Below are 70,617 nucleotides of genomic sequence, written 5' to 3'. Positions count from 1 at the left end.
CAGTGCCGGTCCAAGACCTTGAGGATGAACCTGTCCACGATGTGCTGGTTGCAGCCGGCGCACAGCGGGATCTCTGCAGGGAGGCAGCTCCCATCAGTCCTCGTTAGCCCCCGTCAGCCTCCGTCCCGACAGCCCCGGTGCCTTCCGAGACCGCTTCCCTCACAGTCGCTTCCGCCCGACAGCGGACCCGAGGAGAGAGGGGGTGGCCCGAAAAACGTCCCGGAAAAGAATAGTATTCGTTTAAATTCGTTAGTGAGGCGCCGTGTGAGCCTCCTTCCGCGCTGCGGAGAGCAGCAGCAAACTCCGGGGCCGCACACACCGGGAGAAGCGCTCGGAGACGTCAGGAAAAACGGCAAGGGAAGTTATGGGCACAGAATTAAACCCCGGGCAGCGTCTCCGGCAAAGTTGCAAAGCAATTATTCATTCTGGGCTCTTTTCCCTTTTCCTACACGTCCAAAATTCACCCGCAAATAACGGCGCGGCAGCTTGGGCAGGGTGGGGAAATAAACTGTCCCAAATTACCAGAATTACACTGAAGATAAAAACGCAGTGGGTTTGTCCCGTCGCTTTGCAGATACAGAAAGAGATGATAGAGAGAGAAATGACATAATGATCCAGCCATAGACAAACATAAAAATAAAGAGATACAGTAAACAGAGAACGAAAATGCACAGACGCATAGAGATAAATGCATAGAGATCGGTAGGTAGGCACAGGACTGGATAGGTAAGTAAAAATGGGGATAGAGCAGGACATAAATGTATCGGAATAAATACAGGACAGCTATAGAGACGGCTCCGTACTTATTAATAGAGGAAGACAGAAGAGAATCTCAATGCAAAGATAACTGTATATAGCTATCTAGATATGTATAGCTGTGCCTGGGGGCAGAGGTGGAGATGATATCGCTATAGGTATTCATCGGCCAAACGAATCACCTCAATAACGGCAGCTCTAAAGGCAGCGGCTCCGGCCCCGGGCTGCCCGGGGAGGACCGAGCTCTGACACCGGCACCGGCCAAGTAACACGGCAACAGCTCCGGTGCAGCCCGGCCCGCGGATCTTACGCTGCATGGCCGATCCTTCAATCAGGCCGCGGGCACTGCCGCACCTTCCGCGGGGCTGCAGGCCTAGTCTCTGCCGCTGTCCCCCGCCAGCCCTGCGCCCACTGTCTCCCCAACCTCCTGCTCTGTCGCCGCCGAGGCCGGGCCCGGGTGCGGAAGCCCCTCGCCCGTTCTCCCCAGCCTTCCAAAACACCCCGGCAGGCTCTCTCCTCCCCCGGCCGCTGCCACCCCCGCCTCGCCGGGGATTTAATTCGCTAAAGAGGGTTATTTTTAGCCCCGGCCCTCCCCGCCGGTGCCAGTCTGAAGAACCAGGCAGGGTACAGCGTTTCGCTGTACTTAATCCTACCCACGCCGTCCCTTCCCGGGAGGGCATGGCGGCAGGGAGACGGCTCCAGGATGCCCGGAAACCGAACCCGGGGGGCTGTTGCGCACCGATGAAACCGGTGACGAGTAGGACACCGAGCCGGGGTGCCGGCAAGAGGCCTCGCCGGCCGCGGCCCCGAGCTCATGAGCCGCAAAATCTGGACCTGCCCCCGGCCTGGGCAAAGCACAGAGCCTCTCGACCCTTCGGGTGGCACGAAATTCCCACCAGCCGCCACCCCGTCAGGGGTTCTGCCGCCACCCTGCCCCGTTCCCCGGCCATGGTAAGAGCCGCTGAGCCCCGGTAGAGCCCTGCTGAGCCTTTCTGCTCCTTTCCCACTGTCTCCCCGGGCCCCGACGGAGCCCGGACGGGGATTACGGCCATTCACGGGCATCGCGTCCTGCAGAAAACCGGAGTTTTCGCGTAGTTCCTTGCTCCGGGGGACTCGTTATCGTTAGCGTTGCTTCCTCCCCTCGGTAGCAAAAGCATCTCCTGATTATTGGGTCAAAAGCGCAGCTACAGCGGCTGCGATGTCCGCGCCGCGGAGGGGCACAGAAAGACGAACCCGAGACACCATCCCAGGAGTAAGGGGCTGCCGGGCTACAGGATCGGTCCCGCTCCCGGTGACGCCTCGGTCCCCGGACACCGGCGGGTCCCCCGCCCCAGTTTCTCGTTGTTTTGGTTTTATACCGCCGCTGGCCATGGTCGATGATGCTGAAAACCAGGACGGGTCCGCATCGGGATCAGACCCACTGCGCCGGGGACCCAGCTCTGTCATCCCCTGTGAGATTCTCGGTGCCCCAGACACCTTAGGGGAGCCCAGCTCGGTTTTCCTCGCCCCGACAGAGCAGGATTCGTTAAACGGGAGGGGGAGGAAATTAGGAAAGGAATTAACGGGAGTTTTTCCAAAGCGGGGCAGAAGCCGGGTGGGAGCCGGACGGAGCTGCGCTGGGGGTATATGCCATCGAGGGTAAACTGGGCAGAAACTCCCCGTTTTGTCCCTGCTCTCGTTGCACGGGGAGCGGCAGGACCCCTGGTCTGGAGCTGCTCTACTGCCTTGCCGGACTGAACTCCAGCCGGGGCTGGGTGACGGTGGAAGACGGAGACAGCTGCCTCCTTTTTCCCCGGGAGCGGGCGAGGAGCCCCAGTCCAGACCCAACGGGATCCAAATGGGCGCCCGGACCCGCCGGTGAGCGGGGGGCAGCAGGGTGGTCTCTGCTGTCGGGGGAACGAGGCAGGAGAGAACGAAAGTAAGTGTGGGGAGGGCAGGATGGACCGGGATGGACGTCCCGGTGCCGTCGGGCAGCCTGCTCTTCCCTGCTGCCAGCCCCAACGGTGCCCCGGGGAGCGCGGAGCAGGCGCGGCCGCACTGGCTCCCGACGGGGCTCCCAGAGTTGGCACCGGTTCCTCCGCGGGGAAACGCCGAGGTTCGCGCGCTCCTTTCCCCGCTCCTCACCTGGGCTCCGCGGGAAGGGGCAGAGCTCCGCTGCCTTTTCGGAGCCGGCTCGGACCCGCTCCAGCAACATCGCTGCTTCCGAGGGCGCGCCGGTGCGAGGTGCGCGGGTGGCTGCGGAGGAGTGGCGGACCGGCGCGGAGGGGAGCGCAGGGAGCGGTGCGAGGACTGGCCGCGCCCGGGGCGGAGCGGGGCCGGCGCGGGGGGGCGGGCCGGGGGCGGCACCGAGCCGTCGGGCCGGGCCGCAGCTGGGCCACGGTTCACCGCGGGGCTCTTTAGCATCACAAAAGCGAAAGAGCCGGGGGGCGTAGGGTATCACACGCACACCGTCTCCCAACGTCCCACCCGTGGCCGTGGACGGTAAGGCTCAGCCTGCAGTGGCCGCCCGCGGGTGCTCAGGAGGTCCCAGGGCCCCCGCGAAGCCCCCGACGGCGGCAGTGGGTGGGAGCTGGGGGAGTCGCCGTCAGAAGGAGGCTTCTCCCGGGACCGGCCGCCCCCTGACCTCCTCTGCACACGGATTTCGTTTGTGCGGGTCTGCCCTGACACCACCCGCAGGGAGCGCTGGGTGCTCGTTCCCCTTCGCTAATTAATTAATGAGCACGGAGAGGTAACAGGTGAGGACTCGTGTCTGACCCCGGCAATCAGGGCCATGGGGTTGGAGGAGGTTAATTGTACTCACTGAGGATGGGCAGACGTGGCTGTGTGCATGCGTGTGTGCATGCATGTATTTGCATGTGTGCGAGCATGTGTGCACACTCAGGGTGCAGGGATGAGCACAGAGAGTCACAGAATCATCAAAGCATTTAGGTTGGAAGAGACCTTTAAGATCGAGTCCAACCATTAACACTTCTCTACCAAGTTCACCACTAAGCTGTATCCCCAAGCACCACATCTAGAGGGCTTTTGAACACACTCAAGCAGCTCCCACATGCACTAACACATGTGTGCACAAAGGATGCAAGGGTGAGCATATGCACAGCCATGGGTGTAGCTGTGTGTGTGTGCCAGGGGGTCTGTGCCAGCCTGTGCACCCATAGGGGTGTGCAGGGTCCTGCATGTGCTCCTCTGCCTGTACTCCTGCTCTTGTGCTCTGCTCCATGGGCATTTGTGCCTGTATGCAGATGTTGGCATGGGGACATATGTGCACGTGTCTGTGTCAGTGTGTCTGTGTGTGTCCATGCATGTCTGTGTGTCTGTGCTTGGCTGTGCCTGTCTCTGCATCTCTGTGTGCTTTGTGTCTCCATGTGTGTGTCTGTGTGCATCAGTGTGTCTGTGTCCGTGTGTGGATGTCATGGAACCACAGAATTGTCAGGGTTGGAAGGGGCCTCAAGGATCATCTAGTTCCATGGGCAGGGACACCTCACACTAGGTCAGGTTGCTCAGAGCTACATCCAGCCTGGCCTTAAAAACCTCTTCTATCACCTCCCTGGGCAACCTGTTGTGTCTGTATGTCAGTGTGTTTGCGTGTCCATGTGTGTCTTTGCATGTCTCTGTGTGTCTCCCTGTGGGCATCTGTTTGTGTATGTGTGTCTGTGCATGTCTGTCTGTGTGTCTGTTTATGCATCTGTTTGTGTATGTGTGTCTGTGCATGTCTGTCAGTGTGTCTGTTTATGCATCTGTTTGTGTATGTGTGTCTGTGCATGTCTGTCAGTGTGTCTGTTTATGCATCTGTTTGTGTATGTGTGTCTGTGCATGTCTGTCAGTGTGTCTGTTTATGCATCTGTTTGTGTGTCTGTGCATGTCTGTCTGTGTGTCTGTTTATGCATCTGTTTGTGTGTCTGTGCATGTCTGTGTGTGCACCTGTTTATGTGCGTGTCTGTGCATGTGTCTGTATATGTCTGTGTGTCTGCACATGTCTGTATGTCAGCGTGTCTGCATGTGCATCTATGTGTGGATGTGTCTATGCATGTCTGCATGTCAGTGTGTCTGTCTGCCTGTCTGTGTGCCCATGTGCCTGTGTGTGCGCGCTCCGGGGCCAGCCCCGTGCGTGCGCTCCGCGCCTGCCCCGGCAGCCGGAGCTGATAATTGTGGTTGTTACTGTGAGCCTGTTAATCCTCCCAATCCCTTTACCTCCTGCTCGCAGGGGATTACAAATTAATAAAAGCAGCTTAGGGGCAGGAGCCTCCAAACACACATATGTTCCTGCAGGACAGCAGCACGGGGACTTTCGCCCGCCCGTGGGGGTGGCTGGGGGGTGGCCCCAGCACTAAGATCCCAAGGGTCCTCACCTCCTGGCACCCACATTGGCCCCACACCACTATGGAGCACCCCCCAGGTACCAGGCTGCTGTCCTGCTTGCTCCAGGTCCTGCACAGTGTGGGGCTCTGGAGGCTGATATCTAGGTCAGGACTGTCCTCTTCAGTGATTCATCTGTCCAGGGGACAGGTCCCAGCCTGGGGGACAGCTCAAACCTGTACAGTTGGGAAACAGTTTAGGGAGCCCATCTGAAGACCATGATCGTGAGGTCTGTTGGGACAGGTTGGACTTGATGATCCTTGGGGTCTCTTCCAACCTTAGTGATACTGTGATCTGAGGTCCCTGACTGCAGTACCTAGAAATGCCAGGCTGGATGGACCACAGCTGGGGTATTGGTAGAGCTCTGGTTGACCATCACCAGTACCAGAAGTCGTCCCCGGATGCTGTGGCAAGTTCTGCTGTGTATCACTAGCAGTGGCTGCAGTGGGACAGCTTGACCCTCCCCAGGGTCATGAACAGCTTTGGGAGGGGGTGGGGGGCAGGTATGGACCTCCATGGTCTCTTTTAAGCTTGATGCACTTCGTAACAAGTTACTTGTCCCACCTCCTCCCTGGCACCGTGGACACCAGCAGAAGTGGTGGAAAGGTTCAGAAGTACCCAGTGGAGGTCAGCACCAGCCTAGGCAAATAAGATGTCCAGGTTTAAGGGAAAGAAAGGTTTGTTTGTGTGTAGAGAGATAATGTGCAGATCACTGGTTGGCAAGGGACAATTTCCCCCCCTGACAGTTTATAAACTTCAGGGCTAACAGAGGAAGAAAAAGCAGTGGAGTAAAAGTTTCCCTGTTGCTGGTGCTCCCTAGAATGAACCCTCTACATTAAATGGCCAATCTGCTTTGAAAGCTGTGCATCAGCAACGCCTGCAGCACAGCTGAACTAAGAAAGAACTTGAAAACACAAGTGAAGAAAGCCCAAAGCCACCACTTTGCCCAAATAGTTGCAATTTATTTTAAGACAAGCACATTAGTTTACAGTTTAGTACAAAACAGTCACTCTTCTTTCCTGGAGAGGTATGAGACCGAGTGCAAACCAAACCAAGCAAACCAGAACAGACTGGGACATGTCAAGTCATTGAATGAAAATAAATACAACATTCAAGTTCCTGAAGTGGTGCAGTCACTATTTTCACACCTCATAAGCGATGCACAGGCCCAAGGACACCTTGGGACCTCTTGTGAGGATGGTTCCATCCAGTTCTGAGCAGGAACAAGAGGATGGATAATGGATACACTACTGGAAAGTAAAACTTAGGAATGCTGAGGAACAACTTCATTAGGTTTCTTCAGCACTTGTAGCTTTTCTTCCTCTCCTGGCACATTCCACCTTTTGTATTCTACACAGATTTAAGAACACCTGAAGAGCAAAGCAGGCTTTGTGAATTACACAGGGCCACAAAAAATCCTTCTTGGAAACCACAGCCCCCAGTCCACAGATGAAGGAGGCACTGCAGGAACTTCTGTGGTGCAACACAACGCACAAATAAAGCTTCCAAGAGTAAGGAGGTGGTGGGTTTGAGGCAGCTGTTAAAAGGAAACTCTTGGTGTAGCTCACCCATCACCAATGCACCAGGGCAAAGCAGCATCACACACTCCCCAGCAGGTGGAATGCATCTTTGCAGGCAGAGCGCACAGAATGATGTCACTTGTCATTATGAAGACAGAAAACAAGAACAGGCAAACCAACTGAACTCCAAGTCATGAAAACTTTCCCAGAGGAGGTCACTACCAGCACTGAAGGGTAAGCCTTGGCCAGTTAGCTGGCAGCAGGGTTAGAGCACCATGGATAATCAACATCCTCACCTCCTGCTTTTACACTCTTAAGAAACAAAATTGAGGGTTGGGATTGGTTCATTTTGTCATTTCCAGCAGGCTCACAGCAACAGAAAAGTTCATGGTGTATACACTGTATTCCAGATCCCCATTTGCTGCTGTTTCAATGGCAAAAATCATCCCCACAAACCTCCAAAGGTCTCTAGGCTTGGTAGAGTTTTGAACCACAACAGCAATGACTGACTGCAGCTTCAAAACGTGCAACAATACTGGCAGCAGGCAACTGAAGTCCCACAGAAAATGGCCATGTTCTCCAGGCCCAGCACTTGTCATGCTGTGCTTTGGGGTTTTGGTGTTTGGGTTTTCTGAGGAGCTCAGGGTCCCTTCTGCTTGCCTGGTATCAGCATCTCCACAGATGAGGTCACTTTAAAGTTCCCTGATTTTCAGACCTAGAACTGTAAGTTCTGGGCTTGCCTCTTCACTCTCCTCCTCCTGGGCCCTCCCACTGGATTCCAGCACAAAGCCAGTGGGAGCTGGCACTGACAGGCCAGCTTGGACCTCTCTCCACCACTGGTTCTCCATTACTTGCAAGTTACTTGAAAGTTGTTTTAATATTCAAGCCCTGGTGCTACAAAGAAATACAGAGACTTACAAATACCTAAACAGACCTTGTGCAAGTACCCTTGAACAGTGAGGGTCCTTCAGAAGCACAAAATTGATGTCATAATGTTCAAATTAAAATAGAGGTTTCCTGTTGGATCAGAGGCAGCAGCAGCTGCCCACAGGTGCTACTGGCAGCTCTTAGCTCCATGGGGCAGCACATGGCAGAAGGCTGGAAGGAGAATGCAGAGTCAAAGTTCTCACAGTGGAGCAAGAGGCCCCTGTGTGTGTAGAGAAGTGAAGGTGGTCCTGAAGAAGCACCAAAACTCTCCCTCTTCATGGACACCTGACTGACAATGTCATGTGAAGGGAGGTTTTCTCCTCTGACACGTTTACAACCACCACACAAGGTTTTGTGTGTGTGTGATTGTGAGAAACTTAAGGAATGAGGGAGAGTAAAATCTTTGAGGCTCAGTTTTGTTACTCCAAGTAGAAGCTCCAGAAGCTTGTGTCATTAGTTCTGTGAACAAACAGGATTGGATTATGACAAAATATGCCCATGGAGTTGTGCTTTTAGACCACTCTTGCTGCTAGGCTTTGAACTTTTTATGCAAGGGCTTGGGGATGGAAATAAGAGGAGGAGACACTAATGGTATCAATATAATGAATGGGCCAGGGACTATTTATTCCTTCTCACCTACCAGGAGAGCTAGTGAACACTCAATTAAATTACAAGTTGCAAATGTAGAATTGAAAGGAAAAGCCTTTTTATATAACATAATTAATCTGTAGAACTCACTGCCACAAGAAAACATTGAGGCCAAAACCTATTAGGATTAACTAAAGATTAGGTAATGGATAACTAGAACATGCTCAATTACATTGGATAGGATTATAAACTTCACTATCCAGGACGTGAATTCTCTCCCCCAGCCAGTATCAGAATGGAACTCTTATTCCAAAGAGTAATTTTGTAACTGTTTTTATGCTTCCAATTGCTGCCAGCCAGGACCCCAGAGAGATCCATAAAGGCAATGGTCATATTCCCAACGGTGCCACATCCCAGGAGAGCAGCTCTTGGACTTAGCCAGCAATTAAACCCTTGACACAAAGAGAGGAGCACTCCAGCTGGAGGGCAGGAAAAATGGGCTGTTCTCCCCAGGGCTGCACAGGCAACTTCACAGCAAGCAGGTGATGCTCTCTGTGAGCTCAGAACTGGAAAGGCCAAGTGAAGTGTTTACTCCACCTTACAAGAGGGCAATTACTGCACTGTAATCATCATAAGAAAAACATCCTCGTTGTAGTATCATATTGGGATCATCACAAGGAATTTGGTACTTCCAGAGCTGTCCATTTCTTCTGGCACACTGCAAATCTCACTGTCCTTCACTAAATACAGTTTCCTTTTACTAGAGCTCATCAGAGTTGGCTTCCATCTGGGTAACAGTAATTACTCAGCTACTTTTCTGGTTGATGACCGAGTGAGGCAAGTTATCTAATGCATCCAATAGTGAAGCAAGTAGAGCACCGGGCCCCAGACTGTCCTTGCTCACATTTAAACCTTACTAAACTGGGTGACAGCACCAGCAGCCAGGATCAGGGTGCTTATGGCATGGAAGAGATGCTTAGAGATACAAACTGCCCCCCAAACTCTCCTCCTAGTAGAGACATACACCTCCTGGTGCTTACATTCTCTTGCTGGAACACACAAGAGAATGGAAGACTTATCTGAACACGTAATGCTTCCTCCTTTACATATGCAGTGTGAATAATAGAAAGTCACAGAGGTTTGGAACTGATCTAATCAGAATAGAATTCTTATTTTCTGAAGGGGTGGAAAGGCAAAAAAAGAAGAAAAAACAACATCAGAAATCTTGCTTCTCCAAATGAAGCAGCCAAGGTAACAGCAGAAACCGTTCAGTGCTCTGGGAGGTAAAAAAAACCTCAGCTCTGGATAAATTAAAAACCAAAACCTGAAGTACACAGACCAATATCCAATTTCCCTCTCAACCAGGCACAGCTGATTGCATAATGCAATGTTTACTCTGAAAATGAGTAAAGGATGGAGGTGGTAAGGGATGGAAACAGTCGTGACTGAAAGATGCAATGCTTCCTTCAGGGGCCACTGTAGGACAGCTCTGTGTGCCTCAGTCAGAGGAGGGTTCTTTATAGGGAGCTCCACGCATCAAGCTAGAACACTTGTGAAACGACTTGGGGAGGAAGGGTTTTGAAACAAGGAATACTGCATATAAAATCCCTGATCATAAATATTAAAGCTGTGTCTGGTACTGAACAGCCACAGGCAATGAAAACTTGGTTCAAAGCTCTACACAGACGAGCGATAATTCTTCACCTTCCACCGCTTCGACCTCACACGGAAAAAGAAGTACATGATCATTAAAAACAAGGAGGATGCAACATAGAGGATGACACACAGACTCATGTCTAGGTTGGAAAAGCCAATCCCTAAGAAGAACACAGCCTGCTTGGTCTCTTTAAGGCTGGCTGATCCAGCTGCGCTTTTACCGCTATCTCTGACAGGTCCACGATTTGCTATTAGCTTCTCTAATGCCTTCGATCCTGAATCGAGTGTGTTCTCTTTATCCTGGATCTTGTTTTCTCTGCTGCCACTTGGTTTCTTCTGTAGGCTTTTGTCCTTGCCCTCCCTTGTGTCTCCCTGGTCTGTTTCACCGGAGTCAGTCTGGCTTTCTGTGTATTTATACAGAATATTGTCACTGCTGTAGTGATGCTTCATGAACTGTAGGACTTGGGCTTCATTCCAGCTGTGCAATCCTTTAATTTCTTCATGACATGCAGGACAAATGTCTGGAGTTGGCCACTGAACTTTGGGAAATTTTGGATCTTCAGTCAAATCACCTAATTGGGAGGAGGGGGAAAAAGAATAACAGAAAACAAAGAAACAAAGCATCAGAAGTGAATGACCTGGGCAAGCTGAACATCAGACACTTCACTGTAAACCAGAGACGGTATTTCTCACCTAGAAACAGTGAGGCTGGCAAAACCAGCCAACAGCACCATAATCTTTGTATTAAACTGAAGACAATCATGAACAAACTTGGGTATTCCTAAGCTTCCTTATGGATCTATCAATGATGCTGTTAAGTATTGCTTCCTCTTTCAACAGGCCAAGCACCAATCACAATTACTTTCCATTTCCCTCTGCATTCCAACTCTAATACATGAAGATAACTACAACTGCTGTGTGTTTAGAAGGCAGGAAAGCACCATCTGGGTCTTTCAGGGGTTAAGCTGAGTGGTGGTTCAGAACAAACTGCTCTTTCTCTCTCAGTACTCTCTAATCCCAAAGCCTGGTTTGCTGCAAGCACTTTCAAGGTGAAAGACTTGCAGATATTTTCATGCTTCTGTTCCATCCTAAGTCTGCTTCTTCCTAGCTTGCACTATTACTACAGCAAATGATTTTCAGTGCTTCAAAAGCCCTTCTGCTATTTAAGGTGTATTTTCCAGCTTGCTTTTTAGCATTTAAATATGTGATGCTGCCTTGAACCACAGCAAATTTTAACCTTTCAGTTGCTCACAGCTCTGGCCACCCTACCTGACAGCAAAAAGCTGAGCACCGTAGCCAGTGCTGCATTTGGCTCTAAAAAAGTCCCCCCAAACATTTTAAGATGTGGATGAAGATCAGCTGAAGAACAAAAATTTATACCTGATTTATTCAGTTGGTTGTTACTGGGACACTGATGCTTAAAATACTTCAGAAATAAATACAGATTCTTCCTGGAGTGTTATTATCCTTTCTAAAGGCAGGAAACTTCCCCAGGATTTTGAGCAAAACATTGCTGAGGGATTCAAAGGGTGCTTCCAAAATATTTGTCTCCTTGATATTCACAGGGGATCAAGCCCTCATTTCAGCTGTCTTCAACAAAGACCACTCAGAATCAATTTCATTCAGTACAGAATGCAGAAACAAAAGCTCTGGTGGCAAGATTACACCCAGAAAACTGTGCTGTACTTCACGTTTTCCTGCCAAAGGGAAGGCCACTCTAAATTCTGTACATTCTAAAGCAACAGGAAAGAATTAAATAGAGCAGACCTCATGACCCACACTTGGAGGCTGTGCCATGGCATTTTCATTGACCAGTCAAACACCATTTCTCACTGGAGGTACATCTATTACCAGCAATACACAGGCAGCTTTTAAGGATTAAAATAAGTCACTGTCCCAAGGAGAAATTTTAGCCAACTTAAAAAGCATAATTTAGCATTATTATTTATTCCAGTGTGTTTATACTTCTTACTAAAAGGGCATTTTAGCTGGCTGTTGCATCATCTAAATCAATATCCCTGTGAGATTTCCAATAACTTAATGTTCTAAATAAGTGTATTGCTCCACTACTTAGCAACTCCAAGCCAACAGCAGTTACCTTTCCCTGGCTTCAACCTGGCAGTAATAACAAACATGAGGGGATGTTTTTGTTTAATATCTCATCATTTACTTTTTTTTTTCCCCCCCTCCTTGGAGGAAGAAGACTAACTGGTTACACTCACAACAGTATTTAATGCTTCACAGATCTTGGGAATTCAGCAGAATCATAATATAAACACAATATAGCATATTTAAATGGTAACTAATGCTACATTACACAGATCCATAACAGCAGACAGGGATTAAGTGCAAAGAGAAACCAATTTTCTTTAGTGCTTTAGTTACTTGATATCCCCATAACAGAAGGGATTAAATACAACCAGTATTTTAAGGGTCCTTTCAGTCTAACTGAGAACACAGCAATCGAGTGGGAACAAGATTTTCTTCATACAGTCATTTGATTTTACTCAGTTGCTGATCTGCTAATAGTTCAGGCTCTTTTATCCTGAGGTAAGTCTCCTGTTCAATTATCATCATTTTCCTCCAGAACAAAATGAAGACAGGTTTTAACTGAATTGGTTTTTATCCACCGATAAGTAGCTGAACTGCACTTGCTCCTTTCTGAAAAGGCTTTGATTTGTACTCCAGAAAGATTGTCCTGCCAAGGAATAGGTGAGCTCTCCAAAGAAACACTATCTTTGAGGATGATTTTTCATTCTGTGTCACGATAGGGAATGAGTGCCTGGGTGGCCAAGAAGGCCAATGGCATCCTGGCCTGTATCAGGAACAGTGTGGCCAGCAGGAGCAGGGAGGTCATTCTGCCCTGTGCTCAGCACTGGTTAGGCCACCCTTTGAGTCCTGTGTCCAGTTCTGGGCCCCTCAGTTTGGGAAAGATGTTGAGTTGCTTGAATGTGGCCAGTGAAGGGCAACAAAGCTGGGGAGGGGTCTGGAGCACAGCCCTGTGAGGAGAGGCTGAGGGAGCTGGGGTTGCTTAGCCTGGAGAAGAGGAGGCTCAGGGGAGACCTTCTTGCTCTCTACAACTACCTGAAGGGACGATGTAGCCAGGTGGGGGTTGGTCTCTTCTCCCAGGCAACCAGCACCAGAACAAGAGGACACAGTCTCAAGCTGCAGCAGGGGAGGTTTAGGCTGGATGTTAGGAAGAAGTTCTTCATAGAAAGAGACAGTGGCCATAGGAATGTGCTGCCCAGGGAGGTGGTGGAATCACCATCACTGGAGGTGTTTAGGAAGAGACTGGGTGGGGTGTTTGGTGCCATGGTTTAGTTGATTTGATAGTGTTGGATGATAGGTTGGACTTGATGATCTCAAAGGCCTTTTACGACCTGGTCTATTCTATTCTACTCTACTCTAATTCTGTATTTCTCACTCATGCAAATGTTAATGTGCTGCTATTTGGAGTTAGAACCGAGTGAGATCCTCTGGGTTTTGCTCTGTACACAAGTCCCTCCCATAGTACACCAGTGTAACTGTGGAGTTAACCTTCTGAAGTCAGTTTAACAAAGGCCTGTCAAGCTGCAACAGCTGTTACTGCTGTTTTAAACTCACATTACAGAGCCTAACTTGCACCCCTCTCTGTTCAGATACAAACCACGCCGTCTGAAATGCCACAGCCTTGTCTTCCACACACCCACACCTCTGGAGGGTTGCCTGGACAAGGCCTTCTGTACCTGCAAGCCTGTTATTCACCACGTTGTGCTTCTCCCAGAGCCAGAGAACAGCCTTGTCCAAGGTCTTCACAGAATCCATGGACTCTTTGGCCATTTCCTCAAAATGCTGAGCGCAAGCCTGGCACCCAAAAAAGTGGTGAATGTATCTCCGCATGGTCTGGAGCACTACCTGGGGGTTGTCTTCTAGACCTAGGAAGAGAGGATGACAGAGGCATGGAGTAATGAAGCTTCCACACAGGCACTTCAATGTACATAAAAGTGAACCATGGGACAAGAGGAAAAGTGGAACAGGAGAAAGGAAGTGTTGCTGCCTTCTTGTTCCATGCAGTTTTACCTCTCCGCTTCCGAGGTAAGGAACTAGTCACTTGGGTGATTTAAAGATATGCATAGCACATGTGCCAGCATATAGGACCTACACCTCTGTAAGTCATAAAGGCATCAGAGGCATTAAAAGCTTCACACAGTTTTTTGGAAGAAAAACCCCTCCCCACCAAAATCCACACACAATTTCATCCCTGGGTAGTTGAGGTGAGACATTTAGAAACCTAATTATTTGGCCATAAATAACGGAGAGCTTAAAGTGATCTGAAACAGTGTGACTCAAAACATACTCCAGACAACCCTTCAAGCAGTGTCAGACACAACTACAAGGGAATTATTTCAGACACACTGAGTTCAAGCGATGCCAGGTGAGTGATGGGGTTACTCACAATGCAAAGTAGCTACTCACACCAACGCACACCAACACAGCTGCGTTCAGAGGCACCCCGAACACCACATTGAAAATACCAACTAAAGGTCAAGTGTTCTTCACAGTGAAACTTCTCCTCTCTCCTTACAACTGGAGGGGGAACAAACCCAGCTACATGAAAAATCAGACATTAACTTTTTTTTTCCTCCAGGAGCCCATTATCAGAGTGCCTTTTGAAATCGTTCCAGCATGCACAGCCCGTGCTGTCTCCACTCCACTCAGTTCTTCTGGAAGTAAGAGACTTGGTCCAACATCTTGGCCAATAACTGAATGACAATTTATCTCACACGTTCACCATTCCATTTATGCTCTGGCACTAAACTTACAGTGACCTTGCTACTGAAAAGCAAAGAGTCAAAACCCCTCTGGTCTTTCCCAAGGTGCCTGGGTTGTTCCTCCAGAACTCTGAGGTATTACAGAATACCAGAATCTCATTACAGTTATTAACTCCATGGCTTTTTTGGCAGGCACTTCATGCACACACTTAACAGCTACTTAGCAACATCTGAACTTTCAAGAATAACTCAGCAATTCCCCCTAAAATAAACCCCAGGCACATCATTCTGTCACATTCACACTCATACAATAAAGATAATGCAGAAGAATCATTATTATTTTATTCAGCAGGAAGCTAAACTGTGATTCTGTGATTCTAAGGGCTTTCCAGATGAAGAAGTCTGTCCTGGGTCTTCCCTGTGACAGCAGGTAGTCCCTACGTCTCTAAGTGGCTTGAAAACCTGATACAACTCGTTTGAAATCTTAATGGCTTCATCTCTGTCTCACAGGTTTTTTGATTCATGCTTAATTGACCTTGTAAATTATACCAAAATGTATTTACAAATGTACTATACGTTACCCTTGTCAAATGAAACACATTTTATGATGCAGATTGATCAAAATTACCTACTCCTGCAGCTCAGCTCCTCAACCACGAGTAATTTACAGTGCAGGGTTTGTAGGTTCTGTAGTAAAGGGTTACAGTGCTTCGCTCGCTGGCCTATTCTGGCAGGGAATAACAAACAGTTTGGGAGCCATACTCCCTCTGCACAGGCACTGTTTGGGGGGAAAAAATAATCCTCAATTGTTACAGTTTGAAGGGGGAGCTTTAGCCTGGAGTCCCTGACTGCAAAGACTGAAAATAAATTGCCATTGGATGCAAAAGGAAAATAACGACAAGGTCTACATAAATCATTGGATTGCTGCTAGAGCAGAGGCATAAACAGTTCTTTCCCTCTCTTTTCTTCTTCTGTCACTTCTGCTTGCAACTTCTCTCTTTCTCTCTCTTCTTGTGTCCTTGCCAGGGTATCTCTGTTTTGACTACTGGGTGAGGTAACGGGAAGGAGGGAGGGAGAGGGGGGAGGAGGTGAATGGGTCCCCTGCCTCCGTCCAGGGGGGTCTGAGGAATTTCTGTGTTGTTTATAAACTGCAAATATGTTGTGTATGTATATTGTATATTTTGGACATATTCCTTGCATTTCATATTTCTAGAGTTTTGTTTGCTTGTAAGGAGAGCTTCATTTGCTTCCATCCCAAACTGACCTAGTCTGGCAATTTTTATTTTGGGGGTAATTTTCTCCAAACTAGTTGCAGGGGGGAGGAGGTAATTTCAACCCACCACATCAATGAAACCTGTTCAAAATTGTCACTTGTTATGGATCTAATAAATGCAGGAAGACTGTCACAAACGTTTTTATGGTAGAAGAGCAACACTGGAATGTGCTGCCCAGGGAGGTGGTGGAGTCACCGTCCCTGGAGGGGTTCAAGAGGGGGATTGGACGTGGCACTTGGTGTCATGGTCTAGCCATGAGGTCTGTGGCAACAGGTTGGACCTGATGATCTTTGAGGTCTCTTCCAACTTTGGTGATACTGTGATTGTATTCTTAAATGTGGCAGAAGGAAAAACAAAAAAGTCTTTAAAGGCAAAAAGAAATCCTAAAAAGCAAACAATCTCTGCCCAGACATTCAACATCTGTGATTGAATGGGCATGTATAAATAAAAGCAATGAGATTAAAGCAGATTAAATTACAGCATTAAAAAGAAAAGGCTGAAAACAATAATTTGGGAAAGTTGCAAGGAATTTTGGGCAAAACAGTTCTACCATGTGTCCCAAAATAAGTATTGAGAGAAAAAAACCAACCCAACCCAACCCAGCAAAGACAACAAAAGTAACCACCAGCAAAGAACCTCTTTATGGAGATCCAGCAATTCATACACAAATTTAATTAGATCTGCTCTCCTGGGTAATGTTTGGCTCTTGAAAATTCATTTTATGGGGAGGCTTTTCAAATTCAGCAACAGATGAAAAAGAATCCAGATCATTTTTTTTTGTACACACCAAGAGATCCTATTACCTAAACCCACGTTTCATGTAATTAAGCATGCTCAGGACTAGATTTCCACATTGATTTTGTACATCCCTGGATGTGAGCAGCGCTGTGCAGAGTTCCTTTGGATTCACTTAGGCTGCAGGTTCAAATTTCACTGTTCCAACACTACAAGGTGGCAAATACAAACCAACACAAAACAGCCTACCGAGAAAGCCACAGCAAGTTCACACTGCCTGCCAGGCTCTGCATGCAGAGGAAACTACCAAGAAAAATACAGCTGCTTTCAAAAGAAAAACAAACAATTGCAAAATGGCTCATTTTGTTTGTTTTTCCTTTATCAGCCCAGAGATGAATCTTCTATTAACATCTGCCATGTATCATTGTGTAATCCTCCTTTTCTCTTTCCTCCCAAACTACTGCAATTCAGGGTAACCCTAATCTTTAAAGTGGACAAGAACCATAAAACCCTACCTGTGGTGGGAAGGATTAGGGAGTACATCATGCTTTTTAGTAGATGGGATTTAAACAAGCAATAAGGAGGGGAAAACCTCCCAAGACATAATCCGACGGTCTCAGACTGACCCAATTCTTTCACCATAAGAAGTGATCATCGCCTATCTGTCCCGATTTAAAGCGATGGCTAAGTGTGCCAAAGAGTTTTCAGGTCCTGCTATGTGGTTTTTTTAACTTCAGACCCACCAGAGCTCGTGCCTGAAGTGTGGGAGGAATCAAAGCTGCGGTTTTGTAGAGTTCAATATTAAGACTGGGTTTTTTCCCCCCCTATTTTGTTTGAATTTAGCAGCTGGGACAAAAGGAGACATTTAACTTCTGCATGATCCTGGTGAGCAGCTGAGGCATCATCACCCAGTGCAGAACAGTCCAAGCTCACCAGCACTAAATTAAATGCATCTAATCAACCTCCTGTGGCAAGAAGAACAAACCAACCAGGACAAAACAAAAATCAACAACAGGATGGTCAGTTATCCAAAAAAAAAGCCCAACACCCACCCCCCCACCCCCCCAAACCCCAACTATTCTGCAGCAGAATCAGTATGAAGAATGGAAAGATTCTCACTGTGATTCCAAGGAATGCTGGGTTTATGTATCCATAATTGGAAATTATTAAATGGTAAGGTTTGGGGTGTTTGTTTGGTTTTTTTTTTAACATACTACCACAACAACTGACAAATTGCACAGTTCTAGGTTTTATGATCCATTCACTTGTTGAGAGCTTCACATAGTGCCTAGTGCCAAGGAACAGCAGTCCTTGCCTGTAAGAATTATTTAAACTCAGGCAAATGTGTCAGCATTGGGTTGATGAGCTCTCAGGATATTGCTTTACTTTAGTGTCTCCTCTGTAGGCACGATTCTTTTCTACAGCTGCATTCCAGCTTTACTTGCTCTCAGGATTTGGGTACAGCAGCAGGGAGAAAACGGGGCCACAAGGACTCCATCCTGCTCTGGCTCAGAACCATGGAACCACTGAGGTTGGAAGAGACTTTTGAGAGCATTGAGCCCAATGGCTCATCTAAAGCTCACACTCCCACCACTACTGCCTAGCCACTGCCACACTTCTTTCTTGCCCTTGCAACCACGCCGTGCCTCAGTGCTCAGTCACAACTTCTGCCCACATGGCTGTCAGAAGGTGTGTGAAAGTTTGGATTTCAAGCCCACACATTTACCTGTCTATGCTGGGGAGTGGTGTGGCATAGAGAGAGTGGTGGTCTTGCCCTTCTCAAGCAGGTTGGACTTGATGATCTTTGAGGTCTTTTCCAACCTTATTGATTCTATGTTTCTATCTGCTACCAGTCCATCTTGCAGGACGATATAAGAACATTTCTATTCCTTGGAAAAGACAGTCAAAGGGCTTGAAATGAAAGCTAAACCAAACTATAGGCAAATTAAGCACTGTCTTGGCAAGAACAAAACCATCTAAAGGCCCAGATTTTACTTCCATTGTTCAAGGAAGATAGATTAGATATTCAACATGTTTCTTAAATATGACCCATCACCAGAATATTAACACTCTGCTTCACAAGATGCTGCAAGTTAAAAATCAGCAATTTTACAGAGTGCATGCAAAGCAGTGTATCACTGCACAGATTAATGGACACTAGCTGAAAAAAACACCCCCAACCCAGTCATAACATTCACTATTTAAGCACTGTCATTACAGAAGGACTGGCTAATGGTTGCACATCTTTCATAGCTACATAACTGTGCTGCTAAATCTCATTCTTCTCAAATTAAATTAGAGGCAACCTCAAGTAACCTAAACAATTTTCATCCCTTCTGAGGTACTTCAAAAATTCTCTGATTGGACTGCTCTCCTTTTTTCTGTTTTATTGCTCCTATCTTTGGGGCCACACACTGTATTTATCATGTTTCTAAGCAAGGATAAGCTGACAGCTTTGCTTTCCAAGCCTTCCTGCTGCAGTAAAGCTATGCTCTGACCTCTGCTGGTACAAACCTGAAAGCTAAGCCTCAATGCTCTCCCCCAGCAATGTATTAGTTGGGTATTTATACACACAAAAAATGGCTCTCATCTTTTTTTCTATGGCACAGTAGAACTGCTGTGCACATTTGTCTTGTCCCACAGGTACCTGCCACAGCTGCTATTTACCTGTATTTATCAAAGCTTTTGGTTGCAGTGCAGCTTGAACAGTCAAGGTATGGAACAGCTTCCAAAGGGAGCAGGTATAACCTCTCAGCTCTGGTCTGCTTCCCTGACATCCGACCCACTGGACTTTCTTAGTGAGAAATATCCCAGAAATCTGAAAGAAACCAAGCATTTAAGATACAGGCAGCTCAAAATGCACTACCAAACATAACAGCAGTCACAGCTGATCCTACCTTGAAATGGTGGTGATCCAAGGACAGAGAGTAGCAAATGACTCTCTCTGCACTTGCGGCTAATGAATTTGTGCTTAAGGCAAAGAAAGTTTAAACTCAATCTTTAAGTCTGAGATTTTTTTTTTGATGCACCATTACAAAACTCTTGCAAACACATTACATGACACACGATGTACAGTCACTGATGTCAAACCTCCTAAAAAGCACATCACAAATGTCTGATTAGTCTGACAGAAGTTAAGTAGCTTAACTTGTGCGGTATTTTTAAAGCAGGGTATGAACGCAGCACACAAACACACTGCTGTAAACTCTGAGAGCTGCAGTTTCCCTGGGCACATTAAAAACTCCACATTACTCACCCACATTGACATGATTTCCAGTGGCAGATCTTAACAGGCTGAGATGTAAAATTCATTAGTACTTCTTAAAACAAACCCACTACTTAATCCTTGTGCCTAACACGCAGTGCAAGATTGTAGTTTCTGAGACTTAGCACACTGCTCCCTTCAATGCAGAGGAGGTTCCCAACTTGCAGACAGCAATCCCATCTCATGGGAAGAAAGACCTTGTGTTAACTTCTGTACAAAGACAGCTGTCACTGGGCTTTGCACTACCACAGTAAGGAAGATTTCCCACCAAGGGAACGAAAGAGTATTTGGGGAAACTCTCCAGGAACAATGCCCAATTCAGTGGGTAAATTTCCCATCACAAACTGGGATCTTCAAGAGAATCCTGTTGATAGCAGGCAAATAACGGTGTGACAGTTTTAGGCTGTCTCACTAGCACAAAAGGCAACTCAGAAGGTATCCACTGGGAATCTTGCATCATCTGAAGATGGCATTAAGGAACATGTGTGTGTCAGCAAGTGCTTGCTCATTACAAAACTGAGGCAGGACTGCGCATTTCCACTCGCCCATTTCAGTTCCTCCATGTGGATTCTTACCCTCCCTCCTCCACCCCCCATAATGAGTTCACTTTATTATCATTTTAACCTTCTTATAACTCCATTATGACTGAGGCCCCATCACTAAGTGATGTCTTAGATTTATATAGAATCTTATCCTTTACTAATGCTGTATTTTATGCTGGAAACTAGTATCAGCTTACCCGCATTTTGTTGTTGACCAGATCGAGGATAGCATCATAGGGGATTTTGTCTAATGGAAGGCTCACCAGCCACTCTTGCAAGGTCTCTAACAACTTTACCACAGGCTGACGGCCAGGAAAAAGCTGAGGGGAGACAAAAAAAAAAAGGGGGAGGAGGGAAGGAAGAAAATACCCATATTTTAAAGCACAGATTTTATTATCAGCAAGAGACTTTTATCTGTATTTAAATGCAGCTTTCCTGTCTTTGAAATGCTTCAGGTTTTGGGGGTTTTTGTTATGAGCAAATTAATTACCTGCTCTGCTTTCCATAAAAAGCCCTCTCAACACTAGCTGTTGCTTACAAGTTTACAGGCACCAAATACTAAGCAGTAAAATGAAGCTCTTCAATGCTGCAAACAACTTTCAAGAGATTCCATCACTTTTTCATTAAGGTTATTCAGCTCAGGGTATAGCTCGGAAAGGAGCACGAAGAGCCAAGTGAGTCAGAGGCTAAAATCCTTCTCACTCTTAGAAAATGAACCACAAAATTCAGTTCTTCCAGAACTTTTTGTTCAGATTTCTCCAAGTGTCAAAGCTGGTTACCTAGAAGAGCATTTTCCTCTTCCTATGTGTAATGGTGATTTGCCAAGTGATTTGGAAACACTGACTGCCTTAACCTGCAGCTACAAGAAGTCAAAATCTGGCAGATGAGTGCAAGGAACTGTAAATCAGGGGTAATGCCATTATTTGACACTAGAAATGGTATTTTGCTTTTATGATGGCTGCAATTACTACAGGATTAGCCAGAGTATGCATCCCATCCTCTAAGTACTCTTCCAGAGGAGCAGCATTTCAACAGATGGGGAAATAAAGTCCCTGTGTCTGCTACATTAAATACACAAAAGCATTCATGACTGAACATGCTATACATACGCTGGTGATTCTGCAGCCATTGTCCAGATATTGATAGCATCTCTAACTCCTGACTGCTTCCTGGCTACCTGTAACTCTAACAGGCAGAAACTCCCTTCTGTTAATTGTCTGCATGGTATCTAACCCAAGAACCCCTGTGTATTGTTTGGGTTCAAAGACAACTCTTAGAGAGGCTGTGAAAAATTAGCACACCTCTGAACTGTGTACTATAGGTACATTTACTCCTGGAGGAGCCCCAGAATGTCATGCATTGGCATCTCAAAAATAATAGTTGCACTGTGTGAGTAGGTGTTGATCTCACTGAGGATCCAAAACACAAAGGACTTTGCTCTGATTGCCAAAAAACCTAATACTACAAACGACGAAAATTCCCCACGTAGGGAACCGGAGACCTCGGTGACGTTGAATTTATCATTACAAATGCTGTTACACAGGAGGACACTGTAAAAAGTTTCCTCCTGGAAACACCAGGGAATCATGGATGAGAACTACAGGGAAGTGTTACACGCCAGGAAAATGCAAATGAAGGCCAGCAGAGTCCCCTCTTGTGTAACAGCAGTCTGGAGAGGAGCGTGCAACTAAAAGAGAGCATTCCCCACTTATGCTCTAATAGGCAGGGAAGCAAATGACATCAGCTGGCCAGGAGCCATCAGGAAGAGCAGAGGATGTTTTAGGGATAATATGATGGAAAGATTACCACTACACTTTCTTAAAGAAATGAGGCCAGCTAGAGATTTCTGACCTCTGATGGCTGCAGGGGAGGAAAGGGGCGGGGGGAGGGGAGGAGCAAGAAAATGTCTTGTCTGATTTTCAGATAAATCCAGATATTTGGGATAGTTCACACAGGCCTTATTAGTCCCATAAACAGCTCCTGATTCACCCTTTTTATTTTGAAATACAGTGTTAGGTGCTCAGTAAGTAAATATAAAGAGATATTGGCCATTTCACTTGGCTGACATCATAGAGACAAACGACTTCAGGGTTCCTTTCAAGTTCTATTCCATTATACAACACATATTGTCCCCTCACTCAAATGTGAGACATGGGCATCTTTATTTTTCTAAATATTCAATCATATTCAATACTTCAATTAATTTGAAATAAGGGATGCCATTCAATACCTCAATTGCATTCAAAATGTAGCCAGAGGTGGCTACCATTTCTAAACAGAGCACCATTTGGCAAGCATGCATTAACAAAATCCTGAAGGCAAGAATGAAAAACAAAGGGTTTTTTAAATCCCACTCAGTTACAATAGCTACTTATCCTGAAAATCTGATAAATGGACTATATTTACAGTGGTTGTTCAATATGCTGCAGACTACTTAAGCTTTATTTAATTTCAGGCCCTCTATGGTTAAATTAAAATGCATTTCAACCCTGTTAAGTATGCCAGAACGCCACTGTGGTAACTTCAAAATTGCATTTAAAGGAACCCACAAAACTGGGCTTTTTTTTTTTTTAAGCTAGTGAGGAAGTGTACATTTAAACATTCTGAAAGGCATTTGGAGAGATAATAAATTTTATGCTAGAGCCACTGTATTCTTACAAATAATCAAAGACTAGAAGTGTATACCTTGGCACAGATGGTAACAAAATCCTTGAAGGTCTTTAGCTCAGCTCCCTCAAGTGTCTTGTGTGTAGCAAGCTCTACCCTGAGCAGGTAATGCAATCCAGACTCAAGGTCAGCCATGTACAGCTTGGATCTGAAACACACATATATAATGGTATCAAGTGGCAGGTTTCTTTTGCTCATTTTCTCACTAGTCATGAAGGTAAAATTGATATATAGTAGGTGTCATTAAAACCTCCACATTTGCCACTCTGCAGTGATTGCAGTCCATCCTACACCAGTATGGGCAAACACAGCAGTTACTTCAGGTATGGTGAATGTCAAGTTCAATGACTTCCACTGCAGTCTTTTAAGAAGAGTTCATTTTCGTTTGTTCAGAGTTTAGACAAATGAAGTATAACCAAGCACAAAAATTTCTTCTCTATTTGACTAAACTTTTTGCCTCCCAGCCAGCTTTGCCTTGGAATGAAATCATAACCCTGACATTGTCAGCAAGGAAATTGTCAGTGTAAAGAAATTATAGCTTCTCCTCAGGGCTGACCACAAACAGAGAAATGACAGGCTATGAAAAAAGGGAGGTTTTGGCTGAACAAAAGTAGATTATACACAGAGCAGGAGTGCAAACAAGACAGAAAAAGGTCAATGTGGGAGAGGACTGAATATAAAAATCCACTCCCAATGCAGCACTTCTGCTGTAGGTTCTTTGTGAACAAGTTTAACAGCCAATTTTAATCACACCAGCTCTTAAGACAGAGTTAGGTCCCTTATGACAGGCTCAAGTTAAAACATGTAAAACAAAACCAAGATTTTAAGAGCTTCTTCTCACAACCACATATATTCATGACAACAAAAACCACTTTACAAAGTACAGATGCATCAAGTAAACCACCTTACCCACCCTTCAGAGTACAAGCTTTAGACAGTATGAGAGCAATGGAACTGAACAAACACAAGCAATAGGGCTAAGACTTTTCCTAAGAGCTCAGCAGGACTATCATTCCTGAAACCAAATAGAATGAACAAAGCCAATCATCCCAGAAACTGGCTGACTCCACCTCATCATTCCCATGCAGGAAAGAACACATTAAAACACAGAATAATCTATATTCTTAACAACTCAAACTACAGACTTACTCTGAATGTATTGCCTTCATTAATAATGTACTCACTTAAATGTAAAAAAAAACCCAGCAAAATTCTGCTTCAAATTTCTCAGAGACATCCAGATGAATCTATGAGGTTCTCCCAAAGGATCTTGTTTAGAATATACCTGGACTAGAATATACCTGGATTCATATCAACAAGATTTTTGTCTTGCTGGAAAGCAGCTGGATTTAACTCAGTTGTTTTGAAAACAGACTGTTTCATATCAAGTATCTTATAATAGCCACTGAAAAAGACACTAATGGTATCTATGAAAGAAAAAATGAGTACAAAATGGAAGCACTCAGTCCTACATCTTTTCATCTAAAGATGCTAAGGGATTATCTCTCTGCAAAGCCTTTGCATCCTTCTCTCAAAGAGGGAAAGAGGGTGAGGCCAAACCTTAGGGGATTTGCTATGATAAACATCTTTTATAGTGACTTTAGTGTTTTCTATGAGACTTGCATCTGACAAGCACTTTTTAGTGGGCACTGCTGTACACACACAGAGAATTCTCATGTCCTACAGAAATGCTGCAGCATGTGGTGTTACTGTTCATTTTTTAAGGGATATTGATTACTTGAAGTTTTCCAACAAATCTATATACCTCAGGCAATGGGTGAGAAGTCTTTGGTGTATTTAAGTCAGCTGAACATTTAACAATGCTTTGGGAGGAAAACACTTTTTCTACAGCAGTGTAGATGCCCTTTGCTATGAATAAAATTCTGGCAGCCCTCAGTAATTTCACCTCTGAATTGTTTTAAACCCTGCTCACCACTGTAAAGAGATTGTAACCTCACTGGTGAAATTGAACTAATTCACAAGGCTCACCTGAATACACTAAGAAACAGATTGGAGCTGAAGCAGCAGCTGAAGGCTGCTCTCAGCTTTGATACTGTGATTTCTCCAGTACTAAGCATGAATGTCTTTAATTTTACTCATTAGAAGAATGCAGATTACTCAGTAGTGACCAACCTATTCAACTCCAGCTGCATCATCTGAGATGGAATGAATTCAAGTTTTGAACTGCACCAGAATTTTTACCATGAATTACAGCACAGCTTCCCACATGACAAGAAAAAACCAAGCAAATTTTAATAACCAAGTACTGATCTGAAAATCAAGGGTATCACTTACTTATTGAACTCTTTCCACACCTTCACTTCTGTACTCTCCTCTTTGTTTTCTTGAGCAGGCAGCTGAAGTGGTAAAAGAAGTTTTTTTCTTACACCTGGCAGTGATTTTAGATACGAAGAAAAGAAAGACCGTAGAGGCTTCAAACTGCACATAAATGGACAAAGTGAGGATTACTTTTAAGTGAATATCCAAAGCAAATCAGTATATTTATATATCAAGATATTCACTTGATGTTTTTCAGCCTGAGTGCCACCTGTTTTCACAGAATCACAGCATGGTGGCGGTTGAAAGGGACCTCTGAACAGGATGCAGTCCAAACCCCCTGCTAAAGCAGGGTCACCCTGAGCAGGTTGCCCAGAATCACAATGTCCAGGTGGGTCTGGAATCTCTCCAGAGAAGGAGACTCCACAACCTCTCTGGGCAGCGTGCTCCAGGGCTCCAGCACCCTCACAGCAAAGCAGTTTTTCCTTATATTTTGATACAAAGAGAAATTAAATAATATCAACAATCATTTGGATCAGTGGTTTGAAATTCCATTCAAAATAAGAACACATCATGTTCACCACCATGTCAATTTGCCCTAGCCAGGCACTTCTTTCACCTCACAGGGAACAAGCATTTTCACTCAAAAGCAAGTTTTTTAAAGAAGTTTGGTGCTTCTTTAATTTGTTCCCACTTTTATTCCAGAGAGTTTTCATTTCAGAAGTATCTCAGTAATAGGTTAAAGCTATAAACAAGCAACAGAAGTAAGCAAAGACAGTGTTAGGTCTGTTATTAATGATGCAGGTAACAACTTCAGTCAGTACAATGTAGTGATTACAGGACACAATGTCTTTATACATATGCAAAAGGAGCTTGCTTTCTATGAAAGCAAGCTGTAGAAAGTGGTTTAACAGCTGAAGTGAACCTCCCCATATTCCTCAGACAGGTAACTACTTACATGTTAATCAACCCATGGGACCCATTTGGATGTATCAGGTAGCATGAAGGGACTGAGGTAACACCAAGTTTCTCAAGAAAAGGCTTATCAAAATTCAGTGCTCTCTTTACAATGATGTTTTCATACAGGATCAAGTCTAAGATAACCTGGGTAATGAAAAGATGACATGAATTATACATTGCTCTAGGAATAACCAATCTGGTAAGACAAGACACATAAACAGGTGAAGTGCATCATCCTTTAAGGGTATCATCAAGCAAGTGCATCTATGAGTATTCTGTGAACACTAACTATTTCAGTTAAAGATCTACTCTTCTCTGGAAATCACTCCTCCTATCATTGACTTTTCTCCTTTATCTACCCTGATCTTTTTCCTTTGATATCTACCATCTGAAGAAAACATGAGAATGAATGATAAAATGTCCTCATAAACCTCAGAACAGCCCAAAACATATTCCACAGCAACCAACAGGCTTATGGCAGACCCTTCACTCCTCCCTCCCATCACTGATAAACACATGGCCTTTTTTACTTCATATATTGTGATTCCTACTAGGCTTGTCCCTATTGTCTCATGCTGTAAACTTGAAAACAAAGGTACTTTCTATTGCACTATTCTAGAAGGCTAAAGTACTACATTACATTAACAAATATTTTCCCTTCTGGAAGCAGACTCTGTCAAACAATCAGTTAATACACAATCTTTCCTTCTAACAGCAGGTAATAAAATCAAAGTGTGTGTGATGAAAAGCTGAAAAACTTTAGAACCATCACACTTTTTCTCTTCAGTAATGGCCACTTGTATCAACACAGCAGCCTCCAGAACACAAATGTCTAGAAGCAGCCTGCTTCTCAAAGTGAGTCTCGCTTTTGGCAGCACATTCACCTCCACTTATGCAACTGGGCCATCTCAGCAGCACAACTAATTAGAAACATTTCACAGACATTGGATGTTTCTGCACAGATTATGCCTAGATAATTATGCAATTTATTTTCTTTACTTATCCTAGATCTTGGCAGGAAGAGAAAAGTAACAGTTGTCTAAGCTAACAGCAGGCTCATTAGATGGTGAAATGAAGCCAAATCAAATATTTTATTGTGGGGGTGGGAGAAGCAAAAAACCCAGAATTTCAATTCCTCAGTGCCTCAGAGCTGGGACAATAATTTTGTGCTATCATCTTAATTTAGGATGTAACCCTATGCATGGAAAAAAAAGAGCACCAGAGAATTCAGATTATTAAAACCAGCTGAAATCACAAAAGCTGCCCAAAAGAATTAATATTAAGAATGGTTCTCTAGGAGTAACAGAACAGTGACATCCTCTGACAATGTTTTTGTTGTGAAATTCTAAGTCTTGAGAGAAAAAAAAGAATTGTGCTAACAATGAAATTGAGAAATCAATCTTCCACTACAATGTGAATGGAAGATGTTAACACATCACATTCATTTGTAAGCAAGTTCCTCTGTGTGAGTAAATACAACAGCCCAGTATAATCCCTTGACTCTGTGGTATCTGAATGAGCTGACCTTTGTGACCCTTTAATTCAATCAAATTTTGTTGCTTGGTTAAGTAATACACACACAAAAAAATAATCAGCTGTGTTCTGATTACTTTCATTCATATTCATGCTGCCATTCATAACTCATACACTACCTCTCGTCCAACATAGGAGTTATTGCTTTCAAACACAACAGCAGTGTAATGTTGGCTGCTCTTGTCAAGAAGGGAAGTGATATCACTGGACCTTGTAAGAGAAGAAAAGCTCTTTAGCACATGGAGAATGCAATACACCTGCTGTTAGTGATGGAATTTCATTTTATGATCTCATAGCAGAACTAAGAGAAAAGCTTATTTCAACTTTAGCTGGCCTTTCTACACTTTACCTCATCACCACAGGAAGGGTGCACCAGCTGTACTTTAAACAAGGGACTTACAAAACTGGATCCAGGGGTGGGCAAGCAGGTGGCCTCAGCTCTTGGGAATGGTTCTGTAGGAAGTCAATCATCATCTGACGAATTGTTTGCAGCTCTCGATCCGCTCCTGCTGGGAACAGGTTACCAAAAAACCCACACAGCACTTGAGGAAACTGGGAAAAAACAACTCATGGGCAGCTTTTCCTAGAGCCTCATGCTTTCCTGTGACATGGTTTTGGTTCAGGTTTGGGCTTAAAAAGCAGAATACAATTTGGCTGAAGAACAGGACCTAAGGATTTAGTTGTAGGAGTTCATTTTAACGTTGGGGTGAATCGTATTTAAACGCTGCCATCCCACCCCAAAATGAATAAAACCTCACGAGTTTTCCAACCCAAACCATCTGCCTGCCTTGTTGATTTTCTTTTTAAACAATGATTTATTCTTCACCTGTGTTTCTTTTCACACTAGTTGGTGTGGGTAACTTCAGCAGCTTTTATTTCCAGTATGGCTATTCATCACACATTAAAAAGCTGCAGCCTTGCAGCTTACCCTTACCAAATGGGTAAAAATATAAGGAAACAACCTGAGTGGGAGAATATTTCATTTGCTTTAAGAGAAAGAAATCAAAAAGCAGAAATGCTCATAAATGCTAAAAAAGTAACAGGTACAGCTACAGCCTCTTTCCACATGAAGGATTAATGGTGCAGGTGGTCTCTTTTCTGACCTCTGGCCTTTGAAATGTTAATCCATTGAAAAAGACAACATTACTTTTGTCCCCAGACAAACCACCTCAAGCTGTGATCCCCTCAGACACACAGGATAAGCCTGTTTTCAGTTAGTCAACATCTGAATAGGGGTTCTCCCAGGGAGATTCAGGACGCCTGGAAAGTGGCTAAACAGATCAAAAAGGCACCGGAGTCAGGATGGAGCAAATTGGATCTCACGCTGATGATGTGTGTGAGAAAATGGAATTAAGAGAGTTACCTACCCAGTTGTGGCAAAAATGTAGGACTACATTTCAAAACAATGAGGACTGTGAGCCCTAAGTTCTGGACCATGTTTTGCCTGTCTAAAATTCTGCCTGACATTCCATTTTGGTACAGTATTTGTAACATTATATCTTAAAGAGCTCTTTAATGTCCATCTCTAGCTGTCTCAACTAAGAGACAGGCAAAGGCATTTTGCTTCCTCTGTGACATATTCCTGCATGACAGGATAACTGCTCTAGGGATTTCTTACTGTAGGATGTTCTTACCTTTGTAATTTTCTCCAGTAGTAAACTGCTTTGTAAATGCTTGGAAGTACTATGCAGGAGAAGGAAAAAAAACCCATTACTGCTTTGAAAGTAACTCACTGTGTAAGACAAAAGCTCAGTTTAGAGACAAAAATGGCTTTCAAGAGTGTTTACTTTTTACAATTCTAACTACAAAACGTTTTTATCCATCTGTCCACAAGAAAGTGTTCCCTCTTAGCCTGTAAGTCCCACAGACCTGCTTCTCAACTCCATGAGGGTAGCTCACAGGTAGCATTCAAAATTCTGCTATATGCTAAAGCCAACTTTTAGAGGAGAAATCCCACAACACATAATTCAATACTGGATAATTGCTCCATTACTGCAAACATTCACTGATTACCAAATCAGCACTACCAACTGTGCATCTTTTTAGAACACTAATCACATTTTCTCAACTCCCTCCAGTGGTTAAACAGGATATATAATGGAGCTTGACTGCCTGCTGCTATAAAACAAGAGAAGGTTCAGTGTCTGTAATAAGGAATGTATTCCAATTTACGCCCAGGGCTTTCAAGATGAAAAAAATAATAAAAAGAATATTGTTCTTTCTCTCAGGGTAGAACATAAGCAATGTCTTCAGTTCCCTCTCTTGTCATAACACAGTTTTATTCAATTCCTTCCATCCATCACATCCTGCCCACGCTCAGGGTTAATAATGTGGTTACACAGATTGACAGCGAAGTTGAAAATGGCACTCAGACCTGAAGATGAACAATGGTAGATAACTTCTGGCAAGCACAAGATCCCTTTCAAAAGCCACTTAAAGCAAATAATTAAATGAATTAGAAAACCAGTGAAGGCTCAATCAAAGGTAAATTTTGAACTGGAGCCCTGGTCATGAAATTCACTGTATGATGGCAATGTCTTACCTTTACTCTCTCATACCAAAAACTAAACCCACTGTGAATAACCATCAATACTTGCATTTTGGAAATATTTATGCAAATTGTTATTATCTAATGAACACATCACAACTAGGTGTCCTATGTAAGTAACAATATTGTGCTCTCCAGACTGGTATCTTCTTCAACTAAGAACTACTCAGACTCAGAACTGAGGACTGAATTACTACTATGAAGAACTGCGTCACAGCACGAAGAACTCAAATCAATCTTTTATCTTTCCCACTAAAAGTAAAGTCCCACTAAAGAGCAACTAATTACATGTAATATTCTGCACAAGTAAGTTTGCTATGGCTTAAGTCACTATAAACCATGCATCATTTACCTAAGCCATACACTCTGCCACTTACCCTGAACGTTGGGTAATAGTGAATACCATATTCTTTGCACGTCTCATAGTTGTCTTCTTCCCCACAATCCAGCACACCAACTCTAATTGCAGATTCCCAGTCTGAAAACAAAAGAGATCTTTCAGCTCTCAGCAGCAGTGATCACAGATCCCAGCTGATGGCTTAGCACCCTGCTTCCCATGGAAATCAACAACTGAATTCCAAGAGATTCCACTGGCATAAAAATTGCAGTCCCTGGTCGATTCTTATTTGCTGTTCATTTCTGTTGTCAAGTGTAATACAATAAAATAACTATCATCTCCCTCCTTTTTTTTTTCAAGCTGCATCAGTATTTTCAACACCCTTAAGTAACATGAACCCCACCACACAGTGCAGCCCTTCCAGGGCTGAAGACATTTCACTGCATCCAGAAGATGAAACAGGAGCCAACCCAACAAGCGCAAGACATCAGATTATACTCCTGAGCTCTCCCCATTAGCTAAGCTCATAAAATAAAACAAGCCAAGCAGAATATGTAGAACTGAATCAAATTAATCCAACAATTACTCATCCCCACAGCTGTCAGTTACAAAACCATACACTTGATGCATCTTGTTAGCTGCTATTTACTGAACTTAGGATTCTCTCTGAGTCCTGCAGAGCTGCACACAACTCGAGGCTCACACAGTCTACTCGAAGCTGTCTTTATCTTTTAGTCCTGTTCACAAATACATTAGATATACCTCAAAAAATAGCTGAGTTTTAACCACAGTGCTAAATAGTTGATTTTGAGTATCACTTTAAGTTTCCATTATAAATGTTCCACAGCAATAACCACGAGAGTTCAAGTATTTCTATAAATATGCTGATATAACTTCAATAAAAGCTTTCAACTCATCTATAGCTTTTTTTCCCCCTCCTTCTCATTTTGCTAGGGACTTATCTTTTTGAGTCATGCTCCACTGCAGCATTCACTTTAAGCAAGAACTGCTCCAAGAGATTCCTTAGTTACTTTTAAAAGCTCAGCTAAATCCAACCAGCTGTGGGCAGAATTTGAAGGTCCACTGCAACTCCCCAAGTATCAATAAAATTTAAAAAGCACTAAAATTAAACTTGCTTTTATAGCAAAGAGCATGAAAGCTTCATCAAGTTCAAGATCTGATTGGCAGTTGCATGCCTCACTGGTTTGCAAATCTCTCTTGACCTTTATTTGTCTTTGGAGGATGGGGCAGCTGATGGAGAATTTCGGTTGTGCTGAACATGCCAACAGCTGAAGAGGCACCAGGAGGAACTACAAACATGCTGGAGCAGATGGACACATATTCACAGCAGCACAATAGATACAACAGTCTGTTTCATCAAATAAAATGCAAAATAAATAAATAAATAGAAGTGTGGCTTCTGGGTATCTATCTCATTCAACTTTCCCCACTCCTCCTCCTTTTCCCACCTGTCTCCATCCTCCTCCACACAATGAATAGAAGCACTATGAACCCCATGCAAATAGGCTGCTCGCAACAATACAGCCCCAGCTAAAGGCTGGGTTAAAGAGCACCAGCTGGGCTGTGCTGCTCAGCACTTCCAGCTGAACAAGGAGCTTTTCCTCTCCAAAGGATGCCAAAGTTGCATCAGTGCACAGGCAGGGCTGTGAGAGTTTAAACTGGAGGCTAGATTGGTTTCTTTAAATGCTGCTGATTTTATTAGGATTAGTAATCATACAAACTGTATGAAAGGGGTAAGTGAATGACACCACATCAGCCCACACTACTTCTGTTTATGCTGAACAAGTTTCAATGAATGACAGGAATGGATTGGACACACTGGAAATCAACAGGTTGGTCAAACCTCCCACTTAAGACTCACTACAGACAACCACCACACCAGTCATGGTGTAATACCAACACACCAGTCCCAGGGTAATACCAACACCATAGATTTACAGAATCACAGAACTGTTCAGACTAGAAAAGACCCTTATGATCATCAAGTCCAATCATTAACCCAGCACTGCCTATGTTCCTCAGCACCACATCTAAACAGCTTTTAAACCCCTCCAGGTATGGGGACTCCACCACTTTCCTGGGCAGCCACTTCAGGGCTTGACAACTCTTCAGCTGAAGACGTTTTTCTTTATGTCCAACCTAAACCTCCCCAAATACACCAGTCACAGTGCATTACAAGAAAGATACTTTCTTTGCATAAACCTTGTGTATCCCCTCCAGCAGGCAGATGCAACACTGTGTGTTATCTTCCATTATGAAGTTTCAGTCAGGGAGATGAGAGGCACATCACAAGGAACCTCTCTCCCTGTGTGCTGCTTGGGAATTCTGTATTTTAGCACGTAGGCTGCTTCCTGAGTAACAACAAGGCTTCTGCAGTCCCTCACCAAACACATCTAAAGAACAATTTCTAGAAGGAAACCATTCTTGCTGGGTTTGGAACAACAATTGTGAGATTGACAATGGTTGCTCCACATCCAGAGGAGTGGATTTGCTTCTGCATATAATTCAAGGCTTGTCATACACGGCACTTGCAAGGGTCTGTTACTTCCACACAGAAAATCACTACACATAATTCCAGCCCACAGGCATTTTGGTGGATAGATTCAATCAGCTTTTAAGACAGAAAAAGTACAATTAACTTTAATGGCCACTTTGGACACTACTGTCATAAAACTAACTGTGTGATTAGAAATGTAGCAGCAAGGACTGTAAGCTTAAAGCCTGCTCCGAGAGGAGAGGGAGTATCAAACCCAAAGCATAAATTACACAACAGCAGGCACCACTCCTATTTTTCAGGAGGATTATGTTCTGCTGTGAAGTTTGCAATGACAGTATTGCCAAGATTTAAAGATAAAAATTAAGTATATTAGCACAGGCTTTTTTTTTTATGGACAAGGTAGCTGCACCAATTTAACTGCACTATAGCAAATACAATCACAGTGATCTAGGGCTTCCCTAACATAAGACAAGTCTGCATCCTGAAGGAGAGCTGCAATATCCCAGCAAATGTGTAAATTTGCTTTGAAAAATAAATATTGACACAGCCTAAGTGAGAGAAACGTTTGGGTTGGTTCTTTCTCGTTTGTTTGGGGTTTTTTGGATGAAGCAACTAGCAGAAAGTATGAGTGTTTTCAGTCTCCTCCTAAAAGACATTCATTCCAGCTTTAAAAAAGGAAACATTTAGCTGACAAATAACACCAGAAGCCAATTGCATCTGCTGGTAGTGCCAATGTCCACAAACATCAAAATCCACTTTTAAAAATGAAAAGTCTTCATAAAAAAGCTCAATGGATTAAAAAGCAGACAGGCCTTTAACTGGTTATAGCAACACAAGTGCATAACATCATTTGCAGTTATCATGAGTGCAGATGAGAAAGTAAATATGTATTTGAAGAGTCACTGCAAGCTACAAAAAAAGAGTGACTACAAAGGCATCCTGCTGCTGAGACATTATATAAACACATCCCTGTCTCATGCTGACAAAAGCTCTGGTCAGTTCAGGCTCTTCACAGTCTTTGCTGCAGTGTTCAAACACCTCCACGTTCTTACCTTTCTTCAAAACAGAAGTAAATCAAATCTAACACTGTTTTGGCCAGAAGCAAATCAAATCAGAAGATGAAAATGTTACACAAATTCATGCACAGGGAAGAGCTACTCCCCCCCCGCAAGGAGCACATGAAATGCTTTGAAATCACTGCTGCTTCCTGCTTCTCACTTTTTGAGTTTCTGTTCATAAAATCCTCAGCATGTGACAAGTTCATCAGGACCTATTTTTGGATAGACCTCCATTTCTGTATACGTGAACCCAGGTATAACTGATACTGCACTTACATTTCATGTGGATTGTTAACGCTTTTTACATACAAGGCTGCCAGAGAGAAGGCAGAGCTCTTCACTCCCTCTCAAACTGAAACCGTATGAATGCATTGCAACTACTGTCCCCATCCTGGGAATGTCTCGAGTCAAATGCTAAACCAAGAGTAGTTTAAAAGCTTTTAGCACCACTGTATGAAACATAACACGTCCTACAAATCTGATCTCAAGTCTTCACCCCACTAAAGTTATTAATTTAACTGATACCAGAGGAGCCTGCTTGTTTCCTTACTTTGGATCTACAGAGTAACACACAAGCACCTTCCAAAAACCCTGAGCAGACTAAAGCACAAGAAGACAGGCCTCCCTCAATATGAACCATGGCGGCCTCTACTTCTTTTTAAGTCACTGTTTGATGAAAATCTGACTCCCACTTACTTTGATTCTTGTATTATTTCCTAGCACTCCTTTTCCTCCTACCCCATTCACACTATATTGAATTTGCACAATGCAAACCAACCACATGCATGGCCTCTCCAGTACAATATTTATTTTCCATTTAGCCTCTAAACCAGACAAGACTCTTTACAAAACATTCAGAAGATAAAGATCTTGCCTCAGAGTTTAGAAACCAAACATACTTGCTGTGCCTCAGTGCGTTCATTTGCATGCTGCAACACACACAGAGATGCTTGCATGCAAATCCACAGCTGAATCTCTGTGTGGGAGAGGTGGTGGTGGTTTATCCCTAGATTCCCAGAAAACCTTTATTTGGAGTCTTAATGCTATCACTTATGTCTCATTGTGTGACTCTGGCACTGTGGCAAGGGTGATCCATACATATCAAGGTACCACAGTGCACACCGAGCATGGCCAAGTGTGCCAAGACACCACCGCAGGCAACACGGCAAGCTGTGGTCCTGCTGCCACCCACGTGTGCCAAGTCCCTGCTAAAACCCAGGGGGGACACGGTGAGCCGAAGCCCCACTGCCACCCTCAGATACCAAAGCTCTGTTGAAACCCAGGGGTGACACCGTGAGCCAAAGCCTCACTGCCACCCACGTGTGTTAAGGCCCTGTGATGCCCCAAGTGACACAACAAACCAAAGCTCCGCTGTCACCTACCCACACGTGCCAAAGCCCCACCACAGCCCAGCGCCCCACGCGTGACCACGTGCACAGAGATACGACGCGGCACCTCCGCGGCCCGCACCGGAGCCCCAGCCCCGCTCCCCCAGCCTCGGTCCCAGCATCGGCACCGGGGACCGATGGCCGCGGCCCAGGGGCCGAGGGAGGCCGCGCTAGCGGAGGGCTGCGAGCCAGTGGGTCAGGCCAGCGGCTGCCAGGCCGGAGCCGAGCTATGGCGGGCGGTGGCGGTGACCGCTCCCGGGGTGCGGGGGCCCGGCCACAGCCCGCGGCGGAGGGGACGGCGGCTACGCCTCACCTTTGACGTCCCCGGCCAAGGCCCGCCAGGTGGGGGCGAAGGCGATGCAGTGGCTGCAGGACGAGCTGTAGAACTGCACCACCCAGGCGGCCGAGGAGTTGAGCAGCGCCTGCCGCACCGAGCCTGCCGTCAGCACTGTCAGCGGGTCCTCCCCGGCCCGGTACAGCCGAGCCGCCACCAGCGGCAGCAGCGGCAGGAGGAGCAGCAACATCCCCGGCCGCCCGCTGCCGCTCGCCGCCGCCATGTTGGGACGCCAGCGGCGCGCGGCGAGGGGCGGGGCGGGGCCGCGCCATAGCAACGTGCCGGGCCTGGAGACGCGGCCTAGGGCCCCTGGTGCCCGCCCGCCGCGGAGCTGTGCCGCCCCAGGCCGAGCCCGGGCGGTTTCCTTCAAGAGGGAGGCAGCGGTCCCTGCCCACGGAGAGTCAGGCAGTGTGGCCTGCTGCGCGTCACGCCAGCCACTGAGGGGGACATGGCTGATCCCCAGGTGGGGAAGCACCTGTAGGCAACTCCCCCTCACCAGCCACCGCGTCGTAGACTCATAGGATGTTTAGCTTGGGAAAGACCTCTAAGACAATTAACCAACCGTTAGAAAGTTAGTACCGCCTTAGGGATGGAGAAACTGGAGCAAAAGACTGGAATTCCTGTCTCGGATCTGTGTGCCCCTCGTGAAAACCAGGGTTCTTCAATTTCTCAGTTTTAAATTCTCCCATACATACTAAACAAAAATTCCCCTTGTTAGTGACATTGGTTCATAAAAGAAAATGCCAGAGGTTGGTGACTACAGTCCCTTTTCACCAAGGAACTGAAAAGAATGAGTTCACTAGAACAGTAGCACTTTAAAATACTGTCCTTACGTGGTTTGTTCACATTATAAAGAGGTCCTTTTATGACAATATATATTATTTGCTCATCCCCTAAGCCAGGGAGGTAGTAGGGTAGCTAGGTGGAGGTAGTAGGGTGGCTTGGTGGCTAAGTGTGCTACCAAACTCTGGTGACAGGGACACACCACAAATAAACTCTGTGCCGTTGTGTCTAGAGCCACATTTCCCTCAGGGGGACTGTAAGGAAATGAAGTAAAACTAATGAGGTTTAAGCAGCAGTTTGGTGGCTGATTTTATAGGGCAATCTGCTACAGAAAGAGAAGTTTCAATGTCTTGTAGCTTCTCAAGGAGAAGAGATTTAAAATAGCATGACCTTTTGTTTTCATCCCCAAAGCACATCGCTCTGCAGGGAAAAGCCATTGCTCCTCAAAACTGAAGATGTGATGAAAGGCTGCACGAAGGATGCTGTGAACTCTGAAGAGGATCTTAGAAACGCTATCCTTTTAGTAAACTCAAATTGGTTGTGTGCCTAAATGGATTTTAGCAGCTTTTATAGCTGTAGCCACAGTATGAAAGTCTCCTTTCATTTGTAAGTACAGGCTCAACAATTTTCATTACATTAAGAGGGGCAGAAAACTAACAGAGAAAACATCCCCAGAGGATGACTTAAGAGGAGTTTAAAACTTGGGTAATTGAAAGACTGAGGTCCCCCAAAAGACAATTCTTGCTTGTGTTACTCATAAATGCTTCTTTGAGTCATCCAAGAACAAGTGGGGGAAAAATGGGTCCAAATTCTTAATTACAGTGTAAATTCAGAGGTTAGATATCATTTCTGACCAGCCACTCACAGCCAGCGCAAGAGTAGGAATCTTACATACAGTAAAAATCCACTCCTCTGAGAGCTGAGGAACAGATTCTGCCACCTTTGCCTTTTCCTGATTCTTTTCTTGACCATTAATAACTGAAGTGACTCTCTCCTGTCTTTTTCATCCATATCCCCATCTACAAGTGATGTGTTTGGTCATATCACCTCCCACTGAGGGTTATTTTGTCTCTCTTTGTCCTGGGTACTGCAGGCAACTAAATCCAATGGTTACAATAGCAGAGTGCAACCACTTCAAACAATTGAAAAATCTTGTGGCAGCTGCTAATTAGGATTAAAAAAAAATTAATAAGAATATCTGCAGTGCCTAAGATATTTTAGAGTGTATTTTATTCAGAAGAATTGGTAAATGTATGAAGATGAAAGAGATGGATTACAGGAAAATTAAATGTAGGGTTTAACTGAGAAATAATCATTTTCTATGAAAGATAATGACTCCTCTTGAGGCTGGTATCAAGATTTATTGACCCAGGAGGTTAATATTGATCAAACCCAAGGCAAACAAAATATTAGACCTTGAAGGAGAGTAATCTTGATATTGAAGTCTTGCCACTGACTGAACAGGTCAATATATCTGGGTGCCAGAATGTAAGGTTTTAAACACAGAATGGTGGGGGATATTAAATATATCTGACACGTTATGTGTACACACTTTTTCTTCTCATCAGCAGTAGTTACTTTATAGGTATATCCTTCTGTAGCTAGCACCTTGCAAGGATCCAGACTTCACTCAAAAAACTAATTGCAAATATAATGGTTATCTTCCTCTAGTGTAACATATAGCTCAACAAGAAGGCATCAGTCTGAAATGAAACGAGTCCTTCATCTATTCATTCACCTATAGAAGTGATGTTTTTAATAGCTTCCATTCCAAACACAAGAATCTTGCTGCTGCTGCAGAAGCATGGTGACAATAAACTGAAAAACTGTAGTGCTTCAATATATAGATTTGTCATTGTATCCAACAATCTGTCTGTAAGTCCAGGAGAAAGAAATTGAGTTAAATTCTACTATAAACTGCCAACAAGAAAGCATTAATCTTGGATCAAATAACTTAGCTGGATTAATTAATCAATGAGGATAAAAGTCAGAGACTTCAGGAAATGTACCACAAGGGACTTGAGAAGAGTTTCTCAGATAAGATCCACAGTTAAGGTGCTTGGGGCAGGAGTTGCCTCTTTGTTTCCGTTCCTATGGCACCTAGCAGGACAGGGCTTTCTAACCTCCCCAGGAGCTAGCTGCAGAACAACAAAACTAATGAGAATAAGAACCTGTACAATCTGATCTGCAATTCCAATTGATTTCAGTAAAAAATAAAATAAACAAAAGAACCCAGGATACACAGAATTAATTTCATTTATTCAGAAAACAAACATTTCACCATGAAAACATTTCAGCTATCATCAGTAATTAAAAATAGAAACTGAAAATAGATTTTGTTTCCCCCCAAAACCAGATTGGAAATTTGATTTTAAGCACATATAAACTTTACATTTGATTGTTCTGCTTTTGCTTTTATTTGAAAGGCATCCTGAAGGAAGGGGATTTGGCTCAATCAGATCTACTTACATTCAGCTACTGGATAATGAACAGCTTGAGTTTTAGTAAATATCTGCATAGTGTTTGTTTTAAAACCCCCTAACAAATAAAAATGTATCATTCATCTTCTCATTGTCAAATAGGTGGGACTACAGCAACATTCACAGGGCACAGTTGTGCTTCCATTTTCTTTTGTTACAATCTTGATTTTTCCAATGCAAAACAAGAAGATTATTGATTTTCTCCATTTGGTCAATGAAAAATACATCCTCAGCACCCTGTGTTTGGATGCAAGAATTCAAAGGGCTCACGGGAACTGCATGATAGATAACCTAATCACATCCACATCTTTTGTTTTCAGAGATTTGAATTCTGGTAGAAAAGTATGCCACATAAAGTGCATGACATCAGTATTTGTCTCTTTTCCTGTGGACATTAAAACTGAATGCCTAGCTCTGGGATCCTGACAGGGCAACATCATTCCATATGCCACATCTCTGAAGCTGTCTCCAGGCTACTCTGAACCAGCTCCATAGCATATTAAAAAGTAAATAATTACGGTGCACAGGCAGCTTCAACTCTGCTGCATCCATCCCAAAATATTTTGTTCCAATTAGAGGAATTTATTCCAGACTGCAGAGATCCCCAGCAATTCATGTACTAGGAGATTTAATTCCATCTGTTTATGTTCTTAAGAGAGTCACCTACAACTCTCTAAACACTCTTTTCAAAATAGATCCACCTGTCATCATTCACAACCTGAACCTGCCAACAAAGAAACCTTTACACACAGAATGGGTTTGAATCCTGTGTGTGTAGCCCTGTACACATGCTGTGCTCTTAAAATGCATGTGAATAAAGTGCTGTATTGACACACACACACAAAAATCCCAGATAAAATTTGCACCCTTCTGTGACATCAGCCCCAAACCATTGATCCTAGAAAGCATTCCCAAAGGAGAAGACACAAGGAAAATATGTTCTCTAATATTTTCTTTCTGTCTGATTAAGTTCACTCTTGCATCCTTTCAGTGCAAACATGAAGATTCAAATTAGCCAAGGCCACACTGGTATTGGATACAAGTCCACAATAAAAATTCTTAAATCATGCATTTCTTGTCTAAAAAAACATTAAAATCAATCAATCAAATCAAAATTCCTCCATCAGGGCCTTTCAGAACAAGCTTCTAATCACAGGCTTTTTCTCAGGTAAATCATATTGAGAACTCTGATTGTGTCAAGGATCAAGCTATCAAATATGTCTTCAGCCATTCTCATCTTCACAGTAAATTCATCATCATCATAGTGAGTCCACTGAGATTCTTCTCTGCAGAGCTCCTGAATCTGAAAATACAATATGGGAAAGAATGTTTCCTTCCAGAATAAGAGCAGGGTCGGTTCTGAAAGGTGCTAAGACACTGTACCTAATCCAGCAACTTTAGATATGCATTGTTAATGTAATTTATTGAACTCAAACCACTCACAAGGACTGGAAATACTGCATTATTGCCCAGAGGAGGACATCAAAGCTGGTGAATGGCCTAAAGAACAGGTCTGATGAGGAACAGCTGAAGTGACTGGGGTTAAGTCTGGGAGAAAGGAGGGTGTGGGGAGACCTCACTCTTTACAACTCCCTGAAGAGGCTGTTGGTGGGTGTTGGTCATTTCTCCCTAGTAACTAGGGAGGGCAAGAAGATGTGGCCTCCAGTTGCACCAGGGGAACTTTAGGTTGGACATTAGTAAAAAAATAAAAATCTCTTCACTGAAAGGTTTCTCAAACACTGAAACAGGCTCCCCAGGGAGGTGGCTGAATCCCTGTCTCTGGATGTGGTTAAGAGACACAGCGATGTGGTGCTGAGGAACACGCTTCAGCACCAGACTTGGTAGCTCTAGAGAATGGTGGATCTTTAAAGGTCTTTTCCAATCAAAATGATTCAATGATGCCATGGTTAGTATTGCAAGTGCATGGAAAAGGAAGGCAATAACTTGAAATTCTGAAGTTACTTTAATTAAACTTGATTCTCACAGAAGCAGGAGAATTTCTGCTCTAAACCTAGAGAAAGGAAACAAATCTTCTTCTGGAAGTTTGCTTACCAGAATAAGGTCCACTCTGTCTCTCTTACAGTTTCCATACTTAGTCATACTAAGGAATTTTCTTTTCATTTCTAAGTCATTCTTTTCCAGATTCATTATTTTAATAATTTCACCCTGAACAAACATCTACAAAAGAAAAAAAAAACAATCTGAAATTAATTCTCACAGGATTTCTGTCGCTGTCAAGGTTGCAAATGAGTGACAGGTGGCAGTGTGAAGATCCAGTCTGAAATCTAGAAGCAGCCTAAATTGTAGGGAAGTGGTCTAGAAGCAGCTGATCAATACTGGCCAATCAACACATTTTAAAGATAAGATTAAGCCAAAAGACTAATGTAGAGGTTAGACCCAAGACAGTCATAATGAGGAGGTGCAAAAGCCCAGTTTCCTTTCCTCTACAGAGCAACCTCTATAGACATAGAAGATTTAATTATCTCAGTCTGTGTTTATTCCAGCATTCAGAGCAATGCTGTTTGCTCCTCTAATCACCTCATCACTGCCATCATCTTCCTAAAGTTCACATTTTGGTCTTTGTGGTGTTAGGATTCTGCTGTCTTCACTGACCCTTGTTACTATACTTCCCAGAACGTACCTTGACATCACTGACATCTGTTCTGCAGAGATGCCTGGAACACTGAGATCCCAAGTTTTCCTTCATCCATGGAAATGTGTTTGTCTTTGCAGTCACCTGGTATTTTGCACATAGCAGCTCACGGGTCAAATCAAATATAACCTGTAACAACAAAGACACAGTGCTGACATCAACTGAATTTCTCACTGATGCCCTTTCAGAAGTTTTCTCAGTGCTTCCACAGGATGTTGGGCTGCTGACAGCAGAGGTTTGCATCTCACTGAAAAATTTCCTACCATTACCTGCATCACTGATGTTCCTGAGGCTGATGGCATGATAAGCATTGTCTACAGAGCACATAAACTTGTACAGCAGGGGACAGTGGGCAACTATGTGTGAACACTAAGCATGGATAGCTTATACAAGAGACTCTGCTGTGGACTTCTGCCTGCAGAAGGAGGTTAAAGGACCCTAAAACTCCCTGGTTTCAGGATGCTGAGGAACATGAAGATCTCTCCCAACTCAGCAAGACATCCAAGGCAGGAGACTTGGACTCTTTGAACTGCTGCTTTCCAAGAAGCTTGTTTTTGTCTGAACAGACCCAAATCAGACACTGGGGTTGGTGTTCAGGGTGTTGTGATTGAGCAGTTCTGGCAAAAGTCTTCTTTCACAGCAAGGACATCTAATCTAGTAGAATTATTTTCAGTTGATTACCAAACCCAGTATTTTGCAATAATCCTTTCAATGTTCTTTTAGTTGTATTTAGTGTTAGCAGCTAGAGCAATATTAAGTACTGAACAGTAGTGAATACTATGAGTCAGAATACTTTGACAAGTTTAATAACAATTAGTGCTTTAAAAATACCTGATTATATATCCTCTTGCTTTCTGCTTCCAAATCATTCCCTGGGGGATCATTGCATTCAAAGTGCTTTGGCATACTGATTCTCCTGAACTGTGAGCAGATGTTTTCTGGGGTCCACAATTCATCTACAGCATGAGCAGACAGTTTCTTAACATATGAACTGTGATGTGGGATCACAAGAGGAACTTCCACAGTTTTCTTCCAAGGAGCTGAGTGCCACTGATCTAAGTTGTACAGGTACTGCTTTTGTGTTTGTCTCGCTGGTACATGCTGGTCACAATTAGGCTGATCAAAGTCTTCAGAGCTTCCAAAAATGCCAGCATCAAGGATTTTTATGAGGAGCTTTAGTAGAGAGGAGAAAAAACCAGAAACAAAAAAGCCAGGTGATATGCTGCCTCTTCGCACACAATTTTTAGAGGCATTGTGCTTTTTAGCAACTGATTAAAGTTCCACTTAAGAACATCTTGTTATCCATGGGCTCAAAGAAACTCTCAACTAAAACAAAAAAATACTTTAACTATGTTTGGTAGAATTCAGCATTAGAAAGAGTTCCACACTTGCAGTTCTGTGAATAACTGACATTTTGAAACCTTTCAGTTCTAAATTGGGACTACCCTCCCTATCCCCAAAGCAAGTGTCTTGGGGTTTAGGGGCTAAGTTTTTTGTTTGGTTGGTTTGGTTTTAAACTCTCTGTGGTGGGGATTCCTGATGGACTACTTAAGAAGTAAGAGAGACACCGTGGGACTAGAAGCAGCAGGTGTCAAAAGCTCCCATTTCATTTGGGCTTCCAGTCTCCCAGAGAGCTGAATGAAAAGTGAGAGTCTGGCAGCTCTGAGTCCTGATTTTGCTAGAAGCTGCCTGCAGAGATAACACAGGAAGATGAAGGGCTCGGAGCCAGGAGATGCAAAGGGGTCAGGCAGAGGAGCTGTCAGGCACCCCAGATTGCTTTGAAATTAATCAAAATCGATTTCCCCCCTCAGATTTATCTGTTTTTACTTACAGCCCCCAACAAAATGTTCCATTTGCTTTGTTCAGGGTAGCTGTACTTGTTATTGCTATACTGCCTTCCAATATCAGAAGGGAGCCTACAGGAAAGATGGGGAGAGACTTCTTATAAGGATACCTAGAGACAGGACAAAAGGGAATGGTTTGAAGCTGAGGGAGAGCAGGATTGGACTGGATCTTAGGAAAAAATTCTTCAGTATGAGGGTAGTGAGACTCTGGAATGGGCTGCCCAGAGTGGTTGTGGATGCCTCCTGCCTGGCACTGTTTAAGGACAGATTGGTTAAGGCCTTGAGCAACTGAATTTAATTGAGAGGCATCCCTGCCTCTGGCAGGGAGGTTGGAGTAGATGATCTCTGAGGTCCCTTCCAACCTAAGCCATTCTATGATCTTACGACCTGACTTACCCTTGTCCCACCTACACATACTATCCACTGGCTGCAGAGTAATTCCTTCAGTGAAAGATGGGTACCATTAAGTGAGCAGTGGGGTGACAGAAGTTGATGTGGTGCAGTTTTTTATTCATGATGAAAAACAACTGGGCAGCACAAGTGCTTGCTTCGCCAGAGCCAATTTCAGGTCCAACACTTAAGTAGACAAAACATTTCTGACTGTACTTACTGGCAAAGTGGTTGGAGAAGCCTCTGAAGATGAATGAAATATCTTGTCTGCTTTTGATCCATGCTTTCTTTTAATCTTCTTATATTCTTTAACTGCATCATCTATGAATTTAGATACAATTCTTTCTGCTGCTGTGTGACAGCCACGAAGGCCGAGCGCATCGAAATCACACAGCAGTACATCAGAAACCTTGGCTGATCGTTCAGATAAGGCTGCAACTGAATTTTCTTTGAGGACAAACAGTCTCTGATTGTCTTCTTGTCTTATGCCTTTGCCACAATTCATCACATCATTTTCAAAGGCACTTTTATATTTGTGTTGAGCTGTTTCAGAAAATGCAATTAATGTGTCAAGCAGAAGTTTTTTACAGAGTTCACTTGCAATGTCATCAGCAAGTTTGTTTCTTGTGCTTACCTCATTGTATTTCCCAGTCTTAGTTTTTGTTGGGAACACACCTGCAAAACTCCTTTGGTTTAGTTGTGTCAGGTCTGGTTTTAATGTGCCTGATCCCAAGCACGTTAAGTTATTTTGACAGAGAAATTTCTTACATTTGCACTGGTCAGAATGTGGAAGCTTCTGCCCTTTTGCAGACAGCAACGCAGTGTGTAACCTGGACTGGTTTTCTTTTGTCTCTGATCCTCCTGTGCTGCTAGTATCTTCTGCTTGCTTCTCTGTAAGCCCTATTCCCTGCTCATCAGAGTATTTGCCTTCTCCTTTGAAGGACTCATCATCACATGAGTCAGAGTCTTCATCCCTAGTGGATTTGGAACCATTTTTGTTAGCTGCTATCAGGTGTGAAATCTCATCAGGTCTGACAAAGATACCACAGTTTTGAGCACACTCAAAATACTTCACCCCTTTGTAAGTTCCAGCATGATCACCTTCAGCTTTGTCAAGTGCAACACCAGCCCAATGGCCACTATCAAACTGAGTCCGTCCTTTGAACATTAGGGTTCCAGGCTTGGTTTGCTTTACTAACACTCTGTCTCCAACTTCAAATGATAGTAACGGGTCATCAGTGTCCTCCTCAGCTTTGGGCAGTGTTAAGCATGTTTTGCATTGTTTCATCGTAAAATCAGGACTTTGACTGGTCTGACCAGAAGAAACAGGATCTGAAAGTACCAGAAACTCCAAATGCTGTGAAGATGTCTCATATTCTTGTTGGTGTTCCAATAAGGCATCCTTTGTACTGGAAATATCTTGAACTAAAGATTGTTCTGAGAGGCTACCATCTTGAGCTGGAAAAGCGTCTGTTGTCTCTCCACTGAGCAGTGGAAATTCCTCAGGCAGAGTGTTATCAGGTAATGGGGGTAATGCATCCATATTCAGTGATATATCTTCATCCCTACTCTGCCTAGACTCTGAGACTGCCATTTGTTCTGGTGGAGGTGGGAAATCATCCATACTGAAGGGAGAACCATCATTTTTCATTACATCTGCACCAAAAGGGGGAGGAGGAAGTTCCTCACTTGGAAATGACAAATCCTTTTTACTAGAGGATGGCAAGTCAGCACTTCCATAGGACAACACTTCATCAACAGGAGATAGTATTTCTGACAAGGTATCAGCTGGAGGGAGACCCTCATCACTTATGCAAATTGTATCATCTTCACCTTTGGAAGAGCAGTTCTCAGCTTGAAACAACAGCTTTTTTGATGAGACAGAAGAAAGCAGTCCACTCCTTGCTTCCTCTATGACTTGTTTCTCAGTGTTTGAGTTATTCTGATCTCTTTGCAAAAAGTCAAATGAATTGGTTTCTGTATGGACTTCCTCAGAAATCCCTGGTGTGGATGCAGACAGAGATGCAGTGAGTTTGCTGGGTGTGAGTCTATCATTCAAAAGCTGTGCATGATTGCTTTTGCCTCCTGAAATTGGTAAGTTTCTTGAAGGCAGACATGCTAATAATATGTTATTTGCAGTATCTTTGTCAGGTGGCGAAGAGACAGTGTCCCTAAGTGGGCCAGTACCCAAATCTAGGCATTCCAAAGAGCCTGCTGGTGGATACACAGTAGAACTGTCAATGTCACCATCCTCTTTCACTCTGCTAGTTGTAGGACTGGGTTTCTGCTGTTCACAGATCTTAGGTGAATAAACATCAGCACTCCCTGAAGAGCTGGCAACCGCATCTTTACCCTGTTTTGTGATGTCCTGAGAAGAGATTTTCTTTCCACTGTAGATTTCTGAGGCATCCAGATGAGGCTCATCCACTTCCTTGGCAGGGTTATCAGACTGGAAGGAGTCTGCTGACTTTGCTCTGAAGGCATTTGCTGTGTCTGATGGAATGAAGGGAAACAAATCATCAATGCAGCTGTGATCTGAAACATCTCCAGGACATTTCTGAGAGTGCAGTGAAGTCTCAGTGCTGTCATCTTTGGGCACTTCACATTCATTGTGTTTGTCACTGGGTAACATTTCCTTCCCATTACTTATTTCAATTAGAGTCTCTTTTGAAGCATGAGGAATCACAGCACCATTGTCACAGACAAACTCTTCTGGGATGCTGACATCTGTGTCCTCTCCATTTCTCAGCTCTAATTCAGAGTCTAAAGTGGAGCTTTCTGAGATGTCAATCCAAGCTGCAGACACTTTCTGAAATTCTGGGAGTGAAGAGTCTGATTTGGCACTTTCACATCTCAGACAGAAGTTGTCTGACTTGCAGGATGATTCAGTGGAAGCTAATCCTTGGGGAAATGCTTTTAAATTCAGTTCTTCATCAGAAGCTTCATGAGAAATGTGGTCCAAATGCTTCAGACACTGACTGCCCCCCACCTGATGGATCTCATGAGGGACAGGCACTTCCACTTCTTTAACTGGAACATTTCAAATGTTTACATAAATAAATAAATAGATAAAGATAGATAGCCTAAAAAAATATTTTAGAGAAGAGGTTGCTGACGGGTAATTTAGGGTTCAAATTCAGTAATCCTCAGATGTAAACTGCATTCAGAAAATAATATCATTAAATATAGTTAGGACTATGACAATTTTTTTTTAATTACCATTTATACATGAAACCCAACCAACGCCAAATAAAGATGAGGAACTCAGTACTCCAGCAAACACAAAAAAAAATGCCCAAAATAGCTGATAAGAGTTTGATTGAAATATTTTCATCAAAGTCTCTACTATTTTAGTCCAGTTTTATTTTATTTTTTTTAGACATCCTACTAAGAGTGAAATATGAACTGAGGATAAAACCTGGGAACAAAAATAGCTCTAGCATGCCCTGTCAAAATCTATCTTCAGCTGATCTATGTTCATTTAAAAAGAACACCCTTAACACTTCGGGGGTTTTAAATGCCTCACCTTCCTTTCCACACCCTTGTTACACCTTCTTCTTGCTAATCCTGAACAGGTGCTGGTGCCAAAACACACCAAGGAACAGATCAACATCGCAATTTCTCTCTCATAAGCTAATTATCTAACAGTCCTCTTCTGAAAGATCAGTTGAGCTGTTCCAAAGAACAGCTGAAACTTCAACTTCTACCCTAAGTCATTCAGCTTGACTAAGTGGTCACAAACACGGTTTGTCTTCTTTGTTGGATACCTGTGGTTTTGCAATCTTTAGTCACAGAGACCGAGTCTGTGGTTTGACCAGTAGCATCACAGAATTTCTTGGCCACCATTTCAGATGCATCAGGACCTTGCACATCAAGGGACAGCTCCAAACCTGAGGCATTCTCTGCCTGTCTCTGATGCTGTGCCAGTGTGTTCTTGTTCTCAGTAGAAAAGCTGTAAACAGACAAGGAATTAATGACTGGGAGTTGGGTTTGTGTCTAAGTTATCATGACAAATCTGTCTAAGATGTATTCTGAATTCTTAGCTAATAGTTTGTCCATTTCTAACAACTACAAGTTTCTGTATTCCTTGTTTCCAGTATTTAACATCCATTTACATCCCCTAAACCAGCAGCTTTTTTGGCACATTGGTAATTTAGTTTATTATTTCAGTTTGCTTTCATTTTTTTTTGGGGGGGGAAGGATTTCCCAGGCTTTTCCATCCCCTTACAGCCCTACTTATTAACGCCCACACAGAAAAAGAGATATCCACACAGCCACACAGCAGCCAATTTGGGCACGTTGCAAGTTTCTCCAGGCCCTGTCTGCTCTAGACTGATGCCAATAGTCACTGTTCTCCTATGAGCATGCTTGTCAGCAATGAGAAGTGAAAGCACAGCCAAGAAACCTTTTAAAGATTTCTGTGACTTGTAATCAATAACACCATGAATTATAGATCAGCTCCATGCAGGGATTTATTTGAAAGCCTTTCCCTGTGGGGGCTTAAGTAAATGCACAAACCTGACTTGAACAGTCTGCTGAAGGTCTGGGTAACACTGAATGAAAGGAAGGGTTTAATTCATGTAGATGTGTTTATCTTTGACTGGATTTGTTGTTGTTTGTTTATTTTGTTCTGAAGCAAACTAGATTTTCATCCATCTGAGCCTGCTTTGGAAGAATGTTCTGAACAGTGTGGATACTGCTGGGTCCTCATCTGCACTGCCCAGCTCCACAGGCTCAGTGGGAAGCAAATGGGGATGTAGCCCTTTCTCAGAATACTGACAGAGCTCCTGCATTACTTCTGACTGTGGGCATTTCACATGACACCTCCACCTTCAGTTTAAGCATAAAATTAAGCCTGTTGTAGTACAAAAGCATTCTGTGGTTAAATCCTTGAGTGAAACTCAAGCCTGCTCTGAGGGGTTAAGTGATACAGCGGCTTAGAGCCAGAGGATGACAAAGGAGTGAATTCCACCAATTAAATCAATACATTGCTGCTCCTTCCATATGAGTGTTTTGAAGTCTAATTAATATAGTTGCAAAGTGTTTTCAGCTTGTAGTTGAAAGCCATCAAGAAAATGTGAATTATCATTAGCAGCTGTGTGGCATCATTAAAAGATATCCTGGTTATTAGTGCTATGTAAATTAACTTCCCTGGGCCTGGTGGCAATGGTACATTTGTTTCTAACACTGCAGTCACTAGTCCCAGACCTACAGACTTAGATAACGCTGCTGAACATTTTATACTGCACATAATCATCATGAAATATGTTTACCTGCTTGAACAAAACCAGCAGAGTTTAAAATTAATATATAAAGCCTTTCATAAAGCACAGAGGATTCTAACACCCAACAGAGGAGCACAGAGCTGTTCTAAATGGAAGCACAAGTGCCTGGGGAGCAAATATTATTCTACTTTTTTTTTTTTGCATGCAGGATGTAATAGTTTATTACCCAGTGCAGCCCCTTCCACGTGCAATATGATGGCAAACCAATGTGGCTTTTTTTTTCCCCCAGTATGAAACATATTGTCCAACTTCTCATGATGAATCCCAATCACGGCACTAGATGATTACAGATATATAGCTGTGTATAGACACAGACAGATATACATAGTCACAGACTCTCTCAATTTCAGGATTAAGGCTCAGATTGAGCTTCTTCTATTGAAGGAATCAATATCTATGACACACAGAAGTGCTGAGATCATAAAGTAATTCCCTGTAACCACCAGGAGTATTTCATAACATTAGAAGCGGTCTCTGCTAAACAGTGAAGTTAGTATCAATACTAACTCAAAGAACTTTCTGATTAAAATCAAGATTTCACTTAAAACACTTTCTCCCCCCTGCACAGAAGGGTGCTTCTCTTTAAAGAATAGGAAAAGCTGAATTAAATACACTGGCTTTTACTGATATGCTGAAGTGATGAATATATTCTAGCTGAAGAATTCACTAAGTGGCATGGAAATGATCTCCACATATGGATCCAGACAACTTAATTTACCTGAAGCTGTTCACATACCTTTCAATAGGCTGGTCCCTGCCCTGAGGAATTTACCCTTTGGAACACCAGATTGTAGGTTGGAGGTGTGGAGAGCAGAATGTAACAAAGAGACAATATTAGTCAGGATGCTAAGCAGTGATCTTGGTGCACCAGTTGCTTGAACACAGAGATTTTCAAAACCTATAAAACTCCCTCTTGGAGATATTTAAAGCTCACATAATTATCCAGGACTTAACTGCTTCCATCTTCTCCACTGGACTAGGTTTTTATCTTCAGCTATTGCATTTTACTTACCCCTCATATTTCCTGCTTTGTTTATTCTTTAGCTGGAGACAACACTCTTTGTTCCCTGATGGATCAGGCCTTTCTGAGTGAGCTGTAGACTTTGCTGAGGAGGAGTGTAACTTTGGGCTAGAAATAAGTGGCATTGTCTTCAGCTCTGTTGGGTCTTTAGTTGCTGGACTCCTTGAAAGCTAAAAGGAAAAAAGTAATCCAAAGTTTCACCTGAATTCCTTAGTTCTAGTGTCAGTTCTGACCTTAGCTATTATCTGCTCAAAACACCCACCAAGACATCTAATGACTGTGACTTAACCTCTTGCTTCCCAGTCAAATTGTGCAGCTTTTCCTGGAGTTGTGCTGTTGAGTGTCTCATCATTAAGATTTCTCTTTGCTGCTTTAATAAAAGCTTTCTTTCCTGATGGGCTGCCCTGTAGATGTTCTGCAGGTGCTGGATTTCTGCCTGCACAGAGCAGAAAGAGAAAGGAGTGTAAGAGAGCCAAGATAACAGAGGAAAAACACCTGCTTTAAAAATGTATATTGTATTTCTGAACACAAGGCAACGTGGAAATACAACAAACAGGTTCTGTTCCTTTTATTTTTTCTAAAGAAAATTTTTGCAGTTTTATTTTTCCCTACTGCTGACTGGTGGCTACCTCTGAGAGCTAATGACAGACAAGAGGATGTTTCATTGCTGAGAGGAGAGACCTCTGGAAGTGAATTATCTTCAGGTCACTCAAAACTACAAGCAGCTTGTGGTTTGCACTCTTGCTTGCATAGGAATTCCTTGCAATAAAGGTGAAGTTTGTACTACATGAATAGTAGGACAGCAATTTTCTGTCTACCAAGTGTAACTATGAGCTCAGCACTCCTCTGTAGCGGGAGCATTGAGACTGTAAAATTAGCTGACAGAATAATTTAATATATTTCAACATCAGAAGCATAAATCTGCATAAATCAGTGGAAGCTTACATTATATGACCTGTTTGTTGTGGCACAAATAGAAAAATCCACAATAGCAGTGGAGTAACAGGAAAAAAAAGAAAGAAAAAGAAGTAAGTGGGTTTTGTCTAAGACAGACTGCTGACTTTGGCACAAAACCTCCATCTCACTGAATGTAGGAAGCAAAGTGTGTGAAATTACACCAGTGACCTCTTTTTTCCCACAAAACAAAGCCCACTTGCTCCAGCAGCTCCAAGTACCTCCCCATGCTGCCTCCTCCCACTGTTTAGTAGGTGAAATCCAGCTCCCCTTGCTGCAGTATTACCTGCTCCTGTTTCAGCTCCATTAGGATTTTGTGCTGCTTTGTGGCCATGACAGAGGCTCCCTTACTGTCTTGCAAGTTTTCCAGACAGCTGAAGAGCAGAGAAAGATGGGAATCACAATCAGATCATTAAAATGCCATTGATTTAATGCTCTTCAGAAAGCAATGCCTAAGACAGGAGCAAAGCTCCTCTCAATGCAGCTGTAAAAGCCATGGTAGCTATGGCAGGTTCTGCAGAAAGTTCTCTCAGACTAGGAGGACATCTCACCACCATGGGGCTGTATCACTTGGACCTCTCCTGAGGCAGCCAGGTTCCCCAAGCACTCAGAAAAAACTGGTGAGGGCAACCATGTCCCAGGAGAGCTCAAACTCCCGGTGGGGCCCCTGCACAGCCAGTGCTGAGGGACACTGTGTGAAGGGAGGTCTTGCACTGCCCTTAAAGACGCCTCAGCCCAGTGAGGGTTGAGGGACACCTCTCACCGGAGGGGATCACACCATCCCCAAGAGCCCCTCAGCCCAGTTGGTGCTGAGGGACACCTCACACCACACCTCAGGGAGGCTGCAGCAGGGAGCTCAGCTGTGCTCTGGAGGGAACAAAAGTGCCGGCTGCTCTGCTTCACCTGCACTTACTCTGCAAGAGAATTCTTTTGTATTTGCTCTTTTTTTCCAACCTGGGACAGTTTTTCTTCCTTTGATCAGGTACCTCCACCTAGGGCTAAAGGATCGGACCCCCTCATGTGGGTTTTCTGTCCCACATCATCCCCCCCTCACCATTTCTGGTGGTCCAGCCAGGCCAGCTCAGCTCTGGCTTTCTCCCGGAGAGCTTTTTTGCGGAGCTTGAGGAGGGCAGCCTGGTGTCGAGCTCGCAGCTCTTCTCCCCTCAGACACTGCTCCGCCATGGCCAAGCTGAAGTGGCAGAAGGTGCTGGAGCCTCCGTAATGCCGGCCAACTTTGCTCCACTGGGGACAGAGCAGAGTGTCATGATTATCAGAAAAGTGCTGTGTGGGTGATAAGTTCAACATGGGGAATAAAGCCAAGAATCATCCCCCCCAAAAAATGCAGGAGCCAGCTGTACCTGACTTTCAGAGCTGGCTCCTTCGCTGCTCACCCCAGAGCTGTGCCCTGAACAGGTCTCACTGCGGGACAGATTCAGAGGTGACAACAGATTCAAGATCTGATGGTTGTGCTCTCCTGGCAAAGATCCTAAGGAGAAGACGTAAAGTAAAGTATTTCTCTGTAACAGAAAGGACAAAAAGACCCCCAAAATGATTCCCACAGAACCTTCCGGCACCTGGGCAGCAGGGCCTTGGCAGGAGCCTGGAGAGAGTCCCCCTACAGCTCTCACAGGAACAAGATGTGAACATTGACCTGACTGTCAACTGAAATCATGGTAAAAAGAAAAAGACAAGGACCTATAAATAAGGTAAATAATGCTCAGCTCCCAAGAGTTGGGTCAGAAGTACAAAAGGAGATTGCTATGCTTTAAGCATGGAATCATAGAATTGTCAGGGTTGGAAGGGACCTCAAGGATCAGCCAGTTCCAAGCCCCCTGCCATGGCCAGGGACACCTCACACTACAGCAGGTTGCTCACAGCCACCTCCAGCCTGGCCTTAAAAACCTCCAGAGATGAGGCTTCCACCACCTCCCTGGGCAACCTGTGCCAGGCTCACCACCCTCATGGGGAAGAACTTCTTCCTTAACATCCAACCTGACTCTACCCCTGTCTATTTTTTTTTCCATCCCCCTGAGTCCTATCACTCCCTGACCCCCTAAGAAGTCCCTCCCCAGCTTTCTTGTGCTTAGTGAATAAAAATACTTAGGTCACAATTTTCAAAATCACTTCGAAAAATGAGTGAAAATTGCAGTTCTGTGCTAAAAAGTGGTGGTGTTTGACCAATACCACCAGATCCTGCAACTGAGTGTTCACCTTCCTGAAGCGCTGAGCAACGCGAGCCCCTTCCCCCCAGGGGATTTCTTTTTCCCGCCATTTTGGGGTACGCCGGGCTCTGATCTCTTCCTGCCCTCCGTGCAGAGAGCTTCAAGGAATCCATCTCTTGATTACTGAAGGTAAGAAGGAAAGGAAACATTTTCTTACTGCAGTCAGAGATACTGGGTCAGTTCCTAGCTTTCATAGCAAAGCCATCTGTGGAGGCTGAGTATTTTTCAGACGTGGTGCTCATTTTTATGCAATGTTAGAATAGAATAAACCAGGTTGGAAGAGACCTTCGAGATCATCATACCCAACCTATTATCCAACACCACCTAATCAACTAAACCATGCAACCAAGCACCCTACCAAGTCTCCTCCTGAACACCTCCAATGATGGTGGCTCCACCACCTCCCTGGGCAGCACATTCCAATGGGCAATCACTCTCTCTGTGCAGAGCTTCTTTCTAACATCCAGCCTAAACCTCCCCTGGTGCAGCTTGAGACTGTGTCCTCTTGTTCTGGTGCTGGTTGCCTGGGAGAAGAGACCAACCCCCACCTGGCTACAACCTCCCTTCAGGTAGTTGTAGAGAGCAATAAGGTCACCCCTGAGTCTCTTCTCCAGGCTAAGCAAGCCCAGCTCCCTTAGTCTCTCCTCCTAAGGCTTGTGTTCCAAACCCCTCACCAACTTTGTTGCCCTTCTCTGGACTCATTCCAGCAAGTCAACATCCTTCCTAAACTGAGGGGCCCAGAACTGGACACAGGACTCAAGATGTGGCCTAACCAGTGTGGTGTACAGGGCAGAATGACCTCCCTGCTCCTGCTGGCCACACTGTTCCTGATGAAAGCCAGGATGCCATTGGCCCTCTTGGCTGCCTGGGCACACTGCAGGCTCCATCAACCAGTACCCCTAGGTTCTTCTCTGCCTGGCTGCTCTCCAGTCACTCTGACCCCAGCCTGTAGCACTGCATGGGGTTGGTGTGGCCAAATGTTGTGAATGTGGTTGGCCACAATGTTGGACACTCGACCTCTGGAAAGGGGACATTTTGACCTCTGGAAAGGGGACATTTTGACCTCTGGAAAGGGGCCTTTCTGGCAATTCCAGTAATTTCTGGTAATTTTGTTAGAGTCTTAGGGCCAAGAAGCAATTAGAATAGAATAGAATCAACCAGGTAGGAAAAGACCTTTGAGATCATCGAGTCCAATCTATCATCCAACACTATCTAATTCTCAAGTCTTTCATCTGTGGCACTTTAAACAAACCTAAAGATATGCACATACAATATTCTCATTCATGCCCAGCTAGATGGTGGCAAAGAAAAGGCGGAAAATCAGATTTTTCCCACAAGTTTCAAAGTGGGGTTTACCTTTTAAACAATGCAGAATCTCCCACAGCATTAGAAAGATGTTTACACTATGGCTTATGCATACATTGGAGTAAAAAGACTGGGCCACAAAGATCTTCACAGCAGAAATCTGAGTGAATGAAATGGTTTGGCCATGGTCTTAAAGATAATGTGACAGCTGTGTAAATTGTTCTGAAGTGGCATGATCTGATCATCCATCTTAGAAACACACAATACCAATGACTTAATGCCCCAAGCCATTCATAATCAAACCACAGGATAAACCATCATTTGTGCCTAGTGCTTTCTCTACCTGCCAGCTCTGTTGTCACCTTCTGATCCGTGTCCTCTGCGTGTTTGCTCTGCACAGTCTGATCTTGGCACAGAAGAACAACTGCCTTTGGAGCCACTGCACTCCTGCAGACAGAGACATTGTCTGTGGGTCTGAATTATTTACTTGAAAGGCAAAACTTCCAAGCCTTCTTCCCTTGCCTCTTGGGAAAGCCCTTCTTTGTAGGTAATGGGACCTTATAGTTGCCTTCCAATACCCAAGGGGATCCTACAGAAATGCTTGAGAGGGACTTTTCATAAGGGTGTCTACCAATAGGACAAGGGGGAATGGTTTTAAGCTGAGAGAAAGTAGGGCTAGACTGCAGTAACAAGATGATTTCAGACCCAAATCACAGCCTAAGGGATTGTATTACCCGAGAGACCTGGGCTCTTCTACAAAGTTACCCTGATCTACAGTTTCTAATCAGTTAAAAAACAACAATTCTTTTGATTTAGGGATCCTGAGTTAGGGGGAAAAAAAAATCCCAGTGAATACTAGAGGAATGTTTGGCTGGATCCAAAATGATAACTTACCTCTGAAGTCTGCTGAAGCAGGTCACTCAGAAACCTCTCACTTTCCTGAAGCTCTTTCTTTGCTTTCTCCCTCAACACTGTGAGCTGCTGTTTCTGCTGTAGCTGATGGACCTGCATGAGGAAATGACATGCTATGGATGATATTTTTAATCAAGTCCCATGATTCCACAGAGCTGGGGGGCAAAGGGCAGCAAACTGCAATAGAAGGCAGCACAGGTGTTGTGCAGGCAACAGCTGTCACATCCTGCCACCTTTGCAAGGCAGTACAAATGTTTGCTTTGGCTGCAGAGTGATGCATTTTCACCCACCAGTGCTAGAATAGGAGCTCCAGATAGCAAAGTAAGGCTAAAGTCTTTTCCTTATAGCTACCTGAGGTTTATAAACCTGCTGCAGAGTCAGCTGATGCCAACTGATTATAGCTTGGATACACATGAATCCATGGCTAGCCAAAACATTTTCACCTGGGCTAGCAGAACTGGAGCTGCTCTTTCCTTATTGCATAGGTTGCTCACTGTACCTTCAGTTTGTGGACCAGCTGTAGGGAGGTTTGCCTTAAACTGTCCAGATTGCTCCTGTGTTTCTCTTCTGGTGCTGTGTAGCTAGGGCCTCCCTCACCTGCAGAAGTTTAGGAAATAGATGTTAGCACTCACTATTTCTTAATCCAAAACTAAAACTCCATGCTCCATTGCATAGGTGCCAGATGAGGAGTTTACCACAGGGAGGCAAGGGAAGTAGATTTCCTTCAGATTCCAGTTACTGCCCTCAAAATGTTTCTTCACCAATTACCTGGGGATTTAAGCACTTGCTGAGGGTTTTGGCAGCAGTGCTGCCTTGCTGGCTCACCTTTGAGGCCAGCACACCTTGTAAACAATGTAAGAGCACCATAGTATTTCCAGCAAGATCCCAGGGCATCTGCTTCTCAGCATTCTTTGCTTCATTTCTGGCCTGACTGTACCTCTCAAACGATGCCTTAGTCCTAATGCACAGACTGAAGCAAGGGATCACCAAAAGGGGGCAGGGAGATGGGAACATTGTTCCTAACTGTAATGTTCTGTGATTCTGTGATTTTTCCTTTAGAATCCTCCCTACTCCTATTTTTGAAAGCCTCCCAAATCTGGCATCTGCTTTTACTCCTGGAATACCTCTTCTGCATACATTTACTTATTCAACCATATCCAAAGATGGAAAATGTTGCTACCTCCATCTTGTCAAGAAATATGTTAGTGTGAAGTCCTGCAAGCGTTGAGGAGGGGAGAAGAGGTAGGACTCAGGAGGGCCAAGGTCAGGAAGGAGAAGAACTGGGGAGAAATTCCCACTCTAAGCCCAAAGTCCAGAGTGTGCAGCCACTCTTGTTTCCAGTGCTCCAACAGGAGCAGAGTCATCCTTTACAAAAGAATAAAATCTTCCCAACCTGGTCACCTCCCTGGAACTCCAGCAGCATTGTGCCTTCCCCCTCCATCTTGCAGCTTCTCCCTGTACAGGGGAGCAGGCTCGACTGCTCTCTTTTGTCACAAGGAGGACAAAACCATGGAAAAATGCTTTCAATTTTATGTAGGGAAAACAACTCTTGTTCCAGATGCACGAATTTCACTGCTGCTTCCTTACTGTAACTCTTCTGTCTGTCACAGTATAGGTGATGTAATGTTTACCCGTGAGAGGTTCTTGGCTGCTTTGAGCTCCTGAGATGAATTGCTAAGCTTATGCAAACAGGTTGTGTGTTTACTCTGTGCTGTGCCACTGTCACAGCAACCAGAGCCATAAATGAATTGAAGTGTGGGTCATAAATAGAAATGGGTTTGACCTGGAAACTTGAGACAAAAATCTGCATCCTTATCCAGATTGTCTGAGTCCAAATTACCCTGCTCCTCAGGATAAGCCCATGGCATGAAAGGTTTGGTTCTGTTTTAAACACTAAAGGATCTTTAATGTGGAAGGAGCAGGGACATGAGCTTCTTTGCGTGCCAGGATGCTTTTTGTGCTTACATGGATGTGAGTGAAACAGAATGTTAGGGTTAATGCCTCAAGCCTGATGCAGATTTTCTGTCAGAAGGCTGCTGTGTTTCAGAAACAGCTTAACTGCAAATTTCACTTACCTCTCACAGGGTTACTGCAGGAGGCTTTTCTTAAACCCCTACTTTTTAAAATCAAGAGTCTGGATGAAAATCTCATCTTTCATTTCGGTAATGAGTATCTGCTCATCCTGGAGGGTTGTTTGAAAAGGCAAAATTGTACTGAATTACCTGGAAATCACACACCCAATAAAGAGTTCATCCTTTTAAAGAGAGTTCTGGGTTGATCCCAATCTTTCTAATTTTGAGGACTGATTCAGACTCTTTAATTCTTATATATACTAGAGGTGGTTCTGTGAGATGGAAATTGCTGTTGTCTTTACAGGGAAGTTTTGTTACTGGTTTTAAGCTATGCAACAGAAAAAAAGCTAAGTGAACTGTTCTTCAGGGGGTATACAGACAGCTCAGCACTTTCAGAAGCCAGGTAAGGATGCCTCCTGCAATCCTAACCACTAAGGTCCTTTCATAAACCACATTTACAGGCTAAATTTACTGATGCTAAGTTGTGTGAGTAGCTTTTAAAACTGCTATACCCTCTGAGCCATTTTGTGGTATGATAATCTATTAGGATATATATTTAAACTGGCATTTGCAATTTGTGCCTCCAGCTGAAGAGTGGTGGTGTTCTGCTCCAAGCCCTGACCAGTGTTATTGATCTCAAAGGTGAACAAAAAGTTTGCTCTGATCTGTTTTCACTCCTCCTTAACATAATTCTCCTAGTTATGGCTATTTCCAGGTGCATTTCTTGTGTTGCAAGATCCTGCTTTAAAGAAAATGCTGCCTGGCTGAACTTCACATCCTCCTGCCTTGTGATGAATGGCATTTCACTGCAGGCCCAGAGAGCTGTAGTGCACAGACACTCTGTCTTTAAAAAAAAAAAGGCAAGCTATTTATTAAATCACTTTCCGCTGCACCTGCAGAATCTGAGTGAAGCCCTGCAGAATCTCCATGACATATAATTAAAAAAGCTGGGCTAAAAGTCTCATTTTTCTAATCACTTGAAGCTAGGCAGAAGCACTTACTGCTGCTTTGCTCAAGGACAGATTTTCCTCTTTCTGCCCATGTCAGCAATCAGTCCAAACCAGTTATTACAAAAATACATGCTTGCGACTTTAGATGTAAGCACAACTTTGCCTGTGATTGTACTCAGCACTGGTGAGGCCACACCTTGAATACTGGGCTCAGTTTTGAGCCCTACACTACAAGAAGAACATTTAGGAGCTGGAGCATGTCCAGAGAAGAGCAAAGAAGCTGAAAGATCTAGAGCACAACTGTTATGAGGAGCAGCTGAGGGAACTGGGGTTATTCAGTCTGGAGAAAAGGAGGCTAAGGAGAGACCTTCTGGTTCTCCATTGCTCCCTGAAAGGAGGTTGCAGTGGTGTAGGAATTGGTCTCTTCTCCTAGATAACAAGTGACAACATGAGAAAAAACAGCCTCAAGATGTGCCAAGAAGGTTTGGGTTGGACATGAGGAACAATTTTTTCCCCCCAAAGGGTTGTCAAGCCCTGGAACAGGCTGGCCAGGGCAGCGGTGCAATCACCGCCCCTGGAAGTGTGCGAAAACCAGGTAGATGTGGTGCTCAGGGACATGATTTAGTGGTGACATGGCAGGGTTGGGTTAACGGTGGGAATTTATGATCTCAGAGGTCTTTTCCAACCCTAATGGTTCTATGATTCTTCAGCAAGACCTGTAAGCCAAGAGCAATCCCTAAGCAAGAGACTCTCAACTTGAGGGCCGTACTTGTTTACTCAAGAAAATCAATGAGCTGATCTGCATTCCTGAGTGCCTTGGAGTGCTGTATTTTCATGCCTGCTGAATCAGTTTCTTCCCTCCTCTATAAATACGCCTGGCATCCCACTTGTCATCGAAGAGTAGCTGCTTGCTAGACAAGGGGATTAATGTGGCCTGTGCTGCTCCTGTCTTCCACATATTTTGTGTTTATATCTAAATCCTCTAGCCCAGAAGGTTGGCCAGAGTTCAGCTTCCAGCCAGATGTTGCAGCACATGGCAATACCTCACCCTGCTGCTGCCCCTTCCACATGTAGCGTGCCACATCCGGAGCATCAGAGCAGCTCTTGCAGCAGACTAGCAAGAGAGAGCCATACCTGGATTGGGACCTAACCAGAGCCCTGAATTTCCATGGAATATTCCTGTTATTGCTCAGCAGTTATACACTGGAACAGGCTGCCTAGGGAAGTGGTTGAATCATCATCCCTGGAGGGTTTTAAAAGCTGTGTAGATATGGTGCTGGGAGATAAGGTTCTGTAGCATATTTGTTAGTGCTGGGTTAATGAATTGGACTCAAAGATCTTAAAGGTATTTTCCAGCCTAAATGATTCTTATTCTATAATAAACTCCCTCAACCCAGCACATTTGCAGTATGGAAACCTAGATCCCAACCTGTGTGACAAAGTGACACTGGACCCCACAGTGTAAGTAGTGCACTCGTGTGTTCAGATGCTTTGCAGGAGCATTGTACAAGTAACAGCACTCTATGGAGTAGCAGCATGGAAGGGACAACATCCTGGCTTCTTGTACCCACACAGGCTACAGGTTAACTTCTCAGCCAGCTAATGAGCAATGCAAATACAGCCCGTGTGTGTATGGAAAGGATTAAGTTCAGAGGGAGAAAACTGGTATCAAAGGAAGTGAGAGCAACTCTCAAGAGCAATTCTCATGTTGCCCGTCAGAGTCAAGAAGCTTCCGTAAGCTCCATCATCAGCGTTCAAGCATCTCAGCCCTGCAGAGAGCCTCCCTCTGCTAGAAGCAAGAAGGCAGCTCCCTCTAGCGCTATGAGAAAACATGTCAACCAGCAGTTAAGGGGAAAGCTATTGTATACAAATACATCTTCTAATGCAGGTTGAAATTCTGCATTTTACAAGTAATGAATTTGCTTTCCTAAAGCAAATTGCTTTAAACCAGTAGCCATGCTGAAGCTTCAACCTTTAGAAAAGACTTCTTTACAATCCATGTCAATTTTATCTCAATAGCAAACAAAAACCCCAAACCAAACAAACCAAAAGGAAACACACCCACACACCCCAAACAAGTCCAGTCAAAACAAATCAAATAAAAGCAAAACAAAACAAAGAAGGGATAGAAGTCTGGCCTGAAGAAATGAGGGGTTTTCCTCACTTAGGCCAGTCTGGTGTGTACAAGGGTGTAAGCATAGCCAAAATCATAGAATCAAAGAATTGTTTCAGTTGGGAAATACCTCTAAGACTATTGAGTCCAATCATCAAAGTAACACCCCCATGGCCACCAAACCATGTCCCCAGGTGCCATGGCCACACGTCTCTTGAACACCTCCAGGGACAATGACTCCACCACCTCCCCACCTCATTTTATCACCTGATACTAGGGAAAAGAGATCAACCCCCACCTCACTCCAACCTCCTTTCAGGAAGTTGTAGAGAGCAAATATTTCTTTACATTCACTTAATAGCAATACAGGAGCTTGGATACTGTGGGTTGGGTTCAGAGGGTGTGCTGCAGCATCAGGGAAAGTGTGGCTCATCTGTTCAGCTGCCTGTGGAAGAGACTTGGTGATCTGGCAGGAATGATGGAAAGGTTGTGTGTAGTGGTGTCCCTGGGACAAGCAGAATGTGCAAACCACTTCCTCATCAGCTCATTTAGTTAAACTTGTTTCTCAACTGAAGAGAGATGATTCCAAAGTGATGTGAAATACTTTCCAGTGATGCCTGTGGAGGCAATTTGTGTTCATCATACCATGTGCTGTGGCATTTGTGATTCTGGGTTTTATACTGGCTGTGTTTAAAAAGAAAATTCAAGAGTTCAGGACAGCTTACTCCAGGCAGTAAGCAGTTACCAAGATTTTGTGGATATCTGCTTCTTATACTGTGCTTTGTTATGTTTGAAAATGAAATTTGTTACTTTGCCAAGGATCTTTACTAGGGAAAAAAAAATTGTTTTGTGTCTTTAGCACAGCAGCAGAAGGTGATGCATTTACTTCTAAAGGTGAGTGTTTATATTTTGCAGCAGTTGTATAGCTGCACATCATCATGCTGCCTGTGCACAAGGACTTCTGTGGTCTGTGAAAAGAGAACAGAATCAGCTGCTGATGTGCTGCCTTATAGCAGACAATACAGCCTTGCATCTGAATGCCCTTTTCCTGAGAGGAGTGTTGAACAGACCCACTTGTGACCCATATTTCAAACCCACATTGTCTTCAGAATGACAGTTCCGTGCTTCATCTGCAGCAGCATGGCCTGGGTTGGAACTGCTGGCTTACAGTCAACCCCTGAGCTGGAGCTCACTCAAGAGCTGTCAGCTCCTGCAAAGGCTCAGAGAAGGTAAAGGGTTCTCCTGGTGTAGACACAAGGCAGCAGTTCCTATTGTTCAGGTGGTGAATAGTGGATGGCAGGGTCGTTTCACAAAGACAGGTTCCAGAATTGGAGCCCTTAGTTATTAATATTAAGTAAATACATTGTCTTGCTCTTATGGTAAACACTCCAGACAACAGACCTACTGTCCAATCATGTAAGATGCCCTCCTAGTCCCTGGGGGATGGGTGAAGCATAGTAAACAATGCTGGCTTCTCCACCACCTCAAAATCCAATATTAGGTATAAAATTTTGTGGGGAAAACAATGAAGAATCCTTAATAAGAGGAAAGGCTTTTTATAAGTACCCTCTTTGAGGAAAGGTTATCTGATCTTGTTCTTTTGTCTCAGAAAAGCCCTTAAAACAATGCACCATCTGCTCCTGTTTGGTGGAAGCAAGCAGAGGTCTCTTCAGACAGAGCAGCCTGAATGTGACTCTTTGCCACTTAACCCTTTCAGCCACAAACTTTCCCTTGTTTCTATGCAAACCTTTGTTCTGAGTAGCAGTGGTGATGCCCTGCACCCCAGCCTCACCTTGGCCAGCCCTGCAGGGTGCTGGAGCAGACCCCTCCATTCAGCCTTTGTTAATCCCTCTACATGTTCTGTGCACTCAAGTCTCTTGCTGTACAAGTAGGATAATACCCCACACTTTTCTGATGTGGTAATTATGAAGGATTCATTACAAGGCTTCTCAAGACCTTCACATGAAACTGCAAAGTGCTGAAAGCATTTCTGAGCTGAAATGGGTTTGTTCCACGGGGGCTGTCTCTAGCTGTTGCTGTGTCTCTCAGCACAGGAGCAACCTATGAGGTGACACCCAGCTGAACTCACACCCTTGAGACAGCAGAGCACTGCATGGCAACAGCAAAGCCTTTCCATTGCACTTTTTGGTGGGGTTAAATTGGACATGAAGCTTGAGAGAAGATTTTTTTTTTCATGTATTCATTCTTCACCTTTGAAATCTGGGACATGCACCAGCTCCTTGATATCCCCCCTCACCCTAGAAGATATTTCAGTCCTAGTCAGAACCACTGGTAGGTGTTCCCTTGCAGTGAAGGACAGTTCATTCTTTTGCAATAGGCTAAGAAGCACCTTGGGAGAGCACTGAATACCAACCATGCTTGACACTTCAGGAGCTGTCACCTTAGAATGATAGAATTATTTGAGTTGGAAAAGACCTTCATGATCATTGAGCCAAACCATTCTCTAACTCCACCAAGGCTGGTGCAAGAACATGTCCCTCAGCACCACATCTCTGCATCTTTTAAATACCTCCAGTGGTGGGGATTCAACAACCTCCCTGGGCAGCCTGTTCCAGTCTTTGAGAATCCTTTCACTGAAGAAGTTTCTTCTAATATCCAATCTAAAAGGTTCTTACCGAGGTCCTGCTCAAAGCCATCTTCCGTTTCAGCTCCGCAGCTCAGAGGGGCAGAGGGCTGTAAGCTGGGGCTGTCCAGTGTCGTGTGGCTCTCTCTGGGAGCCTGGTTGGCAATTTCCTCTTGATGCTGGACTTTCCAAATAGTCCCACACTGGTAGGGATTCCTCTGAGCTGTGAGTTCTCTCTGCAGACTGTGTCAAGAAGACAACAGCAATTAATCAGAGTTCCAGAGTGAATGTCTACAAGCAATCTTTTGCACTAAGAAATGGTTATTTCATTTTAACAAAACTGTTGCTTGTTAGGTTTTGTTAAATGGAAACAAAAGACTCTCTGAAAAGTCATACCTGCCAGTGCACAAAATCCTCTTTCTTCTACCTTGAAGTTGTCAGGAAACATTACTCCACATGTCTTTACCTACTCTAACTCCTGCTCTGAAAGAGCTGGGTGTTTTTCAACCTGGTGGCAAACAGAAACAACAGCCTTGCCATTTGGAGCTTAGTTTCTGAGGACTGCATTGTACAATCCATGCCCTTGTTAGGACCTGGTTGCACAATCTAGCTCTGAACCGTGGCAAAGTGCTCTGAAATCTTTTTGGAAACACAAAGCACTGATGGCTGTCTCAGTGATTCTGGGATTTGTGCAGAGCAGGGCTGTGGCCACTCTCATTTTCCCTGCAGAAAAGGAGGCTGAGGGGAGACTTTCTGGCTCTCTACAACTCCCTGAAAGGAGGCTGTAGTGAGGTGGGGGTTAGTTTCTTCTCCCTAGTAACAAAGTGGTAGGACAAGAGGAAATGGCCACAAGTTTTTCCAGATAAGGTTTAGGGTGGACATTAGAAGAAACTTCTCCACCGAAAGGGTTCTCAAGCCCTGGAACAGGCTCCCCAGGGAGGTGGTTGAATTGCCATCCTTAGAGGTGTTTAAGAGACACAGAAAGGTGGTGCTGAGGGACATGGTTTAGCATCAGATTTCATAGAGCTAGAGAATGTTTGGACTCAATTTTAACAGTCTCTTCCCACCAAATGATTCTAAGATTTCTTTTGGTATATAACCTTTAATATTTCAAAGCAAGGTCAGCACCGAGTGCCACAGTCCTGAGGGAGATCCCAGCTAACTGCTTGTGGTTTGGTCTGTAAGTATCTGAGCTTAACTTCAAAGATTAGGCAGGAAGGTGTGAAGATGTGCATTTATTGCTGGAGCCTCAGCTGAAACACACATAGGGAGACTGGGGCACTGAACTGGTGACAGATGTTTTCTTTTTTATACAGAAAAATGAATGTGGGACCTTATTTATTTATTTAATCAGCAATCAGCTTAGGGAAATCTTATTTCATTTTTCTCATTAGTAAGGTTTTCTTTGTGTTTCCATGACCCAGAAACTGCTAAAACGATTAGAACAGCTTCCACTAACACGTCTTGGATGTTGTCTTCAGAAAGTGGGAGCAAAGGTGGATGAGAGAGGAAGAGATTTCTTGAAACAGTAAGAGAGAAGGAGATTTCTTAAAAAGCAGCTCTAACATTTGTTGGGCAAATGCACTGACTATTGTCTCTGGGTTTGTGTCGTGGTGGTCTTTTAGTTAATGCCCCTGTCTCCCTGGGCTCTTGACAAATGTATACTTCTCTTTGAGAGACTGATGCCAAGGTCCAAATCCAGCCCTATCTGCTTCCTGGGAAGGCTACTGCCACCATCACTGGCAGTCAGTGCAGGCTCTACTGGGAAAACACTGGGTTTATACAGGAGTGGCCAGCAACCCCTCTCCTCCAGACAGAAGCAGCTCTGCAGTGGGCATGCACCATCACAGGACCACAGAATCACAGAAGCACAGACTGGTGTGGGTTGGGAGGGACTTCTGGGGGTCATCTAGTCAACCCCCCCTGCTAAAGCAGGGTCACCCACAGCAGGCTGCCCAGGATCACAATATCCAGGCAGGTCTGGACTCTCTCCAGGGAAGGAGAATCCACCAGCTCTCTGGGCAGCCTGCTCCAGGGTTCCAGTACCCTCACAGGAAAGTTATTCCTTATGTTTAGGTTCAAGCTCCCGGGTTCCAATTTGTGCCTGTTGCCCCTTGTCCTATCTCTAGGCACCACTGACCAGAGTCTGGCCCCATGTTCTTTGGCTTTGCACGCATCAGCTCAGTGAGCCTTCAAAACCGAGCTGACAGCAGAAGTGTGATCTTTGGGGCTCTCAAGAGTGTGATTTGAAAACCAAAAGCCATTCTATAGGTAACTGAATGAAAAGAAGGATGAAATTGCATGCACATTTTCTGGCAGTTTGGAGAATTCCCATCAGTGAGTCATTTGCATCAGCCACAAACCTCCAGCCGCCACCCCTGCGGACTGCAGAGCAGCCGGGCATGAAATGGGAACATTTCTTATGGAAAGAGGCACCTGCAGGATTCCGTGCATGGAGATGAGTCACTGCTTTCACAGCTATAATTAAACATGTAAACACAAAACTCTGCTGTCGAAACTGGCTGTGGATAGCATCATGCTCAAGGGTGCTGGTTTTGTAACACTGGATGTTTTGTGTTTGTGAATGAGGCCGGCAAACAGTCAGTTTCTAACAGGTGGCTTTGTTTAGATGAACTCTTGAAGCTCCATTGTAGCCAGCTGTGGACTCCTAACTCGTTACTGCTGGTAGCAACAGTGGAAGGCAGAGCATAGACCCAATTCAGCTGCTTTTGCTGTCGTCTTTTCTAACCTTTCTTTAGCTGCACTGGTGATAAGCTACAAGGGCTCAGAGGTAAGCTCTGTCCCTGACATCACAGTCCTGTGAAGTTTTGTGTGTGAGTCAAGAGACTGGCTCCTTTCACTCCCCGCTGACACTCCCCCCCCCAGAATTCACATACTCACAGTGTAAATGTGTCTGGAGCAAGTCAAACTGGGACTCAGGGAAGTGTGTCCTCAGTCACAACCCTAACGCACTGCTGCTCCTTCACCATGTGGCTTTCTCTCTGCTCAGATCATAGCTGTATGCCCTCAGGTGTGTGAATTAGCTGATGCCACCAGAGCAACTTCAGGAAGAGCTGAACTGTGGGACCCTCACATTGTCCTAGGTGGTGTGTGCTGCCCATGCATGTATACAAAAGGACTCTCATCCCAGTCGCTCCCTGTACTGGCTTCAGATGCACAAGCAGAATCTAGATCATATGCAGATGAAAGCTGAGAACAATCAAAGTCAGGCTTTTACTCTGAACCTCTGTGTTATATGCTTTACCAGAAACTAAGAAAGAGTTAGACGTGGGGTGGTCTTTCCTTTGTCTCTTCCCCTTTACTCTCACTGCAGAGGGAGCCCTGAGTCCACAAAATGATGAGTCTGGAGTTGTTCACAATGCAGCAACACTTTCCACTTCTAATCTCTAATTACAGTGATATTTTATCTGCAAGCAGCTCTCCTCTTTGGGAAGAGCACTTGCAACAGGGTTGTGATTTATTGTCAGAGATGTTTTATTGGTGGGTTTTTCCGTGATGCTCAGAGGACTTTGACTCTCCTGGCCAAGCACACAGGAGCTTTGCTTTCTCAGTAATTGCATTGCTCAAATCAGCTCAATCTGTCTTACTTCTGCTCTGTCTGATGCCTCTCCATTACATCAGAGGGGCTCTTCCCTTCTGAGCCCACAGGGGCTCTGCAGCTACCTTCCATTACTGTGAGTTAGAGCTGCATATAAACACACACCCATCAGGACAAGAGCAATGGGTCCCACCATTTTCTTCAGGCTGGTGGCTGCACTTTCCAAGGTGCAGTACCCACAGAGCTCTGACTCTCTTCACTGCAGCTCTGAGTGCCAACTGCTCATGTTTTATACATTTGCCATCTCCTGTGACACAACAGCTCCATAATCCTTGCCACTGGTCTCCTGGAGCAGAAATCAGCCCAGCCTTTGTGAACGTGGTAGCTGCACACCAAGAACAGGGTTTAACTCTCAGTAATTTCAGTAATTACTGTTCATAATTTCTGTAAGCTGAACACTCAGGATTTATCTCTCCAATTTTCATGTTCCTCTTGTTTACTTTGCACTGTAAAGCTGTAAACAGTTTTCTTTAAAAGAACACTGTGCCTTATACCCTGCCTTCAGTTACCAAACTCATTCTTCCTTCCACTACAGATCCCTGCATTCTAACTGCACACAGGTTAGCCTAAGGAACACTAAGGAACTGCCTGCAGAGCAGAGCCGTGCCTGGGCAGGGATCCTGCAGCACCAACATTTGTTCTTTGCTCTCAAGTTGGGGACGCTGTGACCAGTTTGCTGCACATATGTCCTGCCTTTGGTAATGTCTGTCCAGGTCATATTTAATCTTCTAGGGCTCAGGGGATTTATTCTCTAAGGGAAGACCTCTCTGCAGGGACGTGTAGCCCCTGTGGTGACTCGGGCTTTGTCATTCTCTGTGGCCATGCAGGGGCACTGTCTGCTCTGCAGCTGGTGATTGCATGTGAGCTAACAGGTGCCCTCACGGTCCTCCCTGTCACCAGAGATGACTCAGCTGAGACAGTGACACAAATTTGTCTTTGCTCTCCAAGACACAGGCTAAATACCAGAAGGGTTTCTATCAGCTGCCACCTATATTAAACATTTAATTAAGGCAGGCTGACTGAAAACATCCTGCATTCATCTAATAATCCCTTTTTCTAAACTTCCTGCCTCAAAACCCGGTTCCCGTGACAATCACCATGCGCCGGCACCTGTGCTGTTCAAGACAGCAGAATCTTCGTGGTTTGGTGCTGCTCCACGTACACACAACCCGTAGAACTGAATTTATCACCCCCGCTGGGGGTAAAGCGGGTGAAAACAATTACTCAAAGTGAATGTATGGGATCCAGTTGATGAAATCTCTCATTAATCCCCAGCGCCAAGGCGATCAGCGGAGATTTAACTTAGGTGCTCACAAAGATCCTCAGTTTATTCTTCCGCCAATGCCATATGCTAAAGCACTGAGGGGTTTATTGTACCGTGGAGGAAGGGAGGGAGCCCGATGTCCGTGTTGCTTTCCAGACCTGGAGCTTTGTCCGGGAGGAGGACGCCGGGAACTCGATGCCCCTTCCCCTTCCCGCTCCCCGCGGCACCGGCGGCCATGCAGGCGACTGGCGCGACCGGCAGGGGGCGCCCCTAGAGGAGACTGGATGATGGCGTCCCCTGGCGGGCAGCCCTGGGATCGCCGCAGACCCCGGCTCCAGTTTCCCGGTGTTGCCCTCGCTCTGGAGGGGGGTGGGAAAGCAGAGAGCACTCGAGCAGGAGGAGCAGAGCTTTACTGGCTCATCTCCCAGGCTTCTCAGCCTGCTGGGAGGTTGCATCTAGGGCAAAACGCCTGCAGGGGGATCAATCTCTCCCCAAGCCCCCATCTGAAGATGTCCTATCGATCTCCCAGCTCACCACAAATGGGTGGTTCCCTCTTTCAGTCTGTCTTGTGTCAAAATCTGCCCACGCGGCAATTCCCTGGGTAAGCAGTAAAGAGCCGCCTGGCTCCGCGCTGAATTGGTGCTATTTATTTTAGCTCCGTGTGTGTGTGTGGTGCGTTTAGCACAGAATAATATATCCAAACTTGTTTACCTTCTAGCAAGGAATCTGGGAGATGGAGAGGCTGGGCTGGTTGTTTGCTTCTCCTGCAATGGGATTATGTCCACCTCCGAGCTCTCACTCACAGGAAAATCTTTTAAAAAAGACAAATGAGGGCATTTAATAAATATGCTCTTTGTCGAAATGAAATGGCCCAAGCTTTGGCATCTATTCTCTGCCTACTTCTGCGTAAGCACTTAACTGCCATATAGCTCTTCTTAGCCACAGATTTCTAAGTACACAGTGTTAGGTTTATAATTCCTTTCTTACTTCTGGGAAAGCCCAGGCACCAGAAGGGGATGTGATGTGTCCAAAATCAGTGGCAAAGCCACGGATAAGATTCAGAGCTGTAGTTTCACAGGTGCAATGAGAGGAGAAGAAAGTGATTAGATCATTACTCAAGGTAGATCATTACTTCTTAATGTGATAGGCTCTGCTCCAGTTCCATCTATCCTCTCACGATGGGACTGAGGGACTTTTCAGTGCTAACCAAAGGGTTCTATTAGAAAAGTCACATATTAGAAAAGTCACTCACTACCAACATTTTGCCAACCTTCTGATCTAAGCAGATTTGCTGTGATTTTGTGGTTCTGCCCTAAGGATCTAAAGACACTGTACAGCCTGTGGAGCAGTGCTTGCCACTTGCCGCTGCCAGGAGGTCCCTAGGCTGGCTGAGCTGTTTGCTGAGGGCACCTCTGACTCTTCTGGCTGTTAGATTTATGAGCTGTGCAGAGAACAAGCCTGCAAACAGCCAAGGCTCCAGAGGCTGCTCCCTCTGAGCAGTATGAATACAGCCTGACAGACCCACTGATTAGTCATTTTCCAGGACAACAATGCTTCCAACAGCCAAAGGGAGATGAGGCTTAAACACTGCTTTGTAGCTTTGACAGACTTAGGCTATGGCACCTGAGCCTCACTGTTGCATCGTGTCAACATGACCTACCTTGCAAGGTGTTGCTCAGGTGTTCCCCACTGTTGATATGCCTCTGTCCTGTGCTATGAGAGGTCCATGGTAGTTCTCTGCTCACAGCAACCCCACCAGGCAGAGGAGAGGGCATTTCCTTCTGTCTTTCCAGGGCTGTTCCTCCCTCAGTGCCACTCATAAAGCTCATCCTGCCCAGTCCATGAAATCCCCTATCTGATGACACACATAACCCATCAGGATCTGATGCATCCAGGAGCATTTGTATAGTCATTGTCCTGTCTTGCTCGTCCTTGGGTGTCTCAGGTTCTGGGATAGAAGAAGACTCATTGAAAAGTTCCACAGTGGTCTCTGTTTTGTTAGCAGAGTCTTTAATCCAGCTTGCTGCATTCAGTCTCTTAGTTGCCATCTCAATCTTTTCTGCAAGTTCCTTGGACAGACTGTGTATGGCTTTCACTCGGTCCTGTTTACTTCTGTATGGAGAAACACTGTCAGATGAGTCCTTGGAGTAAAGCTTTGCATCTTTCTGAGGAAGGG

General features: G+C 44.6%; 4 protein-coding genes across 4 annotated transcripts in view; all 4 read right to left on the bottom strand.

Annotated features, from left to right (window-relative positions):
* LHX3 (LIM homeobox 3) overlaps positions 1 to 3,070 on the bottom strand; it is a 6,548-nt gene extending 3,478 nt beyond the window's left edge. Inside the window, exons 1-2 of the mRNA XM_054174369.1 lie at positions 2,881 to 3,070; positions 1 to 73 (exon numbers count right to left, since the gene is read on the bottom strand). The exon at positions 1 to 73 is cut by the window's left edge and continues 99 nt beyond it. Of these exons, the coding sequence (XP_054030344.1) occupies positions 1 to 73; positions 2,881 to 2,950 (143 nt within the window). The 5' untranslated portion in view covers positions 2,951 to 3,070. The remainder of the gene's footprint in view (positions 74 to 2,880) is intronic.
* A 6,207-nt stretch (positions 3,071 to 9,277) lies between these two features.
* QSOX2 (quiescin sulfhydryl oxidase 2) lies at positions 9,278 to 36,229 on the bottom strand. The gene is made up of 12 exons (XM_054174301.1): positions 35,970 to 36,229; positions 30,733 to 30,833; positions 29,442 to 29,490; positions 28,208 to 28,313; positions 27,927 to 28,017; positions 26,273 to 26,418; positions 25,333 to 25,476; positions 23,056 to 23,185; positions 20,568 to 20,690; positions 19,231 to 19,381; positions 13,529 to 13,717; positions 9,278 to 10,375 (listed from the first exon to the last, which is right to left on the bottom strand). The coding sequence occupies exons 1-12, from the start codon at positions 36,211 to 36,213 to the stop codon at positions 9,825 to 9,827; spliced, it is 2,025 nt and encodes a 674-aa protein (XP_054030276.1). The 5' UTR covers positions 36,214 to 36,229; the 3' UTR covers positions 9,278 to 9,824.
* A 5,629-nt stretch (positions 36,230 to 41,858) lies between these two features.
* On the bottom strand, positions 41,859 to 45,472 carry LOC128898638 (uncharacterized). The gene is made up of 3 exons (XM_054174178.1): positions 44,361 to 45,472; positions 42,738 to 43,079; positions 41,859 to 42,035 (listed from the first exon to the last, which is right to left on the bottom strand). The coding sequence occupies exons 1-3, from the start codon at positions 45,426 to 45,428 to the stop codon at positions 41,859 to 41,861; spliced, it is 1,587 nt and encodes a 528-aa protein (XP_054030153.1). The 5' UTR covers positions 45,429 to 45,472.
* Positions 45,473 to 50,687: 5,215 nt separating this feature from the next.
* Positions 50,688 to 54,907, bottom strand: CCDC187 (coiled-coil domain containing 187). Its single transcript, XM_054174177.1, has 5 exons — positions 54,893 to 54,907; positions 52,759 to 52,917; positions 52,455 to 52,642; positions 51,687 to 51,774; positions 50,688 to 50,882 (listed from the first exon to the last, which is right to left on the bottom strand). The coding sequence occupies exons 1-5, from the start codon at positions 54,905 to 54,907 to the stop codon at positions 50,688 to 50,690; spliced, it is 645 nt and encodes a 214-aa protein (XP_054030152.1).
* Positions 54,908 to 70,617: the final 15,710 nt, after the last annotated feature.

This window comes from Dryobates pubescens, chromosome 29 (genome assembly GCF_014839835.1).
Source record: "Dryobates pubescens isolate bDryPub1 chromosome 29, bDryPub1.pri, whole genome shotgun sequence".
Lineage (NCBI taxonomy): Eukaryota > Metazoa > Chordata > Aves > Piciformes > Picidae > Dryobates > Dryobates pubescens.
This window is presented reverse-complemented; position numbering and strand designations above follow the sequence as displayed.

What these genes read in the sequence shown, in the direction of transcription:
- QSOX2 (XM_054174301.1), bottom strand. Translation starts at nt 36,213, where the DNA reads ATGGCGGCGGCGAGCGGCAGCGGGCGGCCGGGGATGTTGCTGCTCCTC. An exon ending in TTGTTACCATCTGTGCCAAG is followed by an intron (nt 20,691 to 23,055) that starts GTATACACTTCT and finishes GTCTCCCCTCAG; the next exon opens with CTTTTTCCTGGCCGTCAGCC. An exon ending in AAAAGCTTTGATAAATACAG is followed by an intron (nt 13,718 to 19,230) that starts GTAAATAGCAGC and finishes CTCTCTTCCTAG; the next exon opens with GTCTAGAAGACAACCCCCAG.
- LOC128898638 (XM_054174178.1), bottom strand. Translation starts at nt 45,428, where the DNA reads ATGAAACAATGCAAAACATGCTTAACACTGCCCAAAGCTGAGGAGGAC. An exon ending in CTTCTCCAACCACTTTGCCA is followed by an intron (nt 43,080 to 44,360) that starts GTAAGTACAGTC and finishes TCTCTACTAAAG; the next exon opens with CTCCTCATAAAAATCCTTGA. An exon ending in GCAAGAGGATATATAATCAG is followed by an intron (nt 42,036 to 42,737) that starts GTATTTTTAAAG and finishes TTGTTGTTACAG; the next exon opens with GTTATATTTGATTTGACCCG.
- CCDC187 (XM_054174177.1), bottom strand. An exon ending in GAGCCAGCTCTGAAAGTCAG is followed by an intron (nt 52,643 to 52,758) that starts GTACAGCTGGCT and finishes CTCTGTCCCCAG; the next exon opens with TGGAGCAAAGTTGGCCGGCA. An exon ending in TGGCTGGACCACCAGAAATG is followed by an intron (nt 51,775 to 52,454) that starts GTGAGGGGGGGA and finishes TCTGCTCTTCAG; the next exon opens with CTGTCTGGAAAACTTGCAAG.